General features: G+C 36.8%; 1 protein-coding gene, 1 long non-coding RNA gene and 1 other non-coding gene across 5 annotated transcripts; 2 read left to right on the top strand and 1 right to left on the bottom strand.

Annotated features, from left to right (window-relative positions):
* Positions 1-15,785: 15,785 nt before the first annotated feature.
* Positions 15,786-15,893, top strand: LOC145641099 (small nucleolar RNA R71). The gene has a single exon (XR_014115166.1). It is a non-coding gene; the product is annotated as a small nucleolar RNA R71 (small nucleolar RNA).
* Positions 15,894-53,341: 37,448 nt separating this feature from the next.
* Positions 53,342-59,045, top strand: LOC145639023 (uncharacterized). 2 transcript variants are annotated; one of them, XR_014114804.1, is made up of 3 exons: positions 53,342-53,742; positions 54,817-57,738; positions 58,804-59,045. It is a non-coding gene; the product is annotated as an uncharacterized LOC145639023 (long non-coding RNA). The 2 variants fall into 2 exon arrangements; XR_014114803.1 differs by having other exon boundaries at positions 58,053-59,045.
* Positions 59,046-63,302: 4,257 nt separating this feature from the next.
* On the bottom strand, positions 63,303-70,853 carry LOC145639022 (small ribosomal subunit protein uS9c-like). 2 transcript variants are annotated; one of them, XM_081690121.1, is made up of 3 exons: positions 70,394-70,853; positions 64,323-64,611; positions 63,303-63,562 (listed from the first exon to the last, which is right to left on the bottom strand). In XM_081690121.1, exons 1-2 carry the CDS (start codon positions 70,730-70,732, stop codon positions 64,324-64,326), a joined length of 627 nt encoding a protein of 208 aa, XP_081546247.1. In that variant the 5' UTR covers positions 70,733-70,853; the 3' UTR covers positions 63,303-63,562; position 64,323. The 2 variants fall into 2 exon arrangements, with proteins under 2 accessions (XP_081546247.1, XP_081546246.1); XM_081690120.1 differs by lacking the exon at positions 63,303-63,562 and having other exon boundaries at positions 64,124-64,611.
* Between the last annotated feature and the right edge of the window lie 1,236 nt (positions 70,854-72,089).

Raw genomic sequence — 72,089 nt, 5'->3', positions numbered from 1 at the left:
TGCTTGTGTCTCCCTAAAAAACTAAACCCAGTGATGAGTATCTTTCACATTATTGAATATCGAGCAAGGTGAAATATTGAAGAGTTATGTGAATTTTCATTTTCCTAACCTTTTTTTAAATCTTTTATGCCAGAATCATTCATTTTGCCTTAAAACCCAAATAATTCATTTCGAATCCCTTAAAATCATTCATTTCGTATCCTATTTATAAAAAACGTCCAACCCAGTTTATTTGGTCCATAATAAGGGTCTAATAACTATCTAGTTGGATGGTGGTTGAGAAGAGCTTTCCAACGATATATTATAAGCCCAATTTCGAGTTATAACGAGGAAGTCATGGCCAACATACTAAACTGGGTCATATATGTGTTTTATGGGCGGCCCAATGATCATGTGGAGGGTCCATTAATTTTAATTGTATTCCTAAAGTCATTAGAATTTATCTTAGCTTTCTAGAATCTTATAGAAGGTTATTTTGAATTCCAAAGGGATTACGATGAGTAATTATAATTATGATTGATTTTGAAAGATAAAGAATTCTATTTGGAATAAAACAAGTGCTCACTAGACGAAAATATGAATTGGCCACCGGTTCAAAACCACCCTATGCCACTGGTTTTGAACCGGTGGCCATTTGGGGGGTGGCAATAATCTTATTAAAAAGCCACCGGTTCAAAACCGGTGGCAAAAACAAATATTGCCATCGGTTAACCGGTGGCAATAATGCTTCCCGCAATTTTTTTTTAATGGTATTAAAAAGTATTGCCACCGGTTAACCGGTGGCAATAATGCCCATAAAAAACAATTTTTTTTTTTTTTTTTTTTTTTTTTTTTTTTTTTGCATTTATTTCACTTAAATTGGGTAGATACTATATATATATGTAAAATGCATAAAAACACATATATATTCATATGTATATAGTAATTGTACACTTTTTTAAGAGTGAAAAAACTAAATTACTCATACAACAATTCCAATTTAAAAGAACTAAATTAATCAAATTACACAAAACTAAAATTCCAACATTAAAATCAAAAAAAAAAAAATTTACAATAAAAAACCAAAAAAAAAATTACAACATTAAAATTAAAAAACAACCCATATAACACCTAAATCAATAATCCTGCATCTTTATTCTTCGATTTAACATCTACATCTAAATCAATATACTTGCATCAAACAAAAAAAAATCGATTAAATAAAATAAATAAGCTGCGAAAAAAAAACCAGAACAGGTACCCATAAATCGATTTAAATCGGTTAAATAAACCCAGAAAAAACACACAAAAATATAAACAAAACACAGAAATTAAACAAAAACCCAGAAAAATTACCCAGAAAACTAAAACCCAAAAAAAAAAAAAAAAAAAAAACCCAGAAAAAAAATTAAACAAAATTCCCAGAAATTAGTGCAAACCCGAGAATTAAATCGAACTAAAAAAAATCGAATTAATTTTCAAAAAGAGAATGAAAAACAAAATGAGAATTAAATCGAACTCAAAAAAACAAATTGATTTTCACGAACTCATAAAAAAAAAAGAAAAAAAAAACCAGAATTAAATCGAATAGAACCCAGAAGGAGATCGACTTAGAATCGATTAAAATCAATTAAAAACGAATTAAAATCGATGAAAACACTCAAAAAATCCAAAATCAACTAATTAACCCAGGAAAATCAATACCTAGTAATGAAACAAAAACCCAGAAGAAAACCCAGAAAAAAAAATTAGACAAAAATAAAGACAAAATCCCAGAAATAAGTTAAAAACCGAGGAAAAAAAACCAAGAAATTAATTCACGAACTCAAAAAACAAAAACCCAGAATTAATTGATTAAAATCGATTAAAAACCAAATTAAAATTGATTAAGAAACTCAAACAATTCCAAAAACGATTAATTAAACCCAGAAAATCAATCAATTAAACACAACAAAATCCGATTAATTAACCAAGAAAAATCGATTAATTAAACTCAAACCTCGTGCATGTCTTCGTGGTGCATTGTTGCGGTGGTGTTCTTGGTGATGGTGGAAATGAAAGAGAAGGATACGAGGAGATCGAAGGAGAAGGAGAAGGAGACGAGGAGATCGAAGAAAAGGAGATGAGAACGGAGAAGAGGAATTGAAAGAGAAAGAAGAGAGGGGAGAGCAGGAGAGAGAAAGAGGAGAGGGGAGAGCAGGAAAGAGAAAGGGCGGCTGAGAGGGAAAGGAGGTAGGGTTTGGGGTTTATAAGGGAAGCGTTTTTTTTTTAATTGATTATTGCCACGGGTTCAAACCGGTGGCCTTTACCATTTATGCCACCGGTTCGGTTTGAACCGGTGGCAATGTGAATTAGCGTATCCCGCCCATTTTTTAAGCCACCGGTTTTTGAAAACCGGTGGCCATAGAGCGGTGCCTTTTTGTATTTTTCTACTAGTGGTTTTAAAAAGATTAGATCTCCTGTTAAAAAAAAGATTAAATCTCGTTTAATAAAAGATAAGTACGGACTATAAGTAACTCAATTCCATTGCGAGAAAGACTCCGTACGTAATTTCTATCGTACAGCTACTATCGCGCCATGATAAGTCCATCGCACCGCTATAGGCCTATTGCCATGCGATAGAGTCATCCCATTGTGATAACCCTGTTGCGTCGCGTTGGAGCTGGTTTTACTCCGAGTCAAATTTTGACTCTTTTCTATCGTTTACGGTCGATTTTTCTCTATAAATAGGGTCGATTTCCCCCGTTTTCAATCATAAACAATCATCAATTCTCTCTTCTCTCTCTAAGATAAAGCTTATTTTTTCTCTCTCTTTATTTCTAAGCCTAGCCTTTTCAAATACACCATACGTCCTTCACGAGACTCGAATACACATAACCAAGCTCGAAGTTGCCTTAGACTTTGACGTGAAAGGTTGATAGTTCTGAGAGTTTGGTCCCAAATCTAATTTCAATTATTATTATTTTAATTGTTTGATTTAATATTTTCATTGAAGGTACTAATGTGTGTATTCTCGATCTTTTAATAGAAAGATGTACGAGGCATCAAAGTGAGTAATTCAAATACTCTATTTTTGTAGAAATCATGCTTAGGGCCTGTTCTCTTACGTTGAAATTTAGTTCAGTTCAGGTCAGTTCAGTGCAGTGCAGTGCAATTCAGCTCAGTTCGGTTCAGTTCAGCTCAGTTCAATTCAGTTTAGTTCAGTTCAGTTCAGTTCAGCTCCTAATTTTCTTCTCTTATAAAATATTCATTCCAGTTCAGTTCAGCTCAGCTTAGTTCAGTTCAGTTCAGTTCAGCTCAGTTCAGTTCAGCTTAGTTCAGTTCAGCTGAGTTTAGTCAATGAGAACATGCCCTTAGATTATTATATTAATTCCTAGTATCATCTTAGGATGCCTTTATTGTTTTCTAGTATCATGTTAGGGATAAAGCTTTGATTTTGATTGTTTACTGACATACTAGGATTTGTTATTAATCATGTTAGTATCATGCCTAGGATCTTGCTAATATTATTATGCTTTGATGAGATTATTATGATGATGATGATTTGTTGTGTCAATATTGTAAGGAGGGGGTTCCTATCGTAAGGGGTTTTCTCCTTAAATGCCCATGGCCACTTAAAAGCCCAAGACTTTACACTTGTTAGGGTGTAGTAGGATTTGAATTCCTGACTGTTTGGGGGACCTTGAATTAGAATTGATTCTATCATTACGCTTTTTTGTAAGAAACAAGTAGGGAGTCGCCAATGAGTTTTAGGAAAAACACATAAACCTCGTTCATGCCTTTTTTTCCATGTGGAGTTTATGGAATAATTAGCACGAATCATAAGTTTACCCATGCCCAAATGGGTCTATACACCAGAAATGAGTTCGGGAGTGAGGGTACTAAAATAACGTTCCTTTTAGAGGGGAATCGTTATCCTAGCCCTAGTGCGGCCTCTACTAGCTTTTCCTTTTTTACAATTTCATCACCAAACAATATATGCAACGCGATACCTAAAACTATGTTAGTTGATTTTATTTACACATATTAATTCACGTAGGAATTACATCGTAATGTCGTTATTCTTATTTAATCAAATTCGTGAAAAGGATAAGAAAATAAATGATCGGGATAAGATAGGTCATTAAACTACTACCCTAATCAAATTAATCATTTATATACCTAAACTACCCTAATAAAAGTAAAGGGGCAAGTAAAGGGTCGAACCACTAAGGAAGCTCACTCATTCAACATCAATTTTCACTAATGCAAGAGTAAAAAGGGGAATGTTTTTGTTGGTTTTTGAATAAAGAGCTCTAATAAAACTACAAATAAGCAAAGATAATGATGATTAAAATCAAGAGAGACTACGCTAAGGATACGGGGGTGTCCAATATGATTAGAAAGAGGGGAATAATGATCATTATCATGAAACACATGCCAAAGAACACAAGATTCTACCTAAACAATTCATTCTCATGCAATAGTCTAGGCAAATCAATGAAAGAGGTCTACACTAATAAGGATCATTCTCATGCATCCTATTAGTTACAATCAATTCAAGAGAATAAAGAAGCACAGTCCATAAAAACTCCACTTTAATAACTCATTCTCATGCAATCATTAAAATAGAGATGATCTTAATCTAGTTCAAATCACTTTCATGCATTTGAAACTAGAAAACATCAAATAGAGTGCAACAATAATCTCAAGCTATTAAAAATCATGTCTTTCATCAATTTATGGCATAAGTTCAATCCAACCATCATCAATCATCCAATATCAACTCATATCTTCCACCCCCTTCCCCTAGCTAAAAGTTTATCCTACAGAAGGGAGATTAAACATAATATCAAAACTAGAAATAAACTCAAGAAACTCAAAACAAAACATGATTAAAATCAATGAAATAATTAACAACTAGATGAACTATTAAGATTAACAAGAATAAGAAACAATAAAACAAATAAATAAAACTAAAGGAAAGGAGAAGAGATTACTAAAGAAAGGATTAATGAAAGATGAAAACTTGGATATTGATTGAAGATTAAAACTTGAGCAAAGTTGAATACAATAAAGGATGCTTGAATAACAATCTACTTTCTCTCTCTAGATTAGGCTAATATTCTATGGAATTAGAACTAAGTGTCCTTCATTACAAAGAGTCCCGTATATATATATGTGGCTCCCCAAAAAGAAAGAAACTTGGGCAACAAGACGCAAAGAAATAAAAAACCCAGCGGTGCGCGCGTAGTAGAAGTGTGCGCCCTCTCAGCATAGTGCGCGACCGCAACTTTGAGGGTATGGGGAAATCAAGCGCGCCTGCACAGTAAACCTGCGCGCCCGCACAGAGGCCGCACAATAGGTCGCGCAAACTCTCTGGTTTGGCTCTGTTTCTTCAGCTTGGCTGCGCGGGTTCTGACGGGGCTGCGCGCCCGCACAGCCAAGGGTGCGCGCCCGCGCAGTAGCCGCACAGTAGCCCGCGCAACACAGTTTTCTTTGCTCCTTGAAATCCTCTTTCTTTCGACACATGATACCTACAGAACACAAGCATGAAAATCAAAATAAAGAGAAGGCAAGACTAAAAAAAAGGAAGACAAAGGAGAAAGGAAAGGAGGAAACAAAACTATGTAAAAATGCTTAGAAAAGGATCAAACAAGTGCAAATGAGGGGAGAATCCTTAGAGAAAAAGGATAAAAGAGTGGCATAAATGCAACTCATCAAAATCCCCCACACTTGCCTCTTGCTTGTCCTCAAGCGAGGAAAACAGGAACAAAGAGACAAACATAACATGACAAGGTTTTAGCAAAACCAATCAAGCCTCAAGGTAATGAAGTGCTCCATTTGGACTCACACGCAAATAAATGCACCAAAGGATACATATATTTCTCAATTCAAAGAGGGAAAACACGTTCCAAGATGCTCAAGGTTGAAAAAGACAAACCTAAGCTAAGCATAGAGAAATAATGATTTCATTCTCCGCCCTAGCCCCAACCAAGACGGTTCGCGTTCTCTCCACTAGCTTCAATTCATCCCTTAGCTAGCTCCTCATGATTCTTTGAGGGAACCGAAAAAAGAAATTTTTATGTAGAATCATAAGGTCATCCCGACATCTCAACTATGCATACTCTCTCCATAGGGTTGAATTCTATCTCCCTCCACCGTTCTTTGACCACGCCCCTCGCTCTAAAATCCAAGGGTCTTAATTAGGGTTGTAATGTCATGGCTAGGGGTTAAGGTTGGGAAACAATTTGAAAATTTTGGTGGTAATTCCTAAGTGAAGCATAAGAGTGGTCATCTCTCAAGAACATCCTAAGAATTGAACCTATTCTCAAACTTACAACCTTTCAAAACTAACCACACCATATTACTTCAATCCTTTTCATTTCCTTCACTTTTTTTTTTTTGTTTTGGTTGGTTTTCATGAGTTTCAACTTTCTTGTCAAACCTTTTTGCATACTCTTTTCATGAATAATCTTTCAAAACCTTACTTGAACCAAATTACACAACTTTCTTGCTTAATTTCAACATTATCAAACTCGAACCTCACAAGCCAATGCTTCACTAACTACAAGGGTTGGTAGAACATAGGCCGATAGGTTTGTAATATGGCTAAGCCAAGATAGGGGAAATCAGGCTCAAATTGGTTAGCAAGTGGGTGGATGCAAAAGTGAAAACCAAATTTGTAACAAAACACAAAGAAAACAAAGAAAAATGAGAAGAAATTCCCTCTTCCTCCTCTAGAGTTATATGGTCACGATCTTGGTAGTTGGACGCTAACACAAAGATTAAGAAATGCATAATTAAGGATCCTAAATGCCGCTCACAGGAATGATGAAGGCTAGAACAAATGACGCTCACACGGGATAAGAAATATAGCAAATACCAACCAAGGGAATCTTATCCACCATAGAGAGCAACACCATCTTACCACTTTCCCGTGAACTAGGGGTTCAAACGTCCTCAAAAGTTCTAAATCGGGCTACCTTAGCTTACAATGTGTCTAATTCAACCCTAAGCATTCTTAAACCGTGTAAACCCTCATCAACTAGGAAGATAAGCATTCAAAGACACATCGTCAAGAGAGGCAAACCAATCCAAAAGACTGAGCAAATTACAAATCAAAAATCATTTCAAATTGTCATAATTATGCTTGTAACATAAAAAGGGGAAAACAAAACAAAAGAAAGAGGAAGAAATAAAAAAGGTTCACACACGAGGCATATATATAATCCAATTAAATCCCAATCGTTATACAAGTGATCGTTGGATAACAACATCAACGATCCCAGGTTCCACAGAACCAAAAGCAAACATCCTCAAACTATTCAACTTCTTCCTAAGCTAAACCTAAGCTAAACACCTAAAGAAAAAGAAGATAAAAGAGAGGAAAGGTCTCATCAAACGCCGCTTGAAATGAAGACAAGATAAATTATGCAATCTCACCGAGGGGGCTCGATTTGCCCCTTAACTTCCTTCATCTCCATTTACAAGCTTGAAAAGTGAGCCAAAACAAAAGAAAAGACTGGGATAAAACAAAAATAAATAAAAAAGTCAAAAATCAAAGAAGGAAACTAAAACTTTAAACAAAATGAAGAAATAAAAATAAAATAAAACAATCTAAAAAAAAAAAAAATTGGATTAAGGGAAATTTGGATTATCGGCAGTTTGGATTTTCCTTCATAGGAGCGCCATCACCTACATAAACACTTGAAAATTCATTAGCAAAAGCTCATCAAAATCACCCAGAAACATCATCATCACAATCAAGAAGATAAATCAACATCAAAACATGATAAAGCCAACCGAATCGTGAAAGCTCTACCAACTACAATAAAGTCCCCCCCATACTAGCATGATGCTAAGCCTTCCCACACACTACCAAAAAACATCCCTTTGCTTCTTACACCCCCCACACTAAAACAATGCACCGTCCACGGTGCGCCAAATTAAAAACATTGGGAGGGGGCAAAGGGGAGAAATAAAGAATAAGGGGGGCTAGTGGCCACTAGGGCCGGCTTCGTCATCATCTCCATCATCCTCTGTGTCGTAAGAAAACCTGTCCGGAGGGATGTCGTGTGGGTCCCAACCACCAGTGAAACCCGGAGGCCAACCATAGGGACCTCGAAAGAGGTCTTGTTGCCATTGAGGCAACGGGTCAAAAGGGGCGGGAAGTTGAAGAGAGGAGGGGTGGGTAGGGTCGACATATGGATAGTGGGGGTCACCCCTAAAATTGCTCCCCCCCCCCGAGGCACGATAATCGGGGGTAGTCTACCTTGGAAACGCCTTGGGATGAGGGCCCTTGCCAATAGGGCCAAGTAGGTTGCGATCCCTACCACTGAGGGACTGGGCCTTATTGGGGTGGCCAATAGGGGTAATTGACCGGGGGGGGGGGGGTGACCTCCCCTCTATCCATGGCCGCACCATAGAGAGCTTGGTTTTGCATAAACATACCCTGCTGGTTTTCCATCAGGCTTTGCATGCCAAGTTGCATGCTCATCATTTGTTGTTCAAGGCTACTCATGCCTTGATGTTGTTGCTGTTGTTGATGATGCTATTGTTGTTGTTGTTGTTGTTAATGTTGTTGCTGCTGCTGTTGTTGTTGTTGTTGATGCTGTTGTTGTTGTTGTTGTTGATCGACTACCATATTCCTTGCGCCACCCAGAGCAGTGGGTAACACACCATTGTCTCGCGGAATTTTCCATACATTCCTAGCATTCCGCTCCAAGGTTGTACGGCTGGGGTAAGGCAAGATACAATGGTGCTCGCGCTCAACAATCCAAGCATGAAAATTGTTGGCATCTGAAGTTCCTTGGAGGAACCCCGACCTTCTCATTTGTTGTATGTCAATGAATAAATCCTTGTCGGCCCCAATTTGAGTGCATGAGGGGAAGAAGCGTTTATAGTTAAGCTTCTTGGCAATCCTTGTGATCATCCTACCAAGGGCAATTTCTCCCGTCATGTGACCCGATTTGATTGCCTCGCAGCACATGACAAACCAGTACCCCATGTTGAGCCGCCCTCTCAACTCCTCGCTAGTAGCAACCCACAAAGTAAAGAGCTCTTCATGCGAGAGCTTACTCAAGTATTGCTTGCTAAACACCGCATACCCCAGAATGCGGTGAAGGATACGGAGAACAGGATGGATAATTTGGTTGGCCACAGAATACCTAGTGTTGAACTCTTCAAAATTGGTAATCGTTTGCCACCATCGAAATGCATCGTACTCTGGAAATATGCTCAATGAAGGGGCAAGGAGGTCCGCCTCGAGGTTCAAATCCAACAATGTATTGAGATCACTAAGAGTCATAGTGTGCTGGTTATTGAATAGTTGGAAGGAAATTTGGAAGTCGTTGTTCCCATAAGGCTCTTTTTCAAATTAGGCCAAGAATTCAAAGGTGGGCTCTTTATATGTTCGAAATTGATGCTTGATGAACTCATTCATCCCTAAGTTGTCAAGGAGCTACCTTATGTCATCGTCAATCCCCAAAGCTCTCATGGAGCGTTGATCATAGTGTCTCGCGAGATTTAGCTTTCGTCCTTGAAGGTCATTGAAGAAGGTAGCATGGACCTTGTTAAAGAATTTCAATCGAGGGGGAACATTTGGTCCTTGAGCTTGAGTTTGAGTTTGAGTACTAGGTTCCTCAACCCTTAACCAAGGCTCCTTTCTACTCTTCCTTTTGTTCATTGTGGCCTCAAGCAATACAAACAACCAAACCAAAAGATAAATCACTTTGAACTCAACCAATAATTGAAACTCAACAACAACAACCCAAGCCTTAACAATCTGCAAAAAAGTTAGTACCAACAACTAACCACACAAATATAGCTCCAAAAACAACTAGAATTAACAACAAAGCACTCAATCACAATACATTATGATAATAAGCAATTTTCATGAAAATAGTTACATTATCATCAATACTAACACAAAATTGCTCAACTCAATTCCATGAAAATAGCTTCTAAATACATAATGTTAACAACAATGTTCCAAAATCACTAAATATCACACTAACAACCAACAAATCCTTAGCAAAAAAAATCAAAGTCACATGAAACTCACTCAAGCTAAACCATGCTTAATAACTAAAAATTTTGCATAACAAGTGAAAATAAGCAATAAAATAGCAAAATTTAGAGTTACACCACTTAGTAGAAGCTTGAACACCACTAAGAACCCTCAAGAACACCACCTTCTACGAAGCTTGCACACCATAAAAATGGAGGATTTTTGGGTATTTTGGAGAGAGAAAGTGGGTAATATTGTGAGTAGAGTGAAAAATTTTGATGGATTTGAAGGAAAATCAATGGAATTTGTGAGAAATGGGTGAAATTGAAGGGTTAGGGTTTATGTTTGTGAGGAGAGAGAAAAGAGAGCATGAAATAGGGCTTGCGAAAATATGAGGGTGAAATGGGGAAGAAGAGCTTAAAACCCGATTTTCCCAGCTATGCGAGCCCGCACAGGGGTTTTGCGCGCCCGCACAGGAATCTGCGCGCCCGCACAGGGGTCGCGCACTAGGTCGCGCAGACTCACTTTCTCAAATCTCTAATTCTGAGCAAAAGTGTGCTGGTTTTAACAGTGCTTGCGCGCCCGCACACCCTTCCCTGCGCGCCCGCACAGGGGTCGCGCAAACCTTCTGTCTCAAATCTCCAATTCCGATTAAAAGTGTGCGGGTTCTGACAGGGCTGCGCGCCCGCACACTTTTCACTGCGCGCCCGCACAGAAGTCGCGCATAGAGTCGCGCATAGCAAACTTCAATTTCTTTATTCTCTCATCTTCGATATAGAAAAACCTTTACTCCTTCATCATCTAAACACCTATCAACCAAAAGGGGAAAAACAAAATTCAAATTCATAAAAGAAAGTGAAATCGGAATATATAAAAAAAATAGAAAAGAGTTAGAAACTCGGGTTGCCTCCCGAGAAGCACTTCTTTATGAGGTCACTAGCTTGACCATGAGGAAAATTCTTCAAGGGGAAGGCTTGGGATCCAAAGGATCAAGCATTATGCATTCGATGACACCAACTTCTTCCTTGCAAAAGTAATGCTTTAAACGATGGCCATTGACCATAAACTTGTTGCCTTCTGGATCTAACTCAAAGGAGCCATAAGGAGTAGTCTTCGATATCACAAAGGGGCCCGACCATTTAGACTTGAGTTTACCCGGAAACAAACAAAGCCTTGAGTTGAAAAGCAAAACCTTGTCTCCAACCTTAAAGCTCTTGTTTCAAATATGTTGGTCATGCCACTTTTTGGTCTTCTCCTTATATAACCTTGAGCTCTCATAAGCATCATCTCTAAGCTCTTCAAGTTCATTAAGGTTAAGCAATCTCTTCTCACCGGCCAACGATAAATCCATATTGAGTTCTTTGATGGCCCACCAAGCCTTGTATTCTAACTCAACCGGCAAGTGATAAGCCTTTTCATAGACCAACCTATAGGGGGTCGTGCCGATTGGAGTCTTGTACGTCGTCTTAAGAGCCCATAGTGTGTCATCAAGTTTGAGAGACCAATCTTTCCTTGATTTGTTCACCATCCTTTCAAGAAGATTTTTGATTTCACAATTTGAGACCTCCACTTGTCCTTGAGTTTGAGGGTGGTAAGGTAATCCAACCTTGTGATGACCTCCATACCTCTTGAGAAGAGCTTCAAATTGCTTTTTAGCAAAATGGGAGCCTCCATCACTAATTGGCACCCTCGGAACCCCAAACCTAGGAAAAATGATCTTCTTTAGAAGCTTAAGCACAACCTTGTGATCATTGGTAGGTGAGGGTATGGCTTCAATCCATTTCGTCACATAATCAACCGCTACCAATATATATAGCTATCCACAAGAAGAAACGAAAGGCCCCATAAAGTCCACTCCCCATACATCAAAGGGCTCAACTTCCAAGACAATTTGTTGAGGCATTTCATCTCTTTTGGTTATGCCACCACTCCTTTGACACCTATCACATTGTGAAACGAATTTGTGGGCATCCTTATGCATCGTTGGCCACCACAATAGAGATTGAGAGATTTTTGCCACCATTTTATCAACACCCCCATGTCCTCCACATGGTAGTGAATGGCAATGCTCAAGAACTACTTTGATTTCATGATCCGGAATACATTTTCGAAAAAGGCCATCTCCGCATTGTTTGAACAAGTATAGGTCGTTCCAAAAATATCTCCTCACTTCCTTGAAAAACCTCTTCTTTTGTTGAGGAAAAAACTCTAGGGGAGTGACTCCACAAGCAAGATAATTAGCAATGTCTGCATACCAAGGGCTACATGTTGAATCCATAGCCATGAGAGCTTCAAATCCTATATCATTATTGATTGGTACATCACCTTTGTTCTCAAAAGGTAGCCTAGACAAATGATCCACAACGTAGTTCTCCACTCCTTTTTTGTCCCTCATTTCCATGTGAAAATCTTGAAGAGAGAGAACCCAACGGATTAGGCGACGCTTTGATTCCTTCTTAGTTATGAGATATCGCACCACAATATGATCCGTGTACACAATCACCATAGAGCAAATAAGATAGAACCTAAACTTATCAAAGACAAAAACAACCGCTAGCATTTCCTTCTTTGTTGTTGTATAGTTCTTTTGAGCTTCATCAAGAGTCCTACTTGCATAGTAGATGACACATGATTTTCCTTCTTTCTTTTGTCCAAGAACGACACCCACTGCAAAATCACTAGCATCGCACATTAGCTCAAAAGGCAAGCTCCAATCCGGAGCTTGCACAACGGGAGAGGAAATGAGAGCTTCCTTGAGCTTAAGAAATGCTTTAAGGCAAGCCTCATTGAAGTTAAAAGCAACATCCTTTTTGAGTAATTCAGTCAAAGGTTTGGCGATTGATGAAAAGTCCTTGATAAATCTCCGGTAGAAACCGGCATGCCCAAGAAAAGCTCGTACTCCCGTGATAGAAGTAGGAGGGGGCAATTTATCAATCACCGAAACTTTGGTCGGATCAACCTCAATGCCATTTTTTGAAACTTTATGGCCGAGGACAATGCCCTCCTCAACCATGAAGTGGCATTTTTCCCAATTCAAAACCAAACTTGTCTCTTGACACCTTTTCAAAACTTTTTCAAGGTTAAAAAGACAAGTGTCAAAAGATGAGCCACCAACACTAAAATCATCCATGAAAACTTCAATTTCTTTTTCAAGCATCTCTGAGAAAATGGAGGTCATGCATCTTTGAAAGGTAGAAGGAGCATTGTATAAACCGAATGGCATTCTTCGGGATGCAAATGTCCCATATGGACATGTGAAATTAGTTTTCTCTTGATCGCTTGGATGGATAGGGATTTGGAAGAATCCGAAATACCCATCCAAGAAACAAAAGAAAGCATGTTGAGAGAGCCTCTCAAGCATTTGGTCCATGAATGGGAGAGGAAAATGATCTTTCTTGGTGTTTTTGTTCAATCTCTTATAATCAATACACATTCTCCACCCGGTCACCGTCCGGGTGGAGATTTCCTCTCCTCCTTCACCTTTGATTATGGTCATCCCACCCTTTTTTGGAACTACATGAACCGGACTAACCCACTTGCTATTAGAGATAGCATATATGATGCCTGCCTCACTTAGTTTCAAAATTTCTTTCTTCACAACCTCTTAAAGGTTGGGGTTCAACCTTCTTTGAGGTTAAATGGAGGTGGAATGATCATCTTCAAGATGAATACGATGCATGCATAAAAAAGGGCTAATACCTTTGATATTATCAATGCTATACCCTATCACATCCTTATATTTTCTCAAAACATCAAGAAGTTTTTCCAAATTAAGACCATTTAGGGTAGCATTGACAATAATAGGGTATTTTCCCTCTTTATCAAGAAAAGAATATTTCAAAGAAAGGGGAAGGGGCTTGAGTTCTACCGTGGGAGGAGGCTTAGAACTCTCCTCCAACTTCTCCTCCTCGGACTCAAGCTTGATCTCAACTTGTTGTTGAACCTCCTCCTTTGAGGATTCCTCCATTGCCATGACAAACTCTTTAGCCTCTTGAGAGTGGAACTCTTCTTTGCTTGTAAGAGCTTCTATCATTGGATCTTGAGGCCTCATCAGGACCCTCCCCAAGCGATCTATCTCTTCATTCACAACATCAACTCTGTAGCATTTTTCAACCATGGGAGTCTTGAGCAACTTAGAAAACTCAAAGACAATCTTCTCATCGGCCACCTCACATGTGATGGCGTTGTTCTTGCAATTGATGACTGCCTCCAATGTTTTAAGATCTTCACGTCCCAAAATCAAAGGAGTGTTAACATCTTCCTCCATATCCATCACTACAAAGTCACAAGGCACGTAGATGTGTCCCACTTGAATTAGAACATCCTCAAGCTCTCCACAAGATAATTTCACCGACCGATCGGCCAATTGAATTGTCTTCCTTGTAGGGATCATCTCTATATTGAGTTTTTGAGCAATGGATAGAGGGATTAAACTAACACTTGCTCCAAGATCGGCTAAGGTGCCCCTAGCTTCCATGTTCCCAATTTTCACCGGCAAAGTGAAACTTCCCGGGTCTTTTTCCTTCTTGGGAATCTTATGTTGGACAAAAGCACTCACTTGATGTGGAAGGGTGATAAGCTCATCATTGAGCTTCCTCTTGTTGGTGAGAATATCTTTGAGGAACTTGGAGTAAGATGGCATTTTTGTCACAACTTCAAGAAAAGGGAGGTTAATGTGCAAATTTTTCATGACACTAAGGAATTTTGCAAACTTGTCATTCAACTTCCTCTCCGCAAGCCGACCGGGAAAAGGAACCGGTCCATCAAGATTCCTAGCCTTATTAGGAATTGAAGTTGTCTTCTCATTTTCAAGCTTCTTCTTCTCCGAACCTCCTTCTATCTCATCAACCTTTTCTTTCTCACCTCCCTTTTAATAATTCACACTCTCCTCTCCTCCCTTCATTTCCTCACTATCCTCTTCATTTGGCCCTTCATAGGAAGTTCCCGACCTCAATGTGATCGCCTTGCATGTATCATGTTTTGAGTTGTGAGATGGGTTAAGTTGTGGTTGTCCGGGTAGAGTAGATAGTGAATTGAAAGGAGTTCTCTCGGCAAATTGAGCTAGTTGTGAATCAACCATCTTGTTGTGAGCTCTTATCTCTTGCATTTGTTCCCCAAAAGATTGCATTTGCGCATGCATGGCTTGGAGGAGTTGAGTTTGAGTTAGCTCCGCTTGAGGTGCTTGTTCTTGATGATTTCTTTGAGGTGCTTTGGTTTGATTGTTGTATTGGTTATTCCTTGGATAGCTTCCTCTTGGGTTTTGGGGTTGAGATGGAGGTGGATTTTGATATTGAGGGTTGGAGTTGTAGGAAGGTTGATCTTGTTGGTTCCATTGTTGAGGTTGAGGTATAAACTCGGGTGGTGGTTGTCTCCAAGCTACTCCACCACCGCTTCCTCTAAATCTCTCTTGCCTTTTGTTGTATGCCGCTACATACTCGGGGCTTAAACCTCCACAATAAGATGTATCATGGTTCGTTCCTCCAAAATTTTGACAAGAGAAAGAGTTAACTTGAGAGGAGCTTGCTCCACCGCTTGTACTTGCATTCACACTCGTGTTCAACTTGGAAAGCCCTTTTGTTAGTTGATCAATTTGATGTTGTAATTGATCAACTTTCTCCGATTCGTAAATACCACCATTCTTTGGAGCATTTCTTCTTCGGCCCCCCCAAAAGTAATTCTTTGCTACCTCTTATATTATGGCTTCAACTTGATTTTGAGGGATTTTGATTAATTGACCACCCGCCCCCACATCCAAATTGGCTCTTGACATGGGCTCCAATCCGTCGTAGAAAAACCGCATGAGCAACCCTTTATTGTACTCATGGTGGGGACACACTTGTAAAAACTCTTTGAATCTCTCCCATGCTTCACCAAGACTTTCATCGGCTTCTTGCTCAAATGATGCGATTTTCCTTCTTATTTCCGCGGTCTTCTCCTCGGAGATAAATCTCTTCAAGAACGCCTTTACCACCTCCCTCCATGTTGTGAGAGTGTTAGGCTTTACTTTCTTTAGCCATTTCTTTGCTCGTCCGATGAGAGATTGCCGGAAAATGTGCATACGAATGTAGTCTTGACTCACTTCATTGGTTTGCATCATTGCGCACAATTCAAGGAATCGATCCAAATATTCAATAGGGTCGTCACTTGCACTTTCGGAAAATTGCTCCGATTGGACCATTCTAGTAAATTATGGAAAGATTGAGAAGGTTGTTTCCGTGACGGGTAGCAAAATCCCTCCCGTGAGCTCATAATCCTTCGGATTTCCGAACTCACAAAACAAAACATCATTTTCTTGTCCTGCTATTGATCCGATTTGTGAACTTGAAGAGTAATTATCACTCTCACTATTAACTATATCACTAAAACCTCTTCCCTCGTCTTGATAAAGCCTACGGACTTGTCTCAAGGTTCGGTTGATCTCGTGGTCAATTTGATGTGAGGGTGCTCCTTAAGACCTCCTAAGCATTCACCAAAGCTAAGAAAACAATTATCAATGACAAGGATGATAAAACAAATAAAACAAAAAGAAAAGAAAGTAAAATGACTCTAACAAAAGCAATAATAGACGCTAAACAAGACACTTCCCCGGCAACGACGCCAAAATTTGATAGGGATTAGATAGGTCGTTAAACTACTACCCTAATTAAATTAATCATTTATATACCTAAACTACACTTATACAAGTATAGGGGCAAGTAAATGGTCGAACCACTAAGGAAGCTCAATCATTCAACATCAATTTTCACTAATGCAAGAGTAAAAAGGGGAATGTACTGTTTTTGTTGGTTTTTGAATAAAGCGCTCTAAAACTACAAATAAGCAAAGATAATGATGATTAAAATCAAGAGAGACTACGCTAAGGATACGGGGGTGTCCAATATGATTAGCAAGAGGGGAATAATGATGATTATCATGAAACACATGCCAAAGAACACAAGATTCTACCTAAACAATTCATTCTCATGCAATAGTCTAGGCAAATCAATGAAAGAGGTCTACACTAATAAGGATCATTCTCATGCATCCTATTAGTTACAATCAAATCAAGAGAATAAAGAAGCACAATCCATAAAAAACTCCACTTTAATAACTCATTCTCATGCAATCATTAAAATAAAGATGATCTTAATCTAGTTCAAATCACTTTCATGCATTTGAAACTAGAAAACATCAAATAGAGTGCAACAATAATCTCAAGCTATTAAAAATCATGTCTTTCATCAATTTATGGCATAAGTTCAATCCAACCATCATCAATCATCCAATATCAACTCATATCTTCCACCCCCTTCCCCTAGCTAAAAGTATATCCTACAGAAGGGAGATTAAACATAATATCAAAACTAGAAATAAACTCAAGAAACTCAAAACAAAACATGATTAAAATCATTGAAATCAATAACAACTAGATGAACTATTAAGATTAACAAGAATAAGCAACAATAAAACAAATAAATAAAACTAAAGGAAAGAAGAAGAGATTACTAAAGAAAGGATTAATGAAAGATGAAAATTTGGATATTGATTGAAGATTAAAACTTGAGCAAAGTTGAATACAATAAAGGATGCTTGAATAACAATCTACTTTCTCTCTCTAGATTAGGCTAATATTCTATGGAATTAGAACTAAGTGTCCTTCATTACAAAGAGTCCCGTCTATATATATGTGGCTCCCCAAAAAGAAAGAAACTTGGGCAACAAGGCGCAAAGAAATCAGAAATCCAGCGGTGCGCGCCCGCACACGAAATATGCGCGCCCGCGCAGTGGAAGTGTGCGCCCTCTCAGCATAGTGTGCGGCCGCAACTTTAAGGGTACTGGGAAATCAAGTGCGCCCGCACAATAAACCTGCGCGCCCGCACAGAGGCCGCACAATAGGTCGCACAAACTCTCTGGTTTGGCTTTGTTTCTTCAGCTTGGCTACGCGCCCGCACAGCCAAGGGTACGCGCCCCTGCAGTAGCCGCATAATAGCCCGCGCAGCACAGTTTGCTTGGCTCCTTGAAATCCTCTTTTTCTCGGCACATGACACCTAAAGAACACAAGCATGGAAATCAAAATAAATAGAAGGCAAGACTAAGAAAAAGGAAGACAAAGGAGAAAGGAAAGGAGGAAACAAAACTATGTAAAAATGCTTAGGAAAGGATCAAACAAGTGCAAATGAGGGGAGAATCCTTAGAGAAAAAGGATAAAAGAGTGGCATAAATGCCACTCATCAATAAACAATATTCACCTTGGCTTAAGTGATCAACCAAAAATTATTTAATTTAATTCTAATCTTTATTTAATGCAAGATACTACGTGGAATTGATTAATTAATTATTTTAAAGGTTATCAAACAACAGTAATTAATTAAGGTTCTTTTAAACAAGAAAATAAATATGATTTAACTAAGTGCTTGGGAATTTACCTCTTCTCTTTGCTAGATCTCCGTTTAGAACTTTTTTGGACTCTTTCTTGTTGAGGATCCTCCACCATAGTAACAAAATATCAAAAGGGTGAGTGTTTAGGACAAGAGGGGCTAGGTTGCACAAGTTCACAAGTATTTCGCAAGAGTTTTAGGTTATTTTCTGTTGGTTTAAGCCTCGGTTTAAGATCTTATTTATAGGGAATGATTAGATTTAGGGTTTCGAGCATTTTGCCGCAGAAGATGTCGCGCGCAACAGGATGAGTTGCGCGCGGCACCCCAGCGCAAGTGATTAGGTTGCGCTGCTATGGGCAGCGCAACCAATTGTCTTGCACGCGGCTTTATGGTAAGATTCAATTTTATATTTTCCGTATAATTCTAAATCTTCCGCAGCGCAACTCTGGAGGTTGCGCTCAATGTCGCGGGCAACTGAATTAGTTGCGCTCGGTGTCGCGCACAACTGAATTAGTTGCGCGCAGCAGCCCAGCGCGACTCTTTGAGATGCGCGCGGCTTTTTCTGCGGCAGCACTAAGATTTAACCTAGGCGCTCCTAAATCCGTTATTATTAGGTTTTAAGCACGGGCTTAATCCTAATTATGATCGGGTTTAGTTAATTGGACCTTTGTTTTGGCTTTTATTTTTAATTTGGGCTAGTCTTTTGTGTTTTGTGGCTTAACTAGTTATCCATAATTATTCTTCACTTTGATCCAACACGGATATGGTTTTATTTATCGTCATTGCACTTCCTGTCGGGATAGGAGGCCAAAAGTAAATGTCTACAGTTAGCCCCCACTTGAGTACCATGAGAGCTGGGATGATGACGCCCTTACACTCGTTTAGAGTGGGTTGTCCGATATTGATGTTATAGGAGGTGTTATAAGTTACATGGCCGAGATTGATCTTATAGGCGGTCATCTCTTTAACCACCAAAAACCGGACGATCATATGTCACCCTTTTCCCTTCTGCCCCAGCAAGATGGGTAGATTAATTTGTCTTACTAGGTGCACGACCTCTCCCCCAAAGCCAAGTAATGGATGGGAGACGTCGTGCAGGTTGTCCAGCTTATAGCTCAGCTTGGACAGACACTTGTAGCTTATGAGATCAAAGGAGCTACCCGTATCTAGATGGATCCGACCAACCAGTTGGCGACCTTACACTCAATGGCGACTGGGTCATCATGTGGCCGGTGGACTTTGCCCCGATCCTTCTTAATGATGAGGATGTCCGGGAATGTTCCACTGGTGGACGTCTGTCCATCATCAATTGAGTGGATCGTCTTCTTCAGATGATCCTTAGTGCCCCTTATGGTTGGGCCACCGCATGCGAATCCGCCAACTATAGTGTATACCAAGTATTTGTCGGTGTCTGAGCTACTAGTAGGCTAGACAATCTTAGACGAATGTTCTGGATTCGTCTTGGAAGTTATTTTGGACCTCAAGACATAGGACTTTAGCAAGCCCTTATCAGCTAGACGGTCCAACGTCCGTTTAAGACTATAACAGTGGTTGGTGTCTGATGAGTGACATTTATGTCACTCTTAGGGAGTAGTTTTAGAGTCATTTTCGTGTTTATTTTATCTTATTTTCCCTTTCTTTCTCTTGTTTTCTCTTTAATAAAGTTTCTTGTTTATTTGGTAATTTTGGAGCGTTTTAGTTTATTTTCTTTATTTTATTAGCTTTAGTTTATTTTCGTATTTTATTTTACTTTATTTGCTTGTATAGTTTTTGTTTTATTTTTATTAGTTTAGTTTTATGTCTCTTATTTTCTATTTTATTTTATTTATTTCTATTTTATTTATTTTATTTTATTTGTCGTGGTTTTGTTTTATTTCGTCCTTTGTTTATTTTCATTTTATTTTATTTTATTCTTTGTCCCAATTCTCTCCTCAATCTTGCTCGTGTTTGTAGGTGTGTTCGGGTTGACGCTCGATTTTCATGTTCAAATCAAGTTCGAAGTCCGAGGTTCGAGGCACAAATTTTGAGCCAAGCAAACTGTGTTGTGCTACTTTGTGCTGCCACTTAACCTTCACCCCACCTCCCTTATCCTCTACCACATCAACCACAGCAGCCCCTCAGCCAACCTCCTCTGCTTCTCCCCTGCTGCCACCACTCAAACACCACAGCCCGCCAGCTGCTAACACCACACACAACAGCACACAAAACCAATTAACTCCCCTACTCCCTCACGCACACAGCAGCCTGCCAAACACCAACATCGCAAACCACCAGCGCACCTCCATTAGCACCAACAGCAGCAACATTGCGCAACCAACCTCCGCCACCTTCCTCTGTTTCCACTCGCAACAACAACAACAACAATCAGCAGCAACACCACACAAACCAGCACCAACCACCGCCAAAACCACCACAATTGCCACGCCATACACCAACAACGCATCCCCACAACAACTCCAATTACAGCAGCAACGCTGCCTCCCCACTTCGCAACACCAGCAGCAGCAATTTGCGCCATATCAAACCACCAATTCACACAAGCACCAGCATCAATTACAACAAAAATCAGAACAAATTGAAAATCAATCAAGTTCGAGCATACCATTGGTGGTTCGACCGAACTTCGAGTTAGAGACTTTGGGGGTTTTGTTATTCGAAGAGGAGTGGTCGAACATACCCTTGGTTCGACCGAACCAAGCCCGTAGTTCGGTCAAACCAACCACCGGTTCGATCGAACCACTCCACGAGCTTCACACATGGGTTTTAATGAAGATGAACGGTGGTGATTAAGATGATTGCTTGCTGATGGTTGATGATGAATTGAGAGCAGCCAAGATCGAATGGAAGGGGAAATCGGGGTCTGATGGTTTTTGGGGGATTTATGAGTTTATTTTTCTTTTTCTTTTATTTTTATTTCTTTTCCTTTTCCTTTTCTTATTTCTTTTCTTCCTTTTTTTATTTCCTTATTTTATTTTTCTATTTTTCCTAGTTTTATTAAGTTAGTAAAAATACCCATTTTTTGGGGTAATTAAAGAGGAGGGAAAGAACTATTTATTATTCTCTATAATTAGTTTTAGTTTTAGGTTAGGTTAGGGTTAGTCTTCATTGGTAGAGAGAGAAAGTGAGGTTTTCTTCATTAATGAACTTGGATTTTGAAGAAGGAGCTTGTTCAATCCTTTGTAGACCTTCATCTTCAATTAATGAGCAATTTCTTACTCTTTCTCTTTACCTTTGTTCTTGATTTTGTTTATTTGCTTTTATTTTTCTTCTTTGCTTATTAATCATGTTGATGCTTATTGATTTGATGATTGATATTGTTTTCAACATGATTTGTGAGTAGTCATCTAGCCAAGGGTGTGGGGATGGTGTAGTTGCTTATTGTTCATGCTTTTAATGTTGGGGTTATGTTAATGGTGATTAAAGTCTTTGCATGCTTGATATTCTTTGGTCTTTCTTGCAAGTGCACATTGTTAGTTGATCAAAGATGAGTCTTTACTAACAAGTAACGGAAGTTGACTTAGTTGAGATTCATTACTATCGATTGTTATTTAATAGTACCTCCTAGTGTATGGTTCTAATGTGGAAACATAGAGGCTATGTTAGGAGAAGCCAATTGACCCCGGAAGGCGGCTAGATTGGACCCTTTACTTCGGTATTCATGCATGTTTAGTTTACCATTGATATGCTACATTGTTATTGTATGGTCAAGCGTCAACTTCACCTACCCATTTCCCTTGGTGCCTTAATGTTTTATTTCTTGTTTTAGCATCTTTAGACTTTAGTTTATTTATCTCCTATTTCGGACTAGCTTAATTGTCGATAACATTTGGTGGTGTTTACCGTTCTTTGTGGTTCGACCCCTATGCTTGCCTTATACTCGTATTAGGTTTGTTTAGGTTGTATAAATTGTATTTGATCTAGGGATAGACAATTGACGACGCGTTTATTCATTTGTCAAATTGGCGCCGTTGCCGGGGAACGGCTTCCATTACCGTTATGTTATCTTATTGAGACTAGTCCATTGTATATATTTCTTTTGATTTATTTTTGTTCTCTTTGTTTTGTTTTTGAAAAATGGCACATTTTTCTTTTCCTCAATACGATGATGAGCCTTTTTGTGTCTACTTCCAAAGACTTGTGGGTTTTTTGAACAATAATGGTTGTAATCCTTGTGAAGCTTGTGAGATTTGTTACTATGGCATGAATGAACAAACGAGATATGAAGTTGAAAGTAGGTTTAATGGCAAATTTCAAGCATTATCGGTTCATAGTGCTTGAAGCTTTTTTGTACGGTTTGCTAAGGAATTACGCAATAGGGCATGTAATGTTGCTAATTTTGATTCCCAATGTGATAATAGTTTTATTAGTGGCATGCATCCCCATGATTTCTCTTGTGAACCTAGTACAAGTGATTTCAACTCTCTATCTCCTATTGTTGATGATGAATCTCATTTGCTTGATTATACCCCCTCTCCCCAATATGATGATGCTCATGTTTATAATGTGAATGATCCTCCCTCCTCATCTTCTTGTTCTTACATGGCTTCAAATGATTTCCCTTATGCTTCTAATGAGTCCTTTTATGAGGGTAATTCTATGGAAAGTTTGAAGGAAGAGAAGATAATGAAGATAATGGAGATGATGGAGAAGTATAACGAGATGAGGTAAGTTGAGAATAGGGAGACGGAAGTTAGAATGAAGATGCTTGAGAGCCAAATTTTCCAACTAGCCAACTCTCAAGAAAATGCCCTTCCTTCTTCTTCTCTTCCCCATATGAGTGAGGATCCCATTAGAGAGCATTCGAGTGATGGTGAAGGAGTTGAAAATGAAAAGAGTGTTGATTTTGAAAATCCTAATCCTTCTTCCCATCTTGATGAGTCTCAAGTGTATGTTTGTGACCCTTCAATCTATGAGTATATAGACTCTTTTGAGGTAATGTCCCACATATTTTTCGAGAGTCATATGAGGACTTATAGATTATTGGATGATTTCATCGAGAACGCTTCTTGGGACTTAGATGAGTTTGAGATGAATCTACCTCCATTCATGCACGATTTTGGGACCTTGGGTTTTGAGATAGTTGAAGGAAAGGTTGTCTATTGTGGTGAAAAGGAGGATAAGGTTGACTCCCTTGGAGTTTTTGAGCTTGAGGGAGGTGTAGATCGTGAGTGCCCTTCATTTGAGGATGTTATGATTGATTTTCATGCTCTCATTGGCGATGTGAGACCTTGTGGTGAGGAAGTAGCTACCCCTTTTCCCGTTTCTCATACCCCTTTTTCTCTAAGGTTCGACCACATCCTTCCTTACCCTACTTCTCTCCCTTCCTATCTCAAACAACCTATTGGGAAGCCGCCCTCTATGGATGATTTTCATGCCTCTCATTCCATCATCATTGAGGATGAGAGGAATTTTGTCAACAAAAAAATATGTGATGAGGATTTGCGTTTTTCCTTTTCTTTCCACTATTCTTTTTCTTCTTCTACTTCTTACTTTCTTGAGTTTCCTTTCGATCCTTCTTCTTCTTTCTTTTGGCATCTCCCTCTTCACTTGCGTGCAATGATTTTGTTGCACGTTCTTATTCCGTCATTTGCCTATTTACACCCCCATGAAATGTGTAGTAGTGCATTTGACAAGCTCTTGCGTGCGTTGATTTTTTATTTCCTAGAGCGGTCTCGCTTGGACGTTAAACAAGCCTTTGCGGGAAGTAACCCGTGTTTTATTGCTTTCATTTTCTTTTGTTTTTAGATTAGATTTTCTCACATGGACGTGTTTGTGTTCCTTGCTAGGTACACAACTTGATATACTCTTGCGCATTGGTGATGATCAAGAATCAAGGAAATATGCCTCAACTTACCTATCATGTGGAATTCAAGCCTTATTTGTAGAGATTATGGCTCATATGAGGTTATTTCGGGTTTTTTTTGTGATTTTGCATTTATCCCATATCCGATAATATCCTTCTTTTCCCTCTTTCTCTTACTTATTGTGACTTGAAGATCATGTGTTGGTAATGTTGGATTAATTTTTCCTTGTATTCCCCTCCTTGGTTTCATTGTTTATGATTTGAAAGCTTGGTTTCATTCAAGCTTGGGGGAGGGTATTCTATCATGTTTGGTGGGATGTTGATTCATATATGCCATGCACGTGAGTATATGCATTTCTATGTTTTTCATGCTTTTGGAAAATCCAAAAAGATTTTTGTTTACTTCTACGCAAGTTTAGCAAAATTGTGTTTTGTTTGTTCTTAATTGGACATTATATCTTTTGGATTTGTTTACTCTTGAATGCCTTTCTTCCTAAGTGGTTAATGTGTGCACGATTTGAGAGTGTCATTGGTTGACTCTAGGATATTACATGCTAAGGTAGCCGGGTTGAGAACTTTTAGGAATCCATGAAGCCCTAGTTCACGGGTATGTGGTAAGATGGTGTTGCTCTCTATAGTGGATTTGGCACCCTTAGTTGGTATTTGCTTAGTTATAATCCCGTGTGAGGTAACATTGTTCTAGCCTTCATCACTTTGTTGTGTGGCGCATTTGGATCCTTAGCTATGCATGTCTTGATCCTTGTTTCGACTTATAGCTCCCAAGATCGTGACCGAAGCACTCTATGGGAGGAAAAGGGCACTTCTTTCTCATTTTTTTTTTCTTTATCTTCTTTTTGTTTTGTTACAAATTTGATTTTCTATTTTGCATAAACCTACTTGCTAACCAATTTGAGCCTTATGTTTCTCGCTCTTGTTTAAACCACATTACAAACCTAATGGCCTATGTTTACCTACCTTTTAGTTAGTGAAGCATTGGCATGTGAGGTTTAAGTTTTGAGTTGTTGATTATAAACAAGAAGCACTTTGAGATTTGGTTAGAGTTGAGCTTGTAAATAAATATGCAAATTTATGAAAATCAAGTGAAGTTTCAAGAAAAAGCCGTCCAAAATTAAAAAAGGCAAGGACAATGAATAAAGTTAAAAAAAAAAAGAGAAAAAAAAATCGGAAAAGAAACAAAAACAACAAAAATATTTTAGATGGTTTCATTTCTTCCTTAGTTTAAGCATTGAGAACAATGCTTTGTTCAAGCTTGGGGGGGAATATTGTGTGTTTGTGTTGAATAAGCTTGGGGGAATGGCATTAGTGGTATTTTTGCTTGATATTTAGTGAATTCTTGAGTTATTTTTGAGTGTCGGCCGCACTTTTTGCTTCACTTAGGAATTATCACCAAATTTTAAATTTTTACCCCGCCTTAACCCTTAGCCTTACGTTACAACCAATAAAAAAGACCCTTAGACTCTAGTGGTTTAGGTCAAAAGAACGGTGGAGGGAGATAGACTTCAAACCTATGGAAAGAGTATGCATAGTTGAGACGTCGGGATTACCTTCTCAAAGTTTTTCATTTCTTTATCTTTTTCCGGTTCCTTCGTGGAATCTTGAGAAGCTAGTTTAAGGGTTGATTTGAAGCTAGTGGAGAGAACGTGGCCCGATTGGTTGGGGCTAGGGTGGATTGAGTCCTAAGTAGTTCTCTATGCTTAGCATGTGTTATGTTTCAATCAACCATTGACATCTTGGAACGTGCATACATTTGTCCATTTAGAAAGGTTTGCATTCATTAGTACTCGTCCTTATTTCTTGTCCATACATGAGCTTGTGTTTCGCTTTTTCTCTTAGTGTTCCTTTTCCTTTTTCCTTTTTCCTTTTGTTGCCTTGCCTTGGTTTTTGTCGAGAGTTGTGGGTTAAACCTCTTAGGAAACCCTCACGAGAGCTTACTCGTCCTCTTTGGCGACATAGGGGTTTAAAGGGCTTGATGCATACGCTAAATGCATCCGTGATTCCTACGACAGTGAGTTAGTGTACATTCTTTCTCTTTGTTTCTATTTTGTTTCTTTTGCCTTTAATAATTCCATCTTGTTCTCTTTTGCCTTAGCTTTGCTCGAGGACGAGCAAAGGTTTAGCTTGGGGGAATTTGATGAGTGACATTTATGTCACTCTTAGGGAGTAGTTTTAGAGTCATTTTCGTGTTTATTTTATCTTATTTTCCCTTTCTTTCTCTTGTTTTCTCTTTAATAAAGTTTCTTGTTTATTTGGTAATTTTGGAGCGTTTTAGTTTATTTTCTTTATTTTATTAGCTTTAGTTTATTTTCGTATTTTATTTTACTTTATTTGCTTGTATAGTTTTTGTTTTATTTTTATTAGTTTAGTTTTATGTCTCTTATTTTCTATTTTATTTTAATTATTTCTATTTTATTTATTTTATTTTATTTGTCGTGGTTTTGTTTTATTTCGTCCTTTGTTTATTTTCATTTTATTTTATTTTATTCTTTGTCCCAATTCTCTCCTCAATCTTGCTCGTGTTTGTAGGTGTGTTCGGGTTGACGCTCGATTTCCATGTTCAAATCAAGTTCGAAGTTCGAGGTTCGAGGCACAAATTTTGAGCCAAGCAAACTGTGTTGTGCTACCTTGCTGCTGCCCCTTAACCTTCACCCCACCTCCCTTATCCTCCACCACATCAACCACAGCAACCCCTCAGCCAACCTCCTCTGCTTCTCCCCTGCTGCCACCAATCAAACACCACAGCCCGCCAGCTGCTAACACCACACACAACAGCACACAAAACCAATTAACTCCCCTACTCCCTCACGCACACAGCAGCCTGCCAAACACCAACATCGCAAACCACCAGCGCACCTCCATTAGCACCAACAGCAGCAACATTGCGCAACCAACCTCCGCCACCTTCCTCTGTTTCCACTCGCAACAACAACAACAATCAGCAGCAACACCACACACACTAGCACCAACCACCGCCAAAACCACCACAATTGCGACGCCATACACCCACAGCGCATCCCCACAACAACTCCAATTACAGCAGCAACGCTGCCTCCCCACTTCGCAACACCAGCAGCAGCAATTTGCGCCACATCAAACCACCAATTCATACAAGCACAAACATCAATTACAGCAAAAATCAGAACAAATTGAAAATCAATCAAGTTCGAGCATACCGTTGGTAGTTCAACCGAACTTCGAGTCAGAGACTTTGGGGGTTTTGTTATTTGAAGAGGAGTGGTCGAACATACCCTTGGTTCGACCGAACCAACCCCGTAGTTCGGTCGAACCAACCACCGGTTCGATCGAACCACTCCACGAGCTTCACACATGGGTTTTAATGAAGATGAACGGTGGTGATTAAGATTATTGCTTGCTGATGGTTGATGATGAATTGAGAGCAGCCAAGATCGAATGGAAGGGAAAATCGGGGTCTGATGGTTTTTGGGGGATTTATGAGTTTATTTTTCTTTTTCTTTTATTTTTATTTCTTTTCCTTTTCCTTTTCTTATTTCTTTTCTCTTTTATTTCTTTTCTTTTTTATTTTCATTTTATTTCCTTTTCTTCCTTTTTTTTTTTCCTTCTTTTATTTTTCTATTTTTCCTAGTTTTATTAAGTTCGTAAAAATACCCATTTTTTGAGGTAATTAAAGAGGAGGGAAATAACTATCTATTCTTCTCTCTAATTAGTTTTAGTTTTAGGTTAGGTTAGGGTTAGTCTTCATTGGTAGAGAGAGAAAGTGAGGTTTTCTTCATTAATGAACTTGGATTTTGAAGAAGGAGCTTGTTCAATCCTTTGTAGACCTTCATCTTCAATTAATGAGCAATTTCTTACTCTTTCTCTTTACCTTTGTTCTTGATTTTGTTTATTTGCTTTTATTTTTCTTCTTTGCTTATTAATCATGTTGATGCTTATTGATTTGATGATTGATATTGTTTTCAACATGATTTGTGAGTAGTCATCTAGCCAAGGGTGTGGGGATGGTGTAGTTGCTAATTGTTCGTGCTTTTAATGTTGGGGTTATGTTAATGGTGATTAAAGTCTTTGCATGCTTGATATTCTTTGGTCTTTCTTGCAAGTGCACATTGTTAGTTGATCAAAGATGAGTCTTTACTAACAAGTAGCGGAAGTTGACTTAGTTGAGATTCATTACTATCGATTGTTATTTAATAGTACCTCCTAGTATATGGTTCTAATGTGGAAACATAGAGGCTATGTTAGGGTAAGCCAATTAACCCCGGAAGGCGGCTAGATTGGACCCTTTACTTCGGTATTCATGCATGTTTAGTTTACCATTGATATGCTACTTTGTTATTGTATGGTCAAGCGTCAACTTCACCTACCCATTTCCCTTGGTGCCTTAATGTTTTATTTCTTGTTTTAGCATCTTTAGACTTTAGTTTATTTATCTCCTATTCCGGACTAGCTTAATTGTCGATAACATTTGGTGGTGTTTACCGTTCTTTGTGGTTCGACCCCTATGCTTGCCTTATACTCGTATTAGGTTTGTTTAGGTTGTATAAATTGTATTTGATCTAGGGATAGACAATTGACGACGCGTTTATTCCTTTGTCAGTGTCATGGCCGACTTCCTCATGGAAGTGACAGTATTTATTCTTGTTCCGCGGCTAAACGAAACTCATCATCGCATTCGGCTTCTTAATGGTCTGCCGGTCCTTTACCTCCATGAAAATGGAGTGGCAGTGTTTATTTTACTCGAACAGTGAGACATATGGCTTGATTTCTTTCTTTTTCTTTTTGGACGGCTGATCAGGCTCATCAACCGCCCAAACTTCTTTTCTATTTTTGCTTTCTTTAACTTTCTGAGCCGGCTGAGCAGACCGAATTTTTTTTTTCTTGTTAGACTTCTTGTAGTCTGACTGATGGCTGGACAAATTCTTGAACTCGTATCGTGAGACATACGGCTTGAATTCTTTCTTTTTCTTTTTAGACGGCTGATCAGGCTAATCAACCGCCCAAACTTCTTTTCTATTTTTGCTCTCTTTAGATTTCTTAGCCGGCTGAGCAGACCAACTCTTTTTTTTTTTTCTTTTTAGACTTCTTGAAGTCTGACTGATGGCTGGACGACCAAAGGTCATTATCTTGAATAAAGCTCTCCGCCTCTATTTAAGCCTCTTAAAGGGTGAAAACCCTCTTTCGGACAAGGTCGAACTTAAAGGTCGACCCATCCTTCAGACCCTTGAAGAAGTCTGTGTAGGATACCTCCTCAGACAGCCCCTTGTAGACACCCAAATGTGTCTCCCCAAAACCAACCCAGTGATAAATACCTTTCACATCGCTTGATTATCGAACAAAGTGAAAGTGTAGAAAATCTAGTGTTGAGGATGTTTTTATTAAAATATTTCTCTTTCGATTTACAAATATATTTCATTTCTTACTCCTATTTATAAAAATATAAAGTCCAATTTGGCTTGGTCCATAATAAGGGTCCAATAATAGTGTAGTTGGATTGGGCTCGAAAGAGCTTTCCAATGATAAATTATAAGCCAATTCCGATGAATTATGAGGAAGTTATGGATTAAATTAAATTAGGCCCAATGATTTTTAAAGTGGCCTGATGATCTAAAGGAGGGCCTGTTTATTATATTTTAAGGATGTTTTATTTAGAATAAAATATGTTAAATCTGATTTTGAAAGCTGCTCGGACGCTTAATTACCTGTAACCGGTTTGTAAGGTAATTACGCGTGGAAAAGCGCATTGATTTTTGGACCAACGCGAGACGACAGAGTCGTCGCCAGGCGATGGCCTTCGTCGCCTGGAAACAAGCTTGTCGTCTGGCGCTGGATCCTGTCGTTTGTGACAGGAGGTATTTTATTTCGAATATAATTTTCGTCGATCCCGTGCTATTTTTCCTATAAATAGGGGTCGTATCTCCCTGTTTTCAAATCATCTACATCAATAATCTCTCTCTCTCTCTAAAAGCTAGAAACTTTCTATCTCTCTCTTCTTTTTCTAAACCTTCCCTCTCTCAAAATTTCTCACTCATTAATTAGCTTTGGAAATACCTAGTCAAGTTCGAAGTTGCCTTCGTCCTAGACGTGAAAGGTTTGATATTTCTGAGGGTTTGGTCCCAAATCCCTATTTCAATTATTTAATTTAATTGTTTTGATTTATTCTTTTCCTTGAAGTTACTAATGCGTGTATTTCGTTATTAGAAAGAGATACAAGGCATCGAAATAAGTGATTTAATTGTTATTCTTTTGATATAAAAATCATGCTTAGATTATTAATTTGATTCCTAGTATCTTGTTAGGATGTTTTATTGCTTCCTAGTATCATTTTTAGGGTTAATTAATATTTCTAATATCATGTATGTTTTTTATGATGTCTCATATTTCTTTCCTAATACCATGTTAGTATCATGTTAGGGTTAAAGCTTTGATTTTTGATGTTTAGTGACATTCTAGGGTTTGTTATTAATCTTGTTAGTATCATGCCTAGGATCTTGCTATTAATGTTATGCTTTAACATGATTATATTAATTATGATTGTTATCATGATAATTATGATGATTATTGTTTATTTGTTAATATCATGTTGCTTGATGTTTATTATTATTATTGCTTGATCACACCTTTTATGCATGTTTAAAGGGAGTTTGTACTTGTAATCACGCTTAATAAGATAATTAATAATCTTGTTTGGGCTAATATGATTATAATTCAAGTGATCGCTAATAATAGATTTGTTTGTGCATTAGTATTCAGCCAACATAGATTAAACAGGTTTAGGGTAAATTTATGTAATTTCAACTCACAATCACTTATAAATATGTAATTATTAGATGTTTTGAGAAAGAATAAGTTTATAAGTTGAGAAATGAAGAAAATAGGCAAGTGAGAAGCCATTTCGGCTCAAAATGGCTTTATTTTGATGAAATGGACCCAAAAATTTAGAACTTAGCTTCTTTTATGTCATTTCAAGTCACAATCACTTATAAATATGTAATTTTGAGTTGGTTTGAGAAAGAATAAGTTTATAAGTTGAGAATTGAAGAAAATAGGCAAGCGAGAAGCCATTTTGAAAAGAAATTGCTTTATTTTGATGAAATGGAGCAAAAAACTTAAAAATTAGCTTCTTTTATGTCATTTCAAGTCACATTCACTTATAAATATGTAATTATGAGATGGTTTAAGAAAAAATAGGTTCAAAAGTTGAGAAATGAAGAAAATAGGCATGTGAGAAGCCATTTCGGCTCTAAATGGGTTTATTTTGATGAAATGGACCCAAAAATTTAGAACTTAGCTTCTTTTATGTCATTTCAAGTCACAATCACTTATAAAAATGTAATTTTGAGTTGGTTTGAGAAAGAACAAGTTTATAAGTTGAGAATTGAAGAAAATAGGCAAGTGAAAAGCCATTTTGGAAAGAAATTGCTTTATTTTGATGAAATGGAGCAAAAAACTTAAAAATTAGCTTCTTTTATGTCATTTCAAGTCACATTCACTTATAAATATGTAATTATGATATGGTTTGAGAAAGAATAAGTTTATAAGTTGAGAAATGAAGAAAATAGGCATGTGAGAAGCCATTCCGCCGAGTGAGTTAAGAAAAAAAATAATGGCTCAAAATATTTAAAAAAAAACTACACCTTCCACCGAGGCCGGAACAGCCGAGGGAGCCACCCCCACTACCGGAACAGCGAAGGCAGCCACCGCCACCGCCCTGGCAGCCCCCGCCGAGGCCACAGCAGCCTAGGTAGCCAGCTGATTCCGAGGCCGGAGCAGCCCCGGCAGCGGCTACCGAGGCCGAAGCTGCCCGGGCAGCCGCTCCTAGTCCGGAGCAGCTCAGGGAGCACCAGCTAAGGTCGTCGCTGCCTCGGCATCAGAGATGGGGGCCGGGGAGTCGTGCTATTTTGGCGGCTTTATTTTCAGAGGTGCAGTTAGAGAGTGTCTAACGGTTATTTAACACTAAAAAAATTGAAAATAAATAAATTACCTCGATAATCAACCTGACCCATGCACGTGGCCAATCAACGAAGCTACCTACATCTTGCCAAAGCTTTGTTATCTCAACCTCCTCTATTGGTACGAGTAGTGGGATGTCTTGGAACCCCTCAACCACCGAAGCGATCCCAACCGAGTAATGATGTGGCCCCGCCGTAGCACCGGTCGTCGCTTGTGAACTACCATACGCCATGAAACTCAATTGCATACTATTCGCATACCCCGGGGCTAGAAGTGCACACCAGGTGTCTTCCTACACAAGTATAAAAAGAAGATAGTTAAATAGGTCTTTTACTACACCATAGATAATATAACGAAATTCATTAAGGTAGAGAGTTACAAATCACCTGTAAATCTGGATATTCATGCGGTGTTGGATTATCAAGATCCCTCGAGTCCTCATGTGTAGGAGTAGGAACCTGCAACAGTTCATCAATCATGCCACCTCAGATCTCAATTAACTCAGTATTTTAAAACTTTTAATAACCCAATTGAAATTACCTCAGGTGGCACATCTTCACCATGTATCTCATCTCCTCCATGTCTATCACCTTCTCCTTGTCCTTTTGGTTGAGAACACGAGTCGACTGGTGTAGTCGCGAGGAACGGCAAAGTCAGTAAGTTCATCTGCTTCGCCCAAGCATTGAATTCACCTACTAACTCATTGCGTACTTGTTCCTTAATTGATGCCACCTTGGCATCCAACTCCCCTAGTGAGTTAACACTGGCTTGAGATCTACCCGATTTCGTGTATTCTGGACCCATCACCTTTTCCCATCCAAGCAATGACCCTCCCAAACCTACTACTCGTCCTGGATGGTATGGCCTTCCCAAAGCCATGGTGAAAGGGTCATTCTCCACACTTTGGACCAAATTGCCCTCCACCAGCTCTTGAGTGTGCTCAACCTGTAGCAAAAGGAAAAAGGATGTCAGTAATAAAGTTAATTGTTTGTATAGTGATTTTTATGCAAAAGTGACTTAAAAGTCAACAGTTCATAGGTTATTTACAAGTTTTTCTTCCATTTTTTTGGTTTCCGGACCCTTGATGACCCATTTTCTGGTTTCCTTATCAAACGTATGGAGAGAACAAAATAAATCACCAGCACGACTCACCAAAGTAGTGATCGTGGAACTAGAGGGTTCCTTCGATTCCACTAGAAGCGATTTAGGGTATAAACCCTTTTTGATCCACTCAGGTCTCTTTTCAGCAAATGTCTTAGCCCCCATACGATGGACGTACTCCTTCTTCTCTGCATTTTTTTTATTTTGCTCTCGAAGTTCCTACATAAAAACAAATGTTAGTATCTGTAGGGAATAGTTTCAAGCCTTTAAAATCCCACTAGCTTGAACCCCACTGTGATCATACGCTAAAGTACGGTGGTGTCCAAAAGGGAAGAAGATAGAGCTAAAGAGTCGCCAACAAGTTTTTTAAGGAACTTGTAAACCGTTCACAGGATGAAGGTTACACCCCTTAACGATCCAAGAGATCGTCAACTCCATAAGGTCATGAACCAAATAAGGGTTCGGGGATGAAGGTACAAATCCAACCTAAAAGAGATTGAACCTGCCCTAATAATAGACCTCTACTTTATTCTGCTTGTATTCATGTGCGCTTTCTGATTAACATGCAATCAATAGAATTAACCCTAAACCTATTTAATCTATGTTGGTTGAATATTAATGCACAAATAAACTATTATTGGCGATCACTTGAATTTATAACCATATAAAACCTAACAAGATTATTAATTATCTTATTAAGCGTGGTTACAAGTACAAATTCCCTTTAAACATGTAATAAAGGTGATCAAGCAATAAAGCAACATAATAATAATAACGATGACAATAATAATTATAATCATCATAATAAAATAATCATCAATTGTAACGATTATAATCATAATCATGTTAATGTTAAAGCATAATAAAAATAGCAAGATCCTAGGCATGATACTAACAAGATTAATAACAAACCCTAGCATGTCACTAAGCAATAAATATCAAATCTTTAACCCTAAAATGATACTAACATGAATAAATATTAGGAAGAACATAGGAAGCATCATAGAAATCATATTTAATATTAAAAATACCCTAGACATGATACTAGGAATATCATAATAATAATCTAAACATGATGTCTACATCATAAATCAATTAATCAATTAAAACACTTACTTGGATGCCTCGTACCTCTTTCTAATAACAAAATACACATGTTAGTAACTTCAAGGAAAATATTAATCAAAGCAATTAAATTAAATAATTGAAAGAGAGATTTGGGACCAAACCCTCAGAAATTAAAAACTTTCACGTCTAGGGCGAAGGCAACTTCGAATATGGCTAGGTGTTTCTAGATCTTGTGAATGCGGAATTTTGTATGTGAAAACAAAGTTTAGAAAAGAGAAAGAAAGAAAGAGAATAATCAAGAAAATCTTGATGAGAGTTGGTGAATTGAAATAAGAATTGATGAAATCTCGTTTCTGAAAATGGAGTTTTTAATACGATATTTATAGAGAAAATCAGCCAAAAAAGATAATTTAACAAAACAGAGTCTGAAGATCGCAAAACAGTATTGGCGCCAACCCTGACTAACTGGCACCAGGCACCAGTAGCTAGCGCCAGGCGCCAATGGCTAGCGTCTGGCGCCAAGCTTGGTTCCAGGCGCCAAGGCCTGGGGTTGGACGCCAGTCTTAATTCCAACGCGTTTTCGAAAATCTGATAAATTTATCGTACTGGAAGATAAAATAATATAATTTCTTCGAAAATGCTATTTGATCTTGATTAAAACTCTGAAAAGTCAACAAAGTCAACTTATCAATGCTAATTGAATTAGGAATGAAAAGAACCTTCTAGAAGATTCTAGAAGACTAAAACCATTCCTAATTGCATTAGGAATGATAAATCATATTAGGCCCTCCCCTAGATCATTGGGCCATACATAAAACTCAAACCGGGCCCAGTTTAGTAAATTGGCCATAACTTCCTCAATATTCATCGGAATTGGGCTTATAATATATCGTTGGAAAGGTCTTTGCAAGCCCCATCCAACTACATCATTATTAGACCCATATCATGGACTAACCAAACTGGATTAGCTGTTTTTTTAAAATAAAGTTTCCCAAAACAGGGAGAAAAGAAAAGAAATAAAACTTTCCGCAACACTAGACCTTTCCACACTTTCGTTTCATTCTATTATGATTCGACGTGAAAGGCACTCATCACTGGGTTTGGGTTTGGGGAGACACAAATGGGTGTCTATAGTATCAGTACTACAAAAAGAGTCGAGCTATTATTCAATTGAGATCAGATTTACACAAACTTACAATGGCTTTCTTTTGAGCCTTCATTCTAACAAACTCTTCCAAGTCTTCTTTTGACACGGTTGGCCATTTTTGGCACGGGAGAAGGTCATCCTCAACAGCTTTCTTCTTCTTTGATTTCTTCTTCTTCTTGTAGATCCACCCATTAGTCAAGTTGGTCTTAAAGCTTCTGAATCTTTCCGCTAATAAAGATTCAAACACCCTTCTCTTCTCGGCATCATTAGGAATAGAAAACAGCCTCTGCAAGCACAAACATAAACCGATTATTAGTTTCTATTTACTAACAACCATAAGGTTAAGGTTTCTTAAATTGTCTAAATGTGCCAAAAACACACTTACCCTTGTATCATCCCAAAAGATTTGAATCAAACCTGGAGGTACTTGCCGCATTACAAGTGTAATGGGGATTTTCCACGCAAACATGCCAACCTGATTAGCATATTGTCGACGCCATTTTCCCCCGGGTTGGCCGTTGTTGTCATACTCCATGACCATGGGACCGTCCGGTTTCTTAAAACATCTCGTCAGACCCCTTTCCTTTCTTTGAGCCTGCCGGTGCCTTGATCCCCCCTCCACCACCTGTGTTGTTTTGATCTTGTCCTTGGCCATGCGTTTCAGGAGTCGTGTTCTCACCAACAATCTCACATGTTGTATTTACAATAGGCGGTGCATGTTCAGCTGAAATTTCAAATTCTTCAAGCCTGCGCTCAAACTCATCTTGAGCCTGATCCTCAAGCTCACCCAAGTCATCCTCCTTGTTCACATCATAAGACTTATCCTCTTCCTCATCCTTGTACTCGTCATCATACTCATCATCGTCAATGTCCTCTACACAATGATGGTCATGATCGTCCTCCATGAGATATAAGCACCTATCAAAACAATCATAAAACAATATTAGTGTATAGTAAAGTATGAGTGCAAATGAGCACACTTAGGCAATTTCAAACTACTAACATGTTAAATATAATGAATATGAGTTGTTAGAATGATTAAATGTTAGTTCATACACAAAACAAAGGACTTGGGTTAAGTAGAAGCTCATTTAAGGCATTTTCACCTACTTATGGTCCTATAACCTTGTATATGCATGATAATGAGTACACTTAGGAAATTTCAAACTACAAACATGTTAAATATAATGAATATGGGTTGTTAGAATGATTAAATGTTAGTTCATACACAAAACAAAGGAATTGGGTTAAGTAGAAGGTCATTTAAACCATTTATTTTCACCTACTTATGATCCTATAACCTTGTATATGCATTATAATGAGTACACTTAGGCAATTTCAAACTACAAACATGTTAAATATGATGAATATGAGTTGATAGAATGATTAAATTTTAGTTCATACACAAAACAAAGAAATTGGGTTAAGTAGAAGGTCATTTAAGCCATTTATTCTTACCTACTTATGGTCCCATAACCTTGTATATGCATGATAATGAGTACACTTAGGCAATTTGAAACTACAAACATGCTAGTTTATATACAAAACAAAGGATGAATGTCAAATACAAGCTCATTTATGTCATTTATGGTCATTTTCGCCTACTTATGCTCCTATATACATGATAACTAAACTATATTTGCAATGAAACCATTACTAACTTTTAATCATACTACCTCAATCTGTAATTCCTTCGTTGTGGTCTGATCGCATATAACCTGCTTCGTTGTCTATGTCATTTAGTACAAAAGTTCTAGGAACAGTGAAAGGTGCAAAATCATCAAATGCATCATATTCTTCCTCATCCTCAACATCTCCAATGCCTAGGATTCTTCTTTTTCCAGCTAGCACTATAGACCATTTTGAATCGACTGGGTCAGTTACGTAGAACACTTGCTTAGCTTGAGATGCAAGGATAAATGGTTCCGCACTATCATTCAAGTGGCCAAGATCTACAATATTAAAGTCCTTATATTTGACGTTACGCTTGATATTATCAACCCACTTACACTTGAAAAAAGCAACCGTGAAGTTACAATAATCAAGCTCCCATATTTCTTGAATTCGACCATAGTATATATGACAGCTCTGCATCAACGGGTGATTTATCCTTAGCACTTGCAAACTCCCTTGACGATGCCACAAGCGTTACAACACTGTTTTGGGTGGAGGAAGATTTCAAACCACGACCCTCGGTCCAAAAAGTGTACCCATTGATGTCATATCCCTCAAATGAACGAACATCATCCCTAGGACCGTACACAAGCCACCGTACTATATTGATCACATTAGTATCATCCAATCGACTCATTACTCAATCACGAAACCGATTGACAAACCTCTTATTATGCAACTGCATAAGTGCCCTTTCACCTTTCGATGGAAATTCGTCATGCAAACTAGCCATGTGCTCGTCTAAATATGGGTGCACATCTGAAACATGGTGCAACACATAAAGGTGTGCTTGTAAGAACTAATCTCGGTCTGGCGACATTCGTTTCAACCCAATTGTGCCGTGACCATCTAGTCTACCTTCATGTCAAGAAATAGGAAGACCAATAGGTTGAGCAAGGGCTATGTAGTCCGCCACAAAGTTACCTATCTCCTCACCCACGGTCCCTTGCATCATACTTCCTTCAAGGTGAGCCCGGTTTTTTACTTTATCTTGTAATGTACTCATGTGTCTTTCAAAAGGGTAGCACCAACTCATGAACACTGGACCGCATAACTTAATCTCACGCACCAAATGAAGAACCAAATGAACTATTATGTCAAAAAATGAGGGTGGGAAATACATCTCAAAGTTGCACAAAGTCACAACCACATCTGCTTGCAAAGCATCTAGTGTACAAGGATCAAGCACTTTGCTACAAATTTTATTGAAAAACGAACAAAGGCTTGTAATCGCTTCCCTCACGTGCTTCGGTAGAATACCACGGATAACAATCGGTAGGAATACTTGCATTATAATGTGACAATCATGGGATTTCATACTTCTCCGCTTTAATTCTCCATTCAAGGTTACAAATCTTTTCATGTTAGATGAGTAACCTGATGGAACCTTGATGCCGTACAGACATGCACAAAACATTTGTTTCTCTACCCTTGACAATGTATAGCAAGCCGGGGGTAAATAATTCTTTTCATCCTTCCCTTTACCCTCAACTTTCTTCTTTGATGCATCTGTGGCCTTTCCCTTTCCCTTGCTCTTCTCCTTCCCTTTTTTTGAAACATTTTCATCTTCTTTTCTCGGTTCCTTCCCCTTTCTAACCTTTTCCTGAGGCCACAATTCTGGACAAATCCCTATCTCTTTCAAATCTAACCGTGCACCATTTCCGTCTTTTGTTTTGCCTTGGATATTCATAAGCGTTCCCAAAAAAGCATCACACACATTCTTCTCTATATGCATCACATCAAGACAGTGCCTAACATCATGTTCTCTCCAGTACGGAAGCTTCCAAAAGATTGATTCTTTCTTAAACAGAGCAGTTGAGACCACAGTTTTTTCTGATTTTCTAAACACCATTCGTATCCCTTTCACCCGAGCACAAATCCCAGCACCAGTCAATGGTCTAGGCGCAGTATCCTCTTCCATTGTTCCATCGAAAGCCTTTTTCTTCCTACGGTACGGGTGATCACGCCTAAGAAACCTTCGAGTCCGCAAGTAGACATCTTTGCGAGAATAAGTAAGGTATACACTTGATGTGTCATAAATACATATGGGGCATGCTTTTTCCCTTTGACCTTGTACCCACACAAGTTTCCATATGCAGGGAAGTCATTCATGGTCCACATAAGGGCTGCACGCAATGTGAACATCTCGTTCTGATGAGCATCGAAAACGGAAACCCCTTCGCCCCACATCTTTCTCAAGTCGTCAATAAGCGGCGCAAGGTAAACATCTATGTCGTTCCCAGGTTGCCTAGGCCCCGTTATTAGCAATGAAAGCATTACATACTTACGTTTCATGCACATCCAAGGAGGCAAATTATAAATCATTAAAAGTACCGGCCATGTGTTGTGTTGGGTACTAAGAGTGCCAAATGGATTCATCCCGTCCGTGCACAACCCAAGCCTTAAATTTCTGACTTCATCACCAAATTTCTCAAACTTCAATCGATGTTCTTCCACTGTGGAGAGTCAGTTGGATGCTTCAGCATTTTGTTTTTCTTTCTTCCCTCTGCATGCCACCTCAAGTTTTTAACGTCTTTTGGTATTGAGAACAGACGCTTAAACCTTGGAATAATGGGAAGATACCACAACACCTTAGTAGGAGGTCCCTCCGTACTAGGATTGAAACTCATGCGCTTGTAGCGCGACCGCTTGCATCGTGGACACTCCTGCAATTGTTCATACTCATTTCGATATATAATACAGTCATTAGGACATGCATGTATCTTCTTATACTCCAAACCAAAGGGACACATGAGCTTCTTTGCGTAATAGTAAGACTTAGGAATTTCATTCCCATCAGGCAACATACCCGGTAGTTTGGAGTATTTTTTGCACCTAGGATACAAAGGCTTTTTGGAAGCCTCCGATAATAACTCAAACACTCCACCTTCAACACCTTGCAACATCTCATACACTTGTTCATCCTCGACCTCATCCGCCTGATCATCATTGACACCATCCTCACCATTATCAACAATATAGTCATCATTCTCGTATTCCTCGTCCACATGAATCTCATTGCTTCTAACACGCACATCATTCTGATTAAGATCCCCACTGTACTCTCCACTTTCTCCGTGCCAAATCCACACATGGTATTTATGCCTAAACCCACGACATAATACATGATCTCTAATGATTTCAACACTATCGACCACATTCACATTATTACAATCAACACAAGGACAATAAAGTCCTTTGCCACCCAATTTGCGTTGATAAGCTAAAGCCCTCTCGCAAAACTCTTGAACCCCATTCCAAAATTCCAATGTATCGCGTCTACCATACATCCAACCACGATCCTTCTCCATTTAGTAAATTGTCTCTAAACATATGTAGCAACATATAATGAATAATGTGTAATTGCTACATATTTTATCTAAATCAAATTCAAGTACAAAACGTGAATATACCATTCATATATTGAAAAAATGCATGTTTCCAAAGGGTCCTTATCACTCCAACCTAACCCATCCTTGAATGTCTACTCTCACTAGTGAATGTATGTCAACTTTCCAATTTTAAGGAAAATTCGACAGCATTTCCCCCTAGTTCTCCAAGTACACGATGTAGATAATAAATTACCCACATATGTACCCAGAGTACACATTCACCACCTTAGTGAGAGTACACATTCACCACCTTAGTGATGAAATGGTAAGCCAAGATGTTCCTTAAAATCGAAAAGAAACATACATTCACCACCTTAGTGAGAGTACACATTCAAGAATAGTCCCAACCGGGGACTATTCAAGACTTTCTTCTAATGAGAAAGCCTTGAACGGGTATCTAGGCATACGATGATGCAAGAATTCTATATATTATTGTATTTATTTGTAATTAAACAATACACAAGTTGCAATATCATGAATAAACTTTTATTAAATGGATAAATAAAAAGAAATATAGCTTAGTAAAGTTTATAAGTCATACCAATATAGCAAGTATAGTGGATGTACACTTAGGAACTACCTATTTGAGCTCAATATGTAGTCCTCAAGCTAAACTCGTGCTTTACATATGAATCTATATAAAAAAAAAAAAAAACAAAAACAAAAATTAGGTTAAATATTATGTATGTACTATTTCTTTCTCATAACATGTCAATTCACTAATTTATTTCTAAGCTAAAACACATCATTCATCAAACTAACAATTGCTAAACTATGTATTCACTAATTTGTTCAAAATTCATCTAATTTATTCAAAATTTCTAAACTAATAAGGTTACTAATCTCTAATTTATTCAAAATTACCAATCGAAACAACTTAAAAGTAACCATTAAAACATTCCAAAATTCATCTACTTTAGAAACAAGGTTACTAATCTCTAATTTATTCAAATATACCCATCAAAACAACTTAATATTAACCATTTAAACATTCCGAAATTCAACTAATTTAATAACAAGGTTTATAATCTCTAAATTATTCAAAATAACCCATCAAAACAACTTAAAATTAACCATTAAAAGTAACATACCAAATTTTAACTATTTAAGTACCAAGGTTAATATATATTCTATAATTAATTAAAAATTATCCACCAAAACAAATTAAATTAACCATTAAAACATAATAAAATCCAACTAATTGAGAAAAATCTCTAGTTTTTTCACAAATTCCCAATAAAACAACCTAAAATTGAGAAAATTTGGAGTATAATTATATTCAAACCTAAATTTTAATTTGCAAACGATGATTTAACATGAAAAACACATTAATATAAGTACATAATTGGAAAATAATTGTGAAATAAAAAAAAAAGGAAAAACCTTAAAGGAAAGATAGAGGGCAGCAGCAGCAGCTCGGTGGTGGAGGAGGGCGACAGCAGCAGGTGGCGCGCGACCTTAGGGCAGCAGAAGCACGGTGGCGCAACGACCTTAGGGCTGTGGCGCGATGACATTAAGGTGGTGGCGCGGCTTCAAGACCTTGACAACCCTCTAATTAAGAGGGAAACCCACTTGAATTTGAACAGAGAAAGAGAAGGACAGGGGAGAAAGAGCAGGGTAGGGGAGAAAGAGAAGGGCGGGGCTGGTGGCCAGCGATGGTGGTGGCTCTAGTGGAGAGAAAATGGAGAGAGTTCAGGTGAGGGTTTCAGCAATGGGAATGCAAAAGTGAGCCGAGAAATGAAAATGAAAGAGAGAAAGAAGAAGAAAGAAGACAAGGCGCGTTTTTTTTTTTTAAATGCTGCACCGGTTCAGTGGAACCGGTTCAAACCGGTGCCCTTTATATTTTTGGCATCGGTTTGAGCTGAACCGATGCCATTTCTCTTAGTCTAAAATCCCGCCCATTTTTAGGCCGGTTTTTGCCACCGGTTTGGCCTGAACTGGTGGCATTTGGGGGTTGCCTTTTTGTATTTTTCTACTATTGTAGGTCATATTCCACATTCGTATACTAGTCCAATCATGGGTGACAAAGCAGCAATGGAGAAACTTAGACAGGAACTCCAAAACCTAAAGGCCCTACAAGAAGAAGAAGGAGCCCAAATGAAGGCTCATAAAAAAAGCAGAAAAGGCTAAAATAAAATTAGAAAAAAAAAAAACATTCTAAGAGAAAAAGCAAGAGCCAAAAGACTAGAGGCCTTGGTGAAACTTGTCCTTTGAGCTAGCTCAGGGACTAAGTACTTCAATTATGAGCTTGCACCACAACCTAGTGGCAAGACTCTCCCAGAAAAGTTCATGACTACGGATTTACCAACCTTTAAGGTTACAGTCAATCCTAGGACACACTTAATGAGCTTTATTGGAATTATAGCATTGAAAGGGGTATTGAGCAAAGTCTATTTGCATGTACTTTTCCTCTTTTATTGGACCCAACTGCTAGATCATGGTTATATAACCTCGATGCAAAACAAACTTCCACTTGGAGTGACGTTGTAAAAGTATTTTTAACCCAATATGAAGATAACATTGAGCTCACAACTACCTTGCGCGATCTTGAATTGCTTAAGCAAGGGGAAAAGAAAGGCTTCATTGACTTCTTTTCTAGGTGGCGATCAAAGGTTGCTCTTATTTCATAAAGACCTCCGGATCATTAACTTGTCCCAAAGTTCATAGACAATATGTCTACACCATACAAGTGTCATTTACAATACCTTGGTTTAGACACATTTTGAAAGTCTATACCGTGGGAACATCAATTGAAAGGGACTTGATAAATGAAACCATGAATCATATAGATGGACTAGATTTTTAGAGAGGAATTCACCTACGCTGGAAACGGACAAATCTCGAAGACGCAATCTCAAGAAGTTTTCAACAATTCAAGATGTAGCACCCTAGGTCTTGTTTTGTTTCTTTCCTTTTAAGATAGACTAGTAGATTCATGCTGTTGAATCTACTTATTTTGTACTTCCATTAATTAATGAATAAAAAATTTATAAATTAAAGTACGTCTATCTTGTTCTCTTTTCAATATATTTATTTTTATTAGCTCAAATTAAATGAAACATATACATACAATGCAATATCAAAAAGGCATACATACTTAACACTTTAAGAATCTTGATGAGCTTTGGCTTACAAGATGTATTGAATGAAAAGAGGCCCATCTTTGGCCCACAAATAAAGGATATGATGATTTCACCAACACATGAGGCAACTTGAAACTCAAAAAATATAATCCCATGATCTTAACCTTAGAGAAAATCCATCTTTTTGGCATCCCTTTTGAGCCTCGTCAATTGAGCCTAAGTTATTCAGCCTACATTATTCCATACCTTGGGATAGGAATGGTGCAAACAGATACAAATAGGAAATTGGGGGACCAAAATATAAGAGGGGGACACAAAGTTAGTCTAAACCCAAAGACCCAATGCAAAAGAAAGAAAAAATGTTCTAAACCCCAAACAAAACTCGTCAAAAAAAAAGAAGAGAAAGAAAATAAAGAGGACAAGGAAAAGGCACCTAATGTAGGAGTTGTCACGCAAAGTATAAAGACTTTAATTTGAGAAGCACCAAAAGTAAGGGATTTTGGAGTATACTTGAGCCTGTCCATTCTTCATAACCCCAAGCCTAGCCATGTTACAACCTTGGAAAGGCCCTCCTTGAGGTAGACCATAACCATGTACCAGGATCATCATTCCATGAAAATATGGCCAATCTTAGGTCTTTGCACATATGGACCTACTATTTAGTAGTCATGCCCATATATAAAATGCATGAAGTGTTGAGTTATGATTACAAAATAATATAAAAAAAACAAATAATTTGGATGATTTGATAGACATTGGCTTGAGACACCATTTAATTTTAGTAAAGCAAACGAATCAAATTAAATTCGATGTTTTCCATATCTTTTGCCAAAGAAAATGAAATGACTATACTTAAAAAAACAAAAAAAAAAACAATCATCTTGTTTTCATTTAATAATAGGGATATTTATTACCAAGGTAATTCAAGTTCTGCATACATTGCCTAGAAAGAAAAAGAGTTAATACAATAAATTGATATATCGGCAACCTCGACGTCAAATTTAGATGTCTTTTACAACTCTTGAGAATTGGTCTTTTCACTTGTCATGAGCAACCAAAATGCCCGCCTACGTGGGCTATTTCCATCTTCTCTAAGCGAGGAACATTGATTAAACATGATCGCTACATGAAAAAATGATCTTTATCGCTATCACATGTATACCTCACTACCAAGTCATTACAATGATTCAAATATTAAGTCAATAATCCTTATTTTTCGAAAACATGTCTAATTCTCTTTCTTTATTCTTCTATAAGAAAGTTGGATTCTCCTTCCTTTTTATACAAATCCGTTGTTTTTGTTCATTTCTTTTTTAGGGGGTAAGTCGGGATGATCCCTCCCATTGGCAACTAAATACTTGAAAAATAGTATAATTTTTTCGCTCTTTGTCTCAAACTGGGGGCTAAAAAAACCTGGACATCCCAACTTCTCTCTATTTATAGATTTCAACATGCTATTTATGCTGCGAACCAATGTCATGCAAAGTTTGTTACGAACCATCTTAATAACTTTAAATGACAAAGGGAAGAATACCACTTCCTATTATTTGACCAAGATAATTAATTATGTTACTTGATCATACAATTTATGATAAACATATGCAATATTCCACAAATTAAAAATATAAATTTTGGGGCTTCAAATAAACATGAGAAATATCCCCTTGCATGTGTATACATGAATTGCAAAAGTCACCTAAGGTTTCACTGGGGGGCTACAAAAATATAGGTCTCACCTCAACTTACGTTTTGAAATAAGAACATATTTTGGAAAGTGATTAGAATGATTTTATAAATTATTCTAACACTCCATCAAACCTAAGTTTGATAAATATTCATTTTAAAACTACGGTGCTTGTTTAATTGAAAGAACTTCACTTTCAATTAGCAAAATATGATAATGATGACAAACACTAAAAGGAAAAAAAACATAAACAAAATTAGATATACGAAAGTTTGCTCACATTTTCATACCCTTGTTGAAATAAGTTGCAAACTACAACTTACCTTCATCAATATTGGACAAAAGTCACACTCAATTACGAGCTAGACTTTTCTTTCCATTTTGGGTCCAGTTTGAAAATAATATGATTATGTATTTTGCTTACTTGAAAAAGTTAATTTTCAAAACGTTGGACCCTTTTCAAATTTTGAATTCTAATTTGAAATAATATGTTTCTAACAAAAATTAGTATTCAAAATTTCCTTTCTGAATTTTTGTTTCATTTTCTCAAATAAATAAATGTTCAGATTATCAATAACCGTTTGGATAATACATGTATATACATTACTATTTCCAAAAGGAATGAACTAAGATTCGACTTCTTCTTGACTCAAACTTGTTCTCATTGGCTTAGGGATGGTAAACAAACCACCTACAAGACCAAAATCAAAGATTTATAAGAACAAAGAAAATATTTTATGTTCAAAATCAACTTTGAGAATAAAATCAGCGCAATGATCTTTACAAACGTAAGACATTAGGTAAGAACACTAAACCTTAAACACAATTGTTTTTGGTTTGTAAACAAGCAAAGAACTAACTTGCTTTCTTGAACATGACTTTAACTAAAATGCGAAAGCCATGTCATTGTCCTAAATATCTCAAAACTAAAATATGATATATACATAGGTCCATCTCAATATCATGATTATGTGAATGGCCTAAACAATAGCAAGTCATTAGAACTACCCCAAATTGGGGGCTCCAAGACTTGTGAAATAGCAAGAATGCGCATAACCCGACACATGGGGGCTCCAATATCCACGAAAAAAAAAATGAAATATTTATGTCATTCGAGCTACTTTTGAGAATCACCTAAATTATAAATGGTTTACGTAGATCTCTAGCCTTACAATTTTAAAATGTATCACAATGATTTAATAATCATGTTGTTCCTTTGAAAACTAAGTTTGCAGCTGAATTTGGCCATTAACAGGTTAAATTCTCGAGCTATTTTCAAGTTCAACTTCAAAAACTAATCTTAGTGCATAATTGTTGTTTCAATACTTCAAATTTACTCTAGAGATTAGAGAGTATGACTAGTATAAAGCAAAAGAAACAAAATCATTATGCATAAAACATACTAGCTCATACGAAATTTTAGTACTCAATCATTCATCATGAAAATATTATCAAGACACTTTATTAACATAAGAGAAACAATTTCATGAGTTAGAATGTAAACAAAGACTCCTAAATTCTAAATTAAGGAGTCTTCGTTTTAAATTATTCCTCCATTGTTGCACACATTGGAATTTCGCAAGGAGGATAACATTTACTTTCTTGAGCTTAAAAACAGTAACAAAATTTGAACTCAAAAGAAAGAACTCGAAAGTAGCAAGAATAGAGGAAAAATTTGAACAACATTTCATTTTCCCTTTTACTTATTCTAATGAATGACCAATATTACTTGGCTTAGCAGATTTCCTTGTTAAAACTATGAATGGTAAAAAAAACGATTTAAACACAATAGTATAACCGTTTCTAAGATCCTAGTTGTTATCATAATAAGATGAAACACATGATTTCTAGACCCATTTCAAGAAACATGAAAGGGTCTAATTATTAAAAAAAAAAATTAAAAGAAAAAAACAAGTCATCAAAGTCACCCAACATTGGGGATTACAATATTCAAATAACACAAAATGGGGGCTACAATATTTGAAAACATAAAATGGGGGGCTCAAAATCCCGAAGTATAGCCAAACTACTCTAGTTCGATGATGTCTTCAAGAATTTCCTAAACTAACTAGTTTTGTGCAACTCTTGAAATCACAGTTTTATAAGTGAATAATAATAACCATCGATTATTTTATCATTAATAAAACCAATTTTGCAACTTACGCATGAAAAAAAAATACACATGATTCGCATGAACAATTTCATGCTATTATCAAAGTTCAAAATTTCATTTATAATTTTAATGCATAATTGTTGTTCTGAACACTTCAATTTACTTTAAATTAACAAGTACAGTCTATGTGAGCAAAAAAATGAGAAATAAAATTCAAGCACAAATTCAAAATTAAAAAACGCATATATGCTTGTACATGCTCATACATGATCAATACTTTACCACTTCACATGAAATTTGTTGCAATATATTGTTTAAACATGTCAAAACAACAAACAAACAAATTCATGAAAACAAGTCGAATTGAAAATCCCAACTTTAAGTTAGGATTCTTCATTCGTTTTCTCCAGTTTATTGACCTAGATCAAAGTTTGGTAAAATAAAAGGAGCAAGATTTATTTTCCTTAGTATTAAACGAAAACCATAAAATGAAAAGAGATCAAAATTAGAGAAAGAGTAGAAGAAGAAAGTGAGCTGCAGATGACTCTACTCCAATTCTTTTACTAATTCAAATGCTGCGCGCAATGCATCAAGTTGCGTGTGGCATCCCAGTGCAACCTAGTTTCTTGCGCCCGCCTGGCCAGCGCGGCCTACTAAGTTGTGTGCAGATACTGGTCACTTAAACGACCGCTATTCAGATTTTGATCCGTTTGATCAATTTTTAACGATTTGTTGTCCGTCATTAGACGTAATGGCGCGCAAGTTATCAAAATCTTTTTAATTTCTTTGCATAAAGTAGTTTCTTTTCTTCTTTAATATATATTTGCATCATCCTGCATGCACACCGTGCTTTGTGCCTTCCCTAAGCATACATTTTAGACGTTTTTCGTACTAGTGTCTTAAGACGTTCCGTAGTGGTGCTTTACGTAAAAGCTCCCATTGACAGGTTTTTCATTTTACTGTATAGACATTATAAATGTCCGGTATTTTCTTCTTTCTTCACGTCCAAATCAAAAAGGGAGGCGTTATCATACATCGTAAAAATGTATGGCGTAGGTGTTCTGTAAAATTTCACCTCTTCCCAACTTAACGTGATCTACCTCTCGTAAATAAAAGGTAGAATTTCTTTATTTTACTTTAGGCGTTAGCTATCGAGTCGACAGGCAAGCCAAACCATTCGAGAACAGACACTTCTTGATTGGAAGCAAATACGGTAGTTAGTGAGCTTACTAGCTTACCAGACAGTTAGGGTGTCGTCCACCCCCTGTATATAGAAATCAAATACGGCAGTTAGTGAGCTTACTAACTTGCCGAACAGTTAGGGTGTCATCCACCCCCTGTATAAAGAGCGACGTGCGATGTTGCATCTATGTAGGCACGTGCCCCCAGTCCTGAAACACATGTGCTCATCTTGTGGACAAAACTGTTGAGAGAGTTGCCGATTTTCTTCCCTGTCACTAGATTTGGATATATGCCTTCAGTCTTAAGACATGTATCTGTATCTTGTGGACACCGAGTATTGCATTTTGACAAGCGAATTGTCGAGAACTTTATTCAGGCTGCGAAAACCGAAACACTCTTTTATCATCTTTACATTTTGTTAAAATCAAGCTAGAAATTCAATGAAATATCGAGGGACTTTAGACCAACGATGACATGATTGAGAGGACATCATCCCCTGTACTCCTTTTCAAACCGATTTCTTCTCATGACGTGACATCACCCAGGACACCTTTACTTGTGAGACTGTTCTGTATTTGCAAAGGATCAATCTAGATTCTTTAGCGCACTAAGACTAGAAAATACTTTTTCTTTCCTTAATAGCTACTTGTCTCGAACACTTAGTGAATCAAGGATCGTTTCGACGTCCTTAAATATTACTGAAAGATTCTCTATTCTTAGGAAACTTCGCTGAATGAGTCTCGAATTTATTTCCTTTACTACTTTGATCATTATATATTCAAGACTCGATCAAAGTGGGGGCTAACTGTAGACACCTACTTTTGCCTCTTTTCCCGAAAGAAAGTGCGATGATGTTACAAAAATCTGTTCTTCATGCTAGATCAAAGTTAAAGTGTTTATGGACTACAAAATGCATTATAAAGTAAGTTAAAACTCATATCTGAGACCCATTAGAGCCTTGTCTAATTATTAATTAGGCCTAAAATGTGGTCATACATGTTTAAACTTGATTAATAACATACCCGAATGTGGCAAATGCAATGATTCGACCTAATGGATCTTACATTGTTGAAAATCGAGCCAAGCAGACAAACCAACCATAATATTTCTTTTCATGGCCTAAACAAATGGATAGCCCTTTCAAAGATATTTCCAACGGTATATTATAAGCCCAATTCCGAGCTAAAACAAAGAAGTTATGATCAAAACACTAAATCGGGCCCTAAAACTGACACCCTTTCACTCCAACAGCCATATCTTTTGATCCATAATAGATTTTAACCTAATTCCAACGACATTAGAAAGTAGACATTCAGAACTTTCCAATTATATCTCACAAGACTAAATCCGACTTTGAAATCAAAAGTTATGGAAGTTTTAAAAACGCGTATTCTTGTAAGGCAAACCGCATCCCAACGCAACTCAGTAAGTTTTGAGCACCTGGCGCGCGTGACTCATTGAGATGCGCGCAGCACCCAGTGTGACTCAGAGAGTTGCGTGCACCACCTGACGGCGTGGCTCTAAAACCCTAAACCTAGATCCCTACGCCTATAAATAGGGGTCTTTGTTCAACCCAAAGGAGGACCGAAAAATCAGAATTCTAACCCTAGCATTCTCAAAACCCTAATCTCTCAACTTCTCTTACTATCACACTACTTTTTGCTCTTTCTTACCAACTAATATTCAACCATAATCTATAATTGAAGCTCTTGGAGATACGAAGAAGAAAGAAAGTCCATAAATGCATTAAACGGAGATTTAACATAAAAGAAGAACGGTTAGTTTCCTAAGCACTTATATAAATCATTTTTCTTTTATTGTTTAAATAACTTTAATTGATTAATTAGTGTTGTTTTATCACTTTAAAAAAAATAATTAATTAATTCACATAGTACTCTTTTATTATTCAAGACTAGAATTTGATAATTAATTGTTGTTTTATCACTTAAGACAAGGCGAATATTGTTTATTTCTTGTTCTTTTCTCGAATTTGAATTAAGTAAAGAAGAACGACTTTGCAATGTAATTCTTATGTGATCAATGCATGTAAATAAAATTAACTAACTTAGTCTTTAGGTATCAAGCTGCATATATTGTTTGGTAATGAAATAGTGAAAAAGGAAGAGCTAATAGAGGTCGTACTAGGGCTAAGATAGCGATTCCCCTCTAAATGGAACGTTATCTTAGTACCCTCGATCCCGAACTCATTTCTGGTGTATGTAGACCAATTTCGGCATGGGTAAACTTATGATTCGTGCTAATTATTTCTTGAACTCTACTTGGGAGAAAGGCATGAACAAGGTTTATGAGTTTTCTTAAAACTCATTGGCGACTCCTACTTGTTTCTTACAAAAAAGCGTGATGAGAGTATCATTTCTAATTCAAGGTCTCCCAAATAGTTAGGAATTCAAATCCTAATATACCCTAACAAGTGTAAAGTCCTAGGCTTTTAAAGGTCCATGAGCATCTAAGGAGAAAGATCCCCTACGATGGGAACACCCTACTTACACATACCAACTTTTAAAGATGGATGTAGAGAGGAAAACTCTCATTGATGAAACGGAGAAAATAATGGAGCGGGTTTCACCCTCCAGTTGGGTTTTAATGCAAAGCTTGATCATATCAGCAAAACAACGTTCACGAGATGGTTTAATCAAGGGTTGCCATCGGGCAATCCAAAGGTTATTGATGTTCGAAGTAACAATTTTGTTATTTCAGCTCATTCCTGATTTACGAAATATAATATTGAACAAAATAAGAGATAATGATTTTAGAACATGGTACAAGTTGGTGGTGACAAAGTCTACTAAATTATTTGATCTTCGAGATTTATGGGGAGAAAGAGTAGCGTTTCCCAAAAACTCTAAAGTTGCATCATTACGAATCTACGCATATCCTCTTAATTAGGATGCTCCATTCATTAATATACATTACAAAGCTTGGGATTATGGAATGGTACTTGATTTCCATGAATTCCCTACTCTTAATGACTCGTTCTTTCCAAGACTTATGAAATTCCAACAGTCCGCATTCAATAAGGTTTGGAAATATTGTGACGACAAAAAAGAAGACTTTCAGCTAGGAGCAAGGGTGCAATGTGCTAATATCGAAGTTAAAGAAGGAAAAGTTAGTCCACCGCATCACTTGATAATGTTTGGGAGAGTGAGGTATTGTCAAGATCCCATACTAATTCGTTAGAAAACTGTTAAAAATCCTACTAATTTAAAGCAAGAGCGAAGGGATTTTTCTACATTTCACAATATCTCAACGATTTTATAAAAAGAAAAAATAATCCTCCTACTATATTTCATGTTGGTAATACAATGATTGTGAACCAAATGAGATGAGAGAATATTTAGTAGATGGCATAACAATACTGAGTCTATCTACAAATATTTAGAAGATGTTAAAAGTGGGAAGTTTCTGTCATTTGAAGGCCATGAGTATCTGTTTGAAGCTTTTATGACATGGGATGAATCATATGCAGCCAAATGTGTCATAGACCTTGGCATAGAAGAAGAGAATCCTATGTATGTCCATTATGAAAACAACAAAGATAGTGAGGGTAGCATACAAGAGATGATGATGAACGAAATAATGGATGCTTGAGCCCACACCAGCAATAATTCAAGGAACCTTCACTTTAGCCAGTTTTTACTAATTGTTTCTATTTTATCTTCGTAAAAAGCAATGGTGTAGGACTGCTTTCTGAGTCAGGATAAGAATCCTATGTAGCTTTGTTTCCCTATATAAAGGGATTTAAGCCAAGAAGTGAAGGCAGAGTTAGATAGAGAATTTCTTTATAAGAATTAGAGAGTCCTCTAGAGAAAAAAATACTCACCTTAAGAGACAGATTGGTTGTCCATCTCTCTTAAAGTAGAGAAAACTCTAGTTCAGCTTATGTCTATTTAAGCATTCAGTTTGTTGTAATATACGAGTGTTGTAATCTTTTTAAGTTAAATAAAAGTTTCTTTCAAGAAGGAAAAGTTATCCCCTTGAACCTTATATATCAAATGTGTTATCTTTCTGTTTAAGATTCATCAAACACATTAAGAATTGTTTAATTAATTAGAGATTACGGTCAAAAGTAGGAAACGAAATAGATCTGTGATGTGCATGATCTAAGGAAGACAGGGTTGGGGTTAGCTACCTTGGTAAAGCCGGAAGCTCAGAACGCCAAAGGTTCCAATGTCGACTAAGTTCAGGCATTGGTCAAAACTCTCTAATTAAATAATTCTTATTGCGAAGCATGATGGGCTATTAAACAAAAAGTTAATTTATTTAGATATATAAATAGTAGAGTTGTGATAATTAGTACTGTTAAAAGTCATTAATTGAAAAACAAGTGATTATTACTCTTAATTATAAAATGTTATTACTAAGTGTTTTCTCTAGTAGTACTAATAATATCATCAATGGTATAATATAAAGTGTCGGTAATATTATTGATAGTTTCAGTACACTAGTGGAAAAATTGTCATTTGTAACAGGCTATTTGTAACGGGCAAAGGTATGCCCGTTACATTAAATATATCAGTAACGGACAAAATAGGAGTCCGTTACAAATATATAATATTCGTAACGGGCAATGCCCGTTACGAATAATGTAGTATTCGTAACGGGCAATATATTGCCCGTTACGAATACTGTATTATTTGTAACAGGCATATTGTGCCCGTTACGAATACTATATTATTTGTAACAGGCATATTGTGCCCGTTACGAATACTATATTATTTGTAACATGCATATTGTTCCTGTCACAAATAAGTTAGTCCAATTGTTGGGAGAGAAGCCCATAGCCCATTAGTTTTTTTTATTAGGGTTTTACTCTCCAGCTGTCGACCTTGCCCTCACCCCTCTTCTCTCTATCATTTCCACTCTCTCTTTGTCTCATTTCCTCACTCAATCTCATCTCGACGGTATTTCTACTTCTCACTCTTCAGGATTTATCTTCACTGAAAAAATTGGGCATTTCTACATCTCTCTCAATTTTTGTTGAATTCGAACGATGAAGAACGCTAATCTCAAGAACAATGATTCCGGAGAAAGAGGTGGCTTCATTCCCAATAACAAAATGAAGAACAACAACAACAACAACAACAACAACAATAATATTAAGATGAAGAAATATATATGCAGAGATTGGGAGGCACTGGTCTTTCACTTGAAGCATTTGCCAATGCTAAATCCAGTAAATATTCCCATAATCCTGCTTTGTTAAGTATGTTCCTCTTTCACTCTTCTCTATATTGCAATCTTTTTATGAATTTCTTGTGATTTTGGAATATAGGTATTGTTCTAATGTTTGATTTTTGGACGAATTTAGAGTATTTTGACCTTTGTTGATTTCATGGTGCTAATTGTTTTCATGGCGCTAATCTTTTCTCATTTTTGTATTTTAATTCCTCAATTTTCGTTGATTTCTATTTAAATGAGTTCAAATCTTGATGTATTTTGCCTTCTGGAAAACGGATTTTGTGTGCGGAACATGTTGGGTGCTGTTCTTTTATTTTGTGTGTGGATTTTCTCATTCTTAATTTGTAGATCTATAGTTGTTCTTTCTAATTTTGGGGAATTAAGCATGTTTGGTGTTATGATTGTGTTATACATTTCATTTTATACTCAATTTTGTTATTATCTTTTTTATTCGAATTTTTCGTCCTCTCAAACCCATCTTGAATTTTTGGATCTGAATTTTGATGGGTTATAATCAGTTTTGTCTTTTGAAATGGAGTGTGATGGGATGAATAATTGAACGTAGAAATTAGGTGCATTTTTTTTGTTTTTTTAGTATAACAATTTTCTTGAGTAAATTTGAAGTAGAAAAACCCCTTTTGATTTTGGGTTTTAATCAATCTTGGAGTATGAAAAGGCATAAAAGAGTAATTTTAGATAAATTGATAGAAATAAGGAAGTGGGTGAATTTATTTTTATATAGTACATAATTTGGAGTAGAAAAAAACCCATATTTCATGTAATCGGGATAAATGCTGGTTTGTGTGTCACTGCCATGGATTAGGAGTAGAGATAGATTATGGGTATTGTGATTACGTGTGTTGGATTTGAATTTCATATGTCAACTTGTTTATATTATTGGATATGAGAGTATTTATGTCATTGAGATAAAGCATATTCTTTTGTACCAATATATGTTGAGCAACTTGGTCCCAAAAAGTGTTACAACATATTCTAGTACTAGCCAAACTAATAAATGGGGTAGAACTCGGAATAATGTCGAATGTATGATACAATCAATTGTTTGCTTGTGGCAGTATCTTAATTTACAATGATTTAGTTTCAGGGGCTAATTGAAGAATTGAAGATATATATGTTGCTATATGATAGAGCAGGCTACGCGGATAGTGATCCAAACCCTGAAAGGTCACTCAAGAGTGAAGCATTAGATATTGTGCAACTCGCCGATCAGTTGGAGTTAGGACCCAAGTTCTATGTGATTGGGGTGTCAATGGGATCATATCCTACAATATATAGGTTGCATTAGATATTGAATTTTACAATATGTAGGTTATAGTTAAGCCGAAGAGACATGTGTTCATAACCGCAAAACTTCATGAATTTTTTAATATCTTGATTTGACTGGTTTCCCTGTATTTATCTCTACACCACTTGTACCTAGCTGAGTGAAATTCTTTCTAATGATCTGATAGGCTGGATATCGTGATGGTTTATCGGCTGGAAAAATGTTGCTGCACAAGAGGGTTTTAATTAGGGTTTCAAGGATTCCGTGATGATTATTAACAAGTGGGGCATTGTTAAGGGTGTTACCAGGTAAACAGCATCTAGGTAACTATGAGTTTTATGGTACCTTTCTATTTTTGGTGATGGTTTTTATGAGTCATTTGGTCCCTTGAATTTCTTAAAAGCTATCTTTCCTTTTTATTTATCCACTTGAATTGTCATATTCCACATTATCTGTCACAAGAATGTTCTTCAGTTCAAGAAACCATTAATGCTAATCCAATGACTAACAACTCGTTACAATGTGCGCATAACCTGAAAAGACAATGTTAAGCAATAAAGTATTTTTTTTCTGGTAATTTGAATTCTTTTCAGTTCCTTTCTTTATTCTACAACCTTTTTGTAGTGCCTTAGCTCATATCCCGAATGAGCTGAAGTTGAAACTTGTTCTGTGATATGCTAGAAAGTGAATCTGGCTACTCTCTCTCTTTTTTTTTTTATTTTTTATTTTTATTTTTTTAAATCTAGCTACACTAGCTAGCAATGTCTGAACACAAGCCGCTTTTTTTCAAAGAGCTCGAGAAACTTTGGCAAACCTCAACAGCTCTTTCAAAAGCAAGGGTTTTGTTTTCTAAATTAGACACTTTGTTGATAGATGATGAGCCTTACAAAGGCCTTTTGAATCCGGTAAATTACTATCTCTTTAACTTGCAGCAAATCTGATAAATTAGTCTTATGATCATGCTAAAATGAAAGCGAAAATCTTGTCCTTGCATCCAAACATTGGCATATATCCTAGGAATTATGATGCAGGAAATCTGATTGATGATTTTCTTGTACTCTACATTTCTGCATAGTTCTCCATGATTTTCTTACATGTCCAATTTAATTGATTTGGTTCTATTACATACTTGAGATTTTGTCAAAGCTTGCAAGAAAAGAGATTTCTTGATTATCAGTGGAATATATCTTATTAAGTAAGGTATAAAACACATATTTAAATGATCTGAGTTGAAAATCTCACTTAGACCTTCTGGGAACTCAACAATAATTGCATGCAAATCATGTTTAGCTGTGGCTATTTCATTGTAAAATCATACGGAGTATATAGGTATGGCATGCACTGTTCCAGAACCATATCTCCATAGTATGTTAGTATAAGTCCAAATTAAAATGGCAAGTCTGATACTTTACTAGTTAATAAGACTTAAAGCTTTATACGAGGACACAACAATGTTGGAAATTCCTTAGTGTCACAGTCTGGGTGTTTTGGCACCGGATCATGCAGCGAGCTCTTGCCTTCAACACCTGGACCGTGACACTTAGCGTCTTATCCTAACAAAAAAGTGTAATGTTTAGTTTTGACGATTCATGTCAAGCTTGGTTCTTAATTAGAAGGTCAGGGGGACATGGAAGGAGATACTCCATAACTAGGAAATACCAAAGCTTCTTTTAAGGAGCTAGCATTAATGGTATGTAGTTGACCGGTGTAGACACCTAAAAATGTCTCCCCAAAACCAAACCCGATGATGAACAACCTTTCACCGCCACTATTGGTCGGGTTCAGTATTTAATCCCGAGAGTGCTTAAAAAATCGTATTTGATTAAATTCATATTTTTGAACAGTCCATGGATTAGTCTTGATGTTTGGTAAAAGCATAATTTTAATTTCAGCCCAAACTTATTATTTAATTTTAGCCCAAACTTTTTTTTATTTTATTGTTTTATTATTTATTTTTGGCCCAAAACTTTTATTTATTTTATTTAATTATTTTTTTATTTTAGCCCAAAATAATAATAAATCAGAAAATGGCCCGAAATTATCAATCGGCACTTAAAATGCTGAGCGAAATTAGGGTTAAAAATGTATTTAGACGAAAAGGCAGGCTGGGAATTCCCGCGCCACGGCTGGTACCCACCGTGTCACGGGAATCATTCCCGTCTGACGGTGGGATTTCCCGTGACACGGGAAATCTGCCGTGACTCGGGAATTTCCGTGTCTTTTCCGCGTAAACCCTTAACGCATTTTCTTCCCCGTTTACTGAAAATTTCCCGCGTCACACCAAAATGCACCGTGTCACGGGAATGTTTCCCGTCTGACGGTGGGTTTTCCCGTGTCACGGTACAGTTTGCCGTGTCGCGGGATACTTTTTTTAGGGTTTTTATCATTTTAGGGTTCCGTGTGCTCCCTCAGCACATTTTCTCTATAAATACCCCCTCATTTCTGATGTACGAGGCATCAATTAATTCTCGAATTGATTTTTCTCTTTTATATGCTTTAGCCTAAACACTAGCCTACCCTTCTTATTTCAAAATTCTTTCTTCAAGTGCTCAAAGGAGTCCATATTTTACTCGTGGTTTTGTCCTTAAGCCAAGGCGTGAAAGGTAGAACTGTTTGAGGGTTTGGCCCCAAATCATCTCTACTTTATTTAATTTAATTTAATTATTGTTTTATTATTATTTCCTTGAAGTTACTAACTCGTTTATTATTTTGTAGTTGCAAACAAACAGAATCAAAGTAAGAATTATGTTCCTTTTATTTCTATTATTTTTCTAACGATTTTATATTGGTGGAATTATGGTTAAATTGCTTCCAATATTAATGTTTATTTTATTATATTTATTGATCACCCTATTGCATGTTTAAAGGGAATATGTAATTGAAAATCACGCCTAATAAGATAATTTGAACAACCGGTTTAGGATCCTTTTTAATCTTGTTATTAATTGAAGTGATCACAAATATTTTAGAATTATGTGTTGCATTAATATTCAACCAATTTAGATAAATAATAGTTTGGAGCGAGTTGAATATTTTGTTTGTGATCACAGGAATGCTTTTCAATATAAGAATCGAGTAGAGGCCAATACGGGCGAATGTGACTCCATGACTCACTTCGTACCATCATCCCCGATCCTCCTTTCGTGGTTCCGAACCATATGGAGTTAGTAATCTCATGGATTATGAATGGGGTGTAACCTTCACGGGTCAATCGTTGTTGCCTATAGTTGTCCCTTATCGTGGTTGCCTTTTATGATCCGTGAACGGTTTACAAGTTCCTTAAAAACTTGTTGGCGGCTCCCTACTTTCCTTGTCCCTAATCGTATTATGTCAATTCTCACTTCCTATGAGTGCCAAGCATATTCACCACATGTTTAACGTAGGCGCACTTCGAGCGACCCCTACAACCGGGTTTCACTTTTTTTAAACGATTGAAAGCAGGTTGTTATGATGTATTCATCAGGACAAATTCTTGAATATTTGTACTGTGTTGAAAATAATTGTTATACCTTAATATTCTCGATATAGTGGTTGTAATTGAAAATGGGATTTTGCTATACCTTGATTATAATGATAGAATTTGGCTGATTTTCTTACAGCTGGGTCAAGAATTTTTTTTAATTTTCTAGGAGATAATTACGAAGTACAGTATGTTAAAGTGATTTGGAGATGATGAAACTTTGGATTTTTTCAAAGGACATGAAAATTTGGGCATTGATCGATGCTAAAGTGATTTGGTTGCTGCTAGCCTGCTGCTCTTAATTAGTTGTTGTTGCGCTTATAATTAGTTGTTGTTCTTAGCTGCCGTTTTGCTGCTGCGCTCTTGGTTGCTACTGATGCTTTTGGGTGCTGCTGCAGTGTTGCTGGTGGTGACGTGGTGTTCCCTGTTTATTTTTTTTTTAATTATTAACATTTTTAATCATACAATGTGATGGGTTTATGAGTGTATGTGTATAATGTTGTATTCAGAGTATGTGTTATATTTGAATTTAGGTTTTTGGAATTTAAACCAATATATACCAAGTGTAAATATAAGTTTATCATATTATTTTATATAAGCATGTGAAAGCTAGCTGTCTAGCACATGCTGGACAGTTTTTTTTAATTGGGTCAAAACCTATTTGTAACGGGCAGATGTAACACCCGTTACGAATAACAGGGTTATTCGTAACGAGCACTTGTTTTGCCCGTTACAAATAACTACTTATTCGTAACGGGCACTTGTTTTGCCCGTTACAAATAACTGCTTATTCGTAATGGACACTGCCCGTTACAAATAACATTGTCTATCCGTAACGGCCGCAAACGTAACACCCGTTACTCGTTACGGATAGGTTGTTTTTTTCCGTTACGAATAACAATTTTTCCACTAGTGGTAATACTATAAGGAGTCCTAGTAAAATTGTATAAAGTTCTTTAAAAGAGGAAGGGGGGTTGACCACTTGTTATCTAACCTCCCAAGCCCTAGATTTCAAGGATGCACAAAGAATCTTTGCGTTTGCATTTCTTACCAACTAATAAAGATAATTTCCTAAATTGAGGCTTAACTTCCACAAATTGGACTACTTAGCAATTATGACAACTTAGGCGGGTGAAGGAAAGACAGTATTGGGATCCAAGCAACAATTGACTTCTTTAAGTTCTTTTGGTCCTTTAACATTTAACCAAAATGGAAACTCTTTCTTTAAACATTACTATATAAAAGGCTAGCAAACAAAATCAACCTTAGCAGAAAGAGGTTGCAAATTTTCGTTAGTTTTTACTTTTGTGATATCGTAGAAAAGCATCAAACGTATATAGGTGTTGTTTGGTTTACATACAAAATCATGGAAATTGAAAGTTTCTAGGATTTGCAAAATGAGTAAGTTGTTTGGTTGAATAAAATTTAGTGAAATGGAGGAAGTAGAACTTCCGAGGAATTTCCAATTCCCATAAAATATAGGAATTTACTTACCTAGTCACATTAAATTCCCTCATTACCAACCAAACAGCTTTAGAAATTCACATAATTTTTATTATGGAATTTAATTCCCATATATTAGATGTTCTTGGGAATTTTCACTTTCTAAGTTAACCAAACAACCCCATAGTTAACATCTATTCCGATGTGTGAACTTGTAAAACATGCTTAGAAGAGTTGATGTCTTGACTTCAGCTCAATAAATCATTAGTAATAACTTCTCGTTTAGAGAATTACTTTCTACTCTGCTAGTCTACTCTCTCCGTCTCTTTATTTTTGCTCAATTGTTATTTTTTAGGTCAAACTTGAAAACTTTGACTATAAATTATGGTCAATCTATAAAAGATAATATAGTCATAAGTGGTATGGAAATAATATAATCACGTTTTTATAATTTTTACATGTATGGAAATAAAGATATTATTAATTTAAGATGTTTTCAAGACCGTTCAAATAAGGTAAAAAAAGTGAATTGCTAAACACCGCCAACAAAAATGATCATCACCGCCAACATTCGGTATGAATGGACAATCGTACCCTTATTACTTCACCACCCCTTATCCTCCCGGCAACCCACAACTCCTTCTGATCGGTGATGACCACCACCACCCTGATCGGCGACCCACCATACCCTCCTCTATGACGACCCACCACCTTCCTTTGCTGGCGGGAAGGTGGTGGTTTAACATATTTTTTTTTAATTTCAGGCAACCGCGGTAACTGAAGCCCAAAACCGGTTACCGTGCACGATAATCGGAGCCCAAAACTGGTTATCATGCACGGTAACCGATTTTGGGCTTCGGTTACCACGCACGGTAACCGGTTTTGGGCTCCGGTTACCGCGCACCTTAACCGATTCCATGGTAACCGGAGCCCAAAACCGGTTATCGTGTCCGGTAACCGGTTTTGAGCTTCGGTTGGTACGGTTGTAAAAAAAAACCACCACCTTTCCGCCAAAGAGGGAAGGTGGTGGGTCATCTTTGAGGGGGATGTGGTAGGTCGCCGATCAGGGTGGTTGTGGTGGTGGTCGTCGTCGCTGGTCAGTGTGGTGGTGGTGTTAGTCATCAATTGGGGTAGTGGTGTCAAGGTGTTAGTGATTGGTGGCCAGAGGGAAGATAGTGGTGAAATACTAAGGGTATGGTTGTCAATTCACACTAAATATTGGTGATTTTGATCATTTTAAATGGCGGTATATAACACCCCCTAAAAAAATAGAGACAAAGGGGTAGTATGTCCGGCCTTTTTAGAGCCATGATGGTAAAATCAGTGTGAGATCGATATATATCTTCACTTATCACAATAGGCTTGGATCAACACCAATCAGATTCGACAAGGATCGCAGCACATTGTGATGTTTAAATCCTCTTGAAATGGATTCATACTATCCTCTGGGATTTTTCAAAGCGATTTGCAAATCTTAACTAGTGTTTGGTACGGGCGTTGCTCCGGGTGTTACTTTGATTATTTTTTATCATTATTATTATTAAAGAGGTTAAAAGAATTTTTTTTAATGTCGAAAATTATAATATTACAATAACAATAATAAATAGTTTTGAATAATTTTGTTTTTATTTATAATATGTATTTATATATTTATGTGTATAGACAAAACAACATTAGCTTATACCTTGGATGGTAATAAGTTGGTCTTCATTCAATGAGGCCTTGTGTTCAAGTTTTATTAGATGAATTTTAGGTGACATTGACATTTTTAGGAAAATAATAAAGTATAGATAGATTATAGGGTTATCTTAATAATTTTTGGGCCTATTCTACACTTAGAAATTGGGCTCTTATAAAAATAACTTTTTAAATAAGAAATTTTCTCAATATATATATATATACTACCTCTAATTTAATTTAGTTTTTAATTTTTACAACGTTTTTCAACACACTATTTTAACGATTAATATCTCTAATTCTAGACATTGAAAATTATATATATAAAAAAAAAAAAAAAAAAGTAGATATTAATAAAATATTTGAGATGATTCAAACAAGATCTCACTTGATTATAATTGATCATAGCTATAAATTACAAAAGTTAGTCAAATCATAGTTTATGACTTGTGTAAAAGTCAAACGATGTCAACTAAATAAAACGAAGGAAGTATCATATTACAACAATTTTAAACAAAACTCATTCAAATTTTTTTTAAGAAAAACACAATTGTAAATAATATCCCAATACAATCTCAATTACTAAAATTTCAAACTGTTCAAAAAAAGTTATTCTCCGTTGAAAGCTATTCAAGATTTGAGAAAATCCTCTTTCATATCCGGTGAAATCAATAAAAGGCAAAACGTTTAATTTGGAAAATTTAAAATTTATGGGTAAAACAATAAATTAAATGAGAAAATAGTAAGGAAAATAGAAGATTACAAAAACAAATGTCTCAAAAAAAAAAAAAAAAAAAAAAAAAAAGAAAAAAAAAAAGGAAAATAGAAGATTACAAAAACAAAGGAATTTGGGAGCAGTTTATGAAATTGATTTGCCGTAAATGAAGGAGGATGATGGTTGTTAGTTTCATTAGGCGTGAGAATAAAAGAGTCCAACAACTTTTTAACTTACACAAAGTCTTATATGTGGCTGGCCATACGATGTGGTCATCCATTATGAGGATTACTTCGTTAGTGTTATAGAGATTATTCGTTCAATTTTACAGGACTTACTTCATTAGTGTTATAGGGTTACTTAGGGGCTACTTAGTCAGTATTACATGGGTAATCGGGTCAGTATTATAGGGATTTCTTTGTTCTTTTACAACTTTTCACATGGTGTGCAGGTGTGACAAGCTGCAAACACACCTCCACACAAAACGCACTAACTTAACTTAAGGGCTGGGTTCCATACAAATTGGCCCTAAAAATTTCAGGCCCCGTGCTAAAGATCTATTTGCACAGGCCCTTAGCCGGGCCCTGCTCAATATTAGTCCTTGATCAGACACAATTTAGGAGTGTCCTTTGGCCTTGCAAATTCTGCAACTTAGACTAAAAGCTAATCTGCTTATTTAGTCTCGAGTGGGCGCTACAAAGGACTAAAGGAGAACGGATTTAGCTACAATTATAGCTGACTCAACCTATTGGGTACAAATACTATTAGATGGGGGGTACCATTGATATTTACCTTTATAGACATTAACTGAAATCTAGATCACCAACCAATTTTGCTACTGCAGACTGACAGTTAGCAAAGTGGATCGACAGAAGTATAGAAGATCCAAGAAGCTCAAGGTTAGCACTTATTCTATCATAGAGAAGATTGAAGGGGTTCAACAGGTTTGTTTCATTATTTGATCTAAGCCAACGGATTTCGCTCGGATAGGAATGATGCCTCTAATTGATGGAAGACTGTTTTCATTAATTGCACATATAAAATTACATTCTCTGATAAGCCATATACAAAAAGCACCTATTCCCACTCATACGACATCAAGGGCAAAAAAAAGGGGTACCAGTTAAATACAACAGAATGTGAAAACATCAGAAATTGCTTTTGAAACCTATCAGAGTTAGCTTTAGAAAAATTAATCCACTTGAGCACAGCTTCACTTGCCCTCCCTGGAATTTCTTCTGCCGCCTCAACTCTGCTAGAATATCCTGTGATTGCACAGCTGTTAAAAATCTAACAGACATAATTGATAACCTCCATCAACAGCAAGCGGAACCCAACAGTGTATATTGTACATATTAATCATGATACTCATTTTTTAAAGCTATAATTAAAGTAATTAACAACTGAAGTACATTTGCACTGATAAGGTGAAAATCAGGGGGTTTTACAAATTATTGGTTCATGATTAAGAACTTCAGTTTAGCAATTACTTGAATTGTTTTAGGAAGAATCCATAGGGTCAGCATTAGTTACAAAGTGTACCAAATACTATCAGTAAAGTGAAGGTTCACAGACGATAAATCAAATAATGCACAGCTTAATAAAAAAAATTGGGTATGAAAAAAGGCAAACAGAGCGTCTAACTCTAATTGGGTATGCTTAATAAATCAAATAAAAGTATACCCAGCCGAAATTTTTTTTTTGTACTCGTAACCTCTAATTGCAAAGATATGGGACACATATGCTGTTCATGATCAGTGGTGAAGTAGTGCCAGAAATTAAGTCCAAGAAAAAAAATTAAACCCAACGGCAGTAAGACTTAAAAGTGAAGCCATTTAATCTATTTATTTCACAAAATGATAATTGGATACTCTTGTTCTGAAACCATAATGCTTACATACGTTCATCAAAATTTAATAGGCCTTATGTAAGAATTACACAAGAACCCGTGAAAAGTTAATATATCAAGGTAAAAGATTCAGAGGATTCACTTGCAGAAAATATGGATCAAATCACTATTTCTACCTTAACGTTTTGAAAATTGAGGAGCTTTGCGAGCCTTCTTGAGACCAGGTTTCTTCCTCTCCACTACCCTGGAATCTCTAGTCAATAGGCCTTCTTGCTTGAGAGGAGCTCTATGACTAGCACTGACCTTCAGCAATGCCCTGGCAACACCAAGGGATATGGCCTGTGCTTGACCGGAAAGCCCACCACCATGAGCTTTGACAAAGACATCATAGTTTGTTTCGTAACCCAAAGTAGCCAACGGCGTTTTCACATATTGGAGCCAAAGTGGGTTTCCTTGAAGATATTCCTACAGAGATTAGAAACAAATATTAATCACTGCTCTACCTTAGCAAACTATTTTCCAAACAAGAATATAACATAATTTACACAATACAATGAAAGGGTATTTGCAAAATGGGACAAATTATACTGATATCACTCATTCTTTTATACTCTATCACTGTATCCAACTGCAGAGGCAAATGTCAATGATTTTGTTTGGACTGAAGGAATGGAGGGAAAGGAAGGGAAGGGAAGGGAAGGGAAGGGAAATAGAGGGATGGAGTATCTTTCATTTGGAGAGCAAAAGTGGGAGGAAGGGAATTGGAGGGGAGAGAAATGAAGGGATTAAATTGTAAGAAATTGATCTCTCCAACAATTTTGGAAGGAAAACACAACATTCTTTCATCCCCTCCCTTTCCCTCCTCTTCCCCTCCCTCCCCTCCCTTTCCTTCTTTTCCTTCTCCTTTCTTTATCCAAACACAGTGTAAGTGATAGGCCCCATTTCTTTTTTACTTGATAGATGCCCTGTAAGTATTCAGCACAAATAACTAATTAGCAGGTTCAAATAGGAAGAACAGATAGTGACACTGACTATATTCCTGGGGAAGACATCTACTTTCAGTTGTACTATGTTCCTCATTTTCAGCACTTCTATTTGTGGTAATTACAAATAAAATAGTCTTACAATGGAAGCTTTGTTCTAGACTTGCTTTTATAAATGTCTTTAATGCACTAATAGGCATCATGAGCAATTTGTCCCTTAAGTAACCACTTCTGAATTTTAAACAGAATGTGAGACATGGAGAAATTGTTGAAATTACAAATTAGTCAAAAAAACCTATGGGTTCTGATTAAATTGAGAGCAGTATTGTACTAAATATCAACGAGTAATATATTGGCAAATGCTCAATTGGGGACAAGCTGACAAGCCCGATAAATGAATCAAAGGAGTCGGGCAATTGAGCTAATTTTAGAGCATTTTTAATTGATTTGGCCTCAGTTTCATTCCCACCCCTTGTGTGTCCTTCCAAGAAAGTATTTTGAAGAATGACAATGAACCAGTGAAAGGGAAGGTGCAGTTGCACTATAAGTGTTGGCATCACAATCAAGTTAGTGCATAGTGGTAGCTTGAGGAGGTAGGCAAGAGAGTTAGAAGATGGAGAGGGGAAAGGTAAACAGGTTGTTATAAATGAAAAAGAGAGAAATTATGAGACTATTCATTGGAAATTAACATAAGCTGTTTTTTTAAGCTATGGGAGAGGATTAACCCTCTCAAAAGATTGCTATTCTATCGTATTCTGTAATCAAATTTATCAACCACAATCTTTATTTATTCTCTTAGTTTTTTTCATCAAAAATTGAAGTTCATAGCAGAAAGGTTCAGGTAACAACATCATTGAGGTTGAAACTTCATTTAAAGCTACTTAGGATGGAGTAAGCTAGAAGCAACTAATATGATCTACACAGGCTCAATCAAGGATGCTCTTCTGAAAGGCTCATCTCTATGTAAATTAAAGGACAATCTGAAGGAGCTATAGTGTCAATACATGTTAACGTTACTCCAAATACGAAGCTCATGAATACACCAATCATTTAGGCTATACATGCGGGACAATTACAGCAATATTGCAAAACAGGATCCTTGCCCAAGAACAAATTCCAAGTGATTTGAAAGTTATAGCAGCAGAATCAACAGTCACACAGAAGAATCAGGATTGTGGGTAATCAAGTGACGATATAATTCTATTTAATTTGGGGAGAGTAAAGGATTTACACGACTTTAGAGTTTCACAAGCAGCCGCACACTTTACCCTGATATACTTGACCATAATTATGACTTCAAAATTAATAAGAGGTTAATTACTCTGCACATCTCTCATTTACTATGCATAAACCTGGAAAGTCCATACTGAAAATCTGTTCGTTTCTTGGGTTAGATTTGTGCTGATTCACATTGCTTTCAGCTCATAGAATAGATGGTTCCAAGTCTATCGCACATAGCCACATAGTAATGCCTCAACAGACATCATATAATTCCATTTATAGAGCTTACTTGTTTTTCTGTAATTAAAGAAACATGATTATACAAAAGACCCAAAAACTATAAACAACTTCAAACATTTCTTTTCCAATCCATTTTCATTCCATAACATATCATAAATTTGTTTCAAGATGGCATAAGATACTCAAAATATTTACGAAACTATAATAAGAAACTTTCTTCAAATAAAAACCAAAAAATCTAGCAGACTATGTGATGGCTTCTGTAGCTAAAAGGTTCTGCTCTTTAACAAATCCTCTATGCACATAATAAACTCCAACTCTTATTCGTTTTTCACAAGGTCATTTAAGAATTTGAATTTTCGACTTTACCTGCAAATACAATAAAGTATTCATGTCCATGCATCAATTGCTAAGGCACAATTGCTTCAAAGCCTACAACATATTGGGTATATATGCATCCACTGCACAAGTAACTACACTTGTTGCCTTGTCAGTGTTGTCACCCTCACATCATAATCATATTATTAATAACATTGTTGTCACCCTCACATCATTAATTATATTGATACTAACTTGTTGTCAGCTTGTCATCTACCTGCTAGCATAAATCGAGTACCATACCTTGCTTTTCATTCCATCATTGTGTTATGCTTCTTTGGTGATAAGAAAGCTTATATAAGAACTGTAATTTGTAGCATTTTTCTTCTACTAATAAGACATAAAGCTTTTGTAGTTCTAAACAAAAATAAAATGAAAATCATTAACCCTAAATCTAATCAGAGATTTGCTAATTAGAACAACTACTTTTCGGCCTGTGCATTGTAGGGGCTGTTTAACATTGTTTTATGGGCAAATGAATAGATTAAGAAGAATTAGAAGAGGTGAACAATGAAATACGCACTTAGGAGAAATTTAGTCAAAAGGGATATGAAAATACATTGCATATGTATATTAAATGATAAAGTTATATTTTCTTTTTTGTTTTTGAAAAAAATTGTTTGAATAGAAGAAGAGGAAATGCGACATGTGACATGTGAAATAAGTGATTGTGATTTAAGAGGTATAGATAGCATAATCTTAGCTAGGCTTCGACTCACCGCAATCCTCTTTATTTAACTTTTGTAATAATCATACCCCTCTTTTATCTCAATCTAATGTATAGCCATTTCAATTCCACAAACGAAATCGTCTTCCATCAACAACCAACACATCAAATGGTAGCACTCCCTGGTATGCACATGTCAATTACAAATTTACGAACCTGATAGGGGATTGGACTACTCAAACGTAGAGCTGTCAAAAGCTAATCCGACCCGAATCCGATTATTAACCGACCCATCTGAACTCGAAAAAATGATGACCCAAACCCGACCTGACCCGACCTAAAACCAACCCTAGACCTGAGTTGACCCGAGTATGTGAAACCCGAACCCGAGCATGAACTCCTGGAGATGACCCGACCCGAATGTAACCCATAAATTATTGACCTAAATCGAACCCGACTTGAACCGAAATTGACCCAAACCCGTTTTAACCTGTCAAAATCCAAATTTAACCCGACTTATTACTAACCCGACTCATTCCTATCCCGACACGAATTTAACCCACCTGTTACAAACCCGACCAAAAATCAACCCGACTTGTTATGACCTGACCCAAATTCAACCCGGCTTGTTATTGACCCAACCTGAATTTTACCTAACCTATTACTAACCCGACCCAAAAATTCAACCCGATCTGTTACTAACCCGACTCGAAATCAACACAACTTGTTATTGACCCGACCTAAATTCAACCCAATCACCTTAAATTCAATTTAAACCACCTAATTATTGTTGATCAAAACATTTTGTGTATGGAGATCAAGTCGGTCCAAGCAGCAAAAGAAAGGAGCAACATCCCAAAATTTAAGAATTTAATATAGTACTCCGTATATATTTTTTGTATAGTCAAAGTAGATAATTATCTTCCTAAATTATAAACTATAGTTCCCTAGTATGTTGTCATATATATTAAAGTCAAAAGAAATAATTAGCTTGATAAAAATGATAATTATCTATTTATATTTAGTTGAACTCGAATATGACCTGACTTGGAAATGACCCGACGTGTAACCCGCAAATTATTAACTTGAATATAACCCAACTTGAATCCGAGAATGAACCGACTTAATAGGAAATGACCCAACCTGATGACAACCCGCAAAATATTGACTTGAACCAAACCCGACTTGAACCCGAGAATTACAGGACCTGATGACAACCCGCAAAATATTGACTTGAACCAAACCCGACTTGAAACCGAGAATGACAGGACCTGATGATAACCCGCAAAATAGACTTGAACCGAACTTGACTTGAATCCGAGAATGACCCGACTTGAAAATTACCCGACCAGATTATCACTCGCAAATTATTGACTTGAACCGAACCTGACTAAAACTCGAGAATGACCCGACCTGATTCTAACCCGCAAATTATTTACTTGAACCGAACCCGACTCAAACTCAAAAATTACCCAAACGCATTTTAACCCGTGAAAACCCGAATTAAACCCAACCTATTGTTCACCCGACCCAAATGTAACCCGACCGGTTGTTAACCCGATCTAAACCGGACCCCAATGCCGATAAGATGTATGACCCGACTCAAACATGACCCAACCCGAACCCGACCCGCATAGGTTACGGCATTAACCCGAATTAACCCGACCCACTCTTACCCGACCCGTTTACCCGAATTGATAGCTCTACTCAAACGTGGTCATTTGGTGCCCTTGACATATGAACAAGAAAACCTGTCCTTAACGAGATGGTACTTACTTTCATACAGGTGGTGCATGGCTGTCGTCAGCTCGTGTCGTGAGATGTTTGGTCAAGTCCTATAACGAGCGAAACCCTCGTGCGTGATTCTCTCGCGAATCGCCTTCCGCAAGGTATGGCATTCAGGGTTTGAACTCAGAGAAATCCTTCTTAATAGATACAAGACATTCGTTGCTGATCTAAAAAAGATAAGTTCACCGTGGACATTGCAAATTTAACTAAAAACAGAATTGTAAATAACACTATAACAGTTTGGTCAGATGTGTTGACGACTACTATATCGAGTAAAACCACCCACACGAAGTTCCTTGTACTTAATGGGGTTATATTAACCACTTCCTTTGATTTGAACATCCCATAAGAGCATTAAATGATTGTATCTAGGGACTTGTTTGAAATTTTCAACATGTCAAGTGCTAGCTTGACCCTTGGATCTAAAATATAGAATTAGATTGCCCAAGCTAATCTTTTTGAGAAAAATTGCCAAAAGACAGAAAAATAATATATTAATGAAATTTCTTTCCATAAGCTCATTTAAATAGCAAGTAGCTACCCACTGGGGCACAAACTAGCTATAAAGGGACTACTTAAAATCCTACATCCCATGACAACCTACTTTAACAATTAGCTTAGCATTAAAGATGCTCTAAAGTATTTTTATCATCCAAACAACTTCAAAGTTTTCCAATTCCCAAACACTCCAACTTCCTACTTCTAATTTATACTATTATGAACCAAAACAACACAAAGTTATACTAATATGAATGCACATACCACAATTACACCCTCAATCTAGTTATGCGATTAAGACAACTAGGCGCAAAGTTACAACGTTCCGAAGGAAATAAGGGCTAATTGGAGAGTTTTATGAGGGTAAAGATTGCAGCAATCAGCATAAACCTTAAAAACTAGAAATTAATTGCACAAACCAATCATAGATAGTAAAATTATCATAATTTTAAAGCAAAAACTTGCAACATACCTTAGCATCACGGTAATTAATAATGAACTTTCCAGTTCCTTCTTGAAGAACAACCCTAGCAATGGCGCACTTTCGTCTTCCCGTACCAATAACAGTCTGCGCAGCAAACCCGCCTGGAAGACGCGACTTCACGAATTTCTCAAGGTCGGCAGTTTCCGCCGCTTCCACCGGCGCAGTGGCGGCTTTTGCGGTAATAACGAGGGGTTTGACGGTCGAAGGGCGGGTCAATGAGAGGGGTTTTGCGCGCGCAATTGGTAAGGTTTGGGATTTAGGAGTGAGGTTGGAAGTGAATGAGAGTGAAGCGAAAGATGAAGTGAGAAATGATACTGAGGTCGCCATTGATGAGTAATGGTTGTAATGGAGAAAGCTTGACGTGTTCAACAATGGAGGAGAGAGAGAATTCCTCTGGTTAGGAGGGTGGATAACGTTTGTAGCAATTTCTACAAGGATTTGGGTATTCACTGTTGTATGGATGAAGTACATCTACATTATCTGCGAATTTCCCAATTTACCGTGAGCTCTTTTACTGTTTTTTATTACCTTTTTGTCATAATACTCCATCCTTTTTTTTAATACTTACTTCATATTTCCATGTGCGGAGTTTTAGAAAAATTGGAGAAATACAAAAAGTAATAAAATAAGGAGGTAGTGTCTATTCACAATTACTTAATTCCAGGTCAATTCAGTTCAGTTCAGGTTAGCTCCAATCAGTTCAGGTTAGTTCAGCTCCAATCAGTTCAGTTCAATCCAGCTCCAATCAGTTCAGTTTGATTTAGTTCATTTCATCTTCTAATATCCCTCTCTTATAAAATATTCATTTCAACTCAGTTCAGTTTAGTTCAGCTCAGTTCAGCTCCAATTAGTTCAGTTTATTTCAGCTCCAATCAGTTCGGTTTATTTCAATTCAGTTCAGTAAATGTGAGCAGGCCCGTAGTGGGGTTGATAATAGAATAAAAAAAAAAAAAAAAAAAGTTAAAAAGCAAAAGCAGTAGAGAGAATCAAGAAAAGAGAATATGAAATTATTAAAATATAATTTATGTTGGATCCACTAATTGAGAAAAATGAATTAGTTAATGTAATGTTATGAAATATTTGTGGATATCCATTATCTTCCCTTATATCATTCCGAAACAATCTAGATCTAGGGTTTATATTTATCTAAACATATTTGTGGATGTTCATCTTGTATCACTCTAGAACTTTCTAGAGTTTAGAGTTTATTATTTTTCAAGCAAACTCTATCAATTGTAATATATATATATATATATATATATATATATATATATATATATCCCTCGTATAAAATATAAGTAGAATACACATTTCAATTCCCTCTCAATCTTTATATTTCTCCTTATTTTACAAAACTTTATTAGCATCAAAGCTCTAATCAATATGTAAATTTTATTGTTGATTTCTTAGGTTAATGATTAATTCGTTGTATACTGGATGTGCTAAATTATACTCATTATTATCTTGTAGTGTCGCATCTTGGGAAGAAATTAGAAGGAGATTAATCTTGATCATGGGTTTTGAACTTTTAATAATGAAATCACACGTTTCAAGAATGTCATATCATTCACAATCCTCATTAATTAATTTGGGACTAGTACAAGAAGTCTCACGGTATTAATAATTTAGAATGTTAATGGTAGTGCCGCTTTATTTAATTACAAAAAACTATGATTTTTCGGTT

Source organism: Chenopodium album, chromosome 7 (genome assembly GCF_948465745.1).
Source record: "Chenopodium album chromosome 7, dcCheAlbu1.1, whole genome shotgun sequence".
In the NCBI taxonomy this organism is placed as follows: Eukaryota; Viridiplantae; Streptophyta; class Magnoliopsida; order Caryophyllales; family Amaranthaceae; genus Chenopodium; species Chenopodium album.
This window is presented reverse-complemented; position numbering and strand designations above follow the sequence as displayed.

Coding starts and splice junctions, on each gene's coding strand:
- LOC145639022 (XM_081690121.1), bottom strand. CDS start 70,732: ATGGCGACCTCAGTATCATTTCTCACTTCATCTTTCGCTTCACTCTCA. Junction 64,612..70,393: donor TTAATTACCGTGATGCTAAG/GTATGTTGCAAG, acceptor TAATCTCTGTAG/GAATATCTTCAAGGAAACCC.